The 72,089-nt window shown below is 46.5% G+C and overlaps 2 protein-coding genes and 2 pseudogenes across 2 annotated transcripts in view; 2 read left to right on the top strand and 2 right to left on the bottom strand.

Moving 5' to 3' along the window:
• LOC117850373 (uncharacterized) overlaps window positions 1–6,200 on the bottom strand; it is a 7,436-nt gene extending 1,236 nt beyond the window's left edge. The window contains exons 1-3 of the mRNA XM_034732198.2: window positions 5,820–6,200; window positions 206–1,967; window positions 1–94 (exon numbers count right to left, since the gene is read on the bottom strand). The exon at window positions 1–94 is cut by the window's left edge and continues 1,236 nt beyond it. Of these exons, the coding sequence (XP_034588089.1) occupies window positions 1–94; window positions 206–1,967; window positions 5,820–6,034 (2,071 nt within the window). The 5' untranslated portion in view covers window positions 6,035–6,200. The remainder of the gene's footprint in view (window positions 95–205; window positions 1,968–5,819) is intronic.
• A 26,534-nt stretch (window positions 6,201–32,734) lies between these two features.
• On the top strand, window positions 32,735–37,472 carry LOC140222282 (uncharacterized; annotated as a pseudogene).
• A 20,734-nt stretch (window positions 37,473–58,206) lies between these two features.
• LOC117850832 (universal stress protein PHOS34) lies at window positions 58,207–59,535 on the bottom strand. The gene is made up of 3 exons (XM_072292321.1): window positions 59,152–59,535; window positions 58,914–59,035; window positions 58,207–58,800 (listed from the first exon to the last, which is right to left on the bottom strand). The coding sequence occupies exons 1-3, from the start codon at window positions 59,446–59,448 to the stop codon at window positions 58,713–58,715; spliced, it is 507 nt and encodes a 168-aa protein (XP_072148422.1). The 5' UTR covers window positions 59,449–59,535; the 3' UTR covers window positions 58,207–58,712.
• A 6,369-nt stretch (window positions 59,536–65,904) lies between these two features.
• On the top strand, window positions 65,905–66,895 carry LOC117849313 (uncharacterized; annotated as a pseudogene).
• The last annotated feature ends 5,194 nt before the right edge of the window (window positions 66,896–72,089 follow it).

The following is a 72,089-nucleotide window of genomic DNA, read 5'->3' as shown; positions in this document are numbered from 1 at the left end:
CAGCCTCTGCTGCTGAATACCTGGGTTTGTTTTCCTCTGTTCCTGCTTGCGTGGATGCTTCTGTCGATCCACAACCAAGTATTTCAGTGAGCACCTGTAACACCAAATCACCAATGCCATTTCAGTTTCACAAGGGTGATAAGGACCTATTCACCGGTATACATGTAAATAAAACAAGAAGTTAAGGGGGCCTTTCAGTTTTTACCTTTGGCATTGCATTGAGTATAGCTTCTTGAAGTGACTCGAGATCGTAATCATCGTTGGTGTAGTCACTACATAGACGCTCCAGGAATTCTGCTGCTCTCATTCTGTATGTGTTGCTTTTAGCACACACAAGTATATTAGTGAGGTCACGCGGTGCATTTCCTGAATGTAAGATAACCGTCGCACTTGTTTCACTTTGTGAAGACAACATGACCAGTATTTCTCCTGCCAAATTTCTGATGTAACTGCGCTTCTTCATCCAATGCTTGGAACTGTACAGCTTCTGAAAGAGTTTTAACTCATTCTGCGTATATGACGCAAAAAAAATACGTAGCAGTTCTTGTATGATTGTTGCACTCCATCTTGTCATAATGGAAGATGTATCCACGCATACATCCAGGAGGATCTCCGTTGCAATGGCACGCAGCACTCTTTTTTCGTAGCATCTATCACACTCGAGAATACCTTGGAGTGCTCTGATGGTAGCTTCGCCGTTGCTTGAGATTTGATGGCGCAGCTTCGCTCCACTCTCTCCAGGAGTAGCCATGAACCTGTACATAAGGGCCAAGGTTTCCGCTGCAATTCTAGTCCATTCTTCATGATGCTCCTCATGCAGCCGACTGGACAATAGAGGCGTTGTAATCCTAGAAACCAGACCTTCGGTGTTGCTGATGATTCTGTAGTTATCCTTGTCGTCGGCAAGCTTAGCAAAGATACACAGACCTTGCACAAACATCTTTCTGTATTCAGTGAGGATCCCGCCAATCTCTCGAGGATAATCTTCTGGTTCCTCTTGCTCGCCTCGTTCGTACATTTTCTGTATCTTGTATCGCTTGTGTATCTGAAGCAGCCAATCTCTCTGATCTGGTTCCTCCTCTAGCCCGAAGGAACAGTCCCGGTGATACCTCTCCGGTAGCCAAGGGTATTCCTCAGACGTGTCGAGCAGGGACAATATGGATTGCACCCCTCCAGTGAACTCCTCCAAATGGATCTGATCTGGAAGGACCGCCACAATACCGGCGGCGTTCTCCCTGGTCTCTCTGCTATATAGGCTTTTAGGATGCATCATCTGTAGCAGTTTACTAATCATAGGGCTAAAGGATTCGTTTCCAATCAGCAGCTGTTTCAAAGGACGCTGTTGCTTGGTGCTGGATGCTAAGAATACAGCTCTTACATCAGAAATGTGCTTCTCAGGTCTCTCAGATGTCTTCAGCAGGTTCACAGCATATGTGACAAGGTTCCATCTTCCATCAGGGAATGATAATATATCCTTTTTACATCCTGCCTTCGTTTCTTTGACGTAGCTCAAAACTAGGTCTATCTTATTAAGTTCATAGTGTTCTTTCACTCGGTTCACTACCTGAGTCCTCTGTGTACAAGAATAGAAGCTCCTGCATCTGAATAGCACACCTTGGGCCACAGCCACAGAGTACAAGATGTACAGTGATGGCTCCAAGTTTGAACCTCCGTCGGTGTTTCCGTAATCGTGCTCTACTAGACGCCACAGCGAGATCCCTGTAGAGATATAGAGCCCAAGCCAGTACAAAACTGCTAGAGCACACAATGTGATGAAGAACATCAACAGCACAAAAACCAGGAAAATCCCCAGAATAGCAGATGCTATGACTTTCCATACAACACATTGTCGCCCGCTGAATATTTTTCTGAACGGCGTAGATATTCCATTCCAAATGGTATAGAACGGGTTCCGGGGACGTTCTGGACCTGTTATCTTTTTTTCCGTCAAAAGGAAATCAAAGGTCCTGAAGTATGTTCCAAGTTATATTGATCAGCAAAGAGAGAAATGTTGTACTACCATCAAGGCAAAAGGTAAAGTAATCGCATCACGACCACTTGTTGAGACAGTACAAAGAATGCTACTCTATCCATTTTAAATTGTAGGTCATTTTATCATTTCTAAATTCACATATTTTACTACATATACGTATCTAGACATAGAGTATATCTAGGTGCATAGAAAAAACTATGAACTTAGAAATGCCAAAATGACATATAATTTAGCAGGGGGAAGCGTATGTTAGAACCTATCAATCTCCATTTATGGTAGTATATTAATCCTGTTATAGCCTGTCTTATCTCCCAGAGAAGCCCCATACCCAAGACGCAATTTATCGGCCATCCACGTTAATAATCAATTTGATATTTAAAAAAACAGAAATATCCGGACCTATCAGCATTGATGAGCGCAGTTCTGGTGCTCCAGCACCTTTAGGTGCTTCCGTACTCAAAAAAATAACTAAAAAAGTGTATGAAAAATGCAACAAAAAATAATGCAAGGATCTAATTTCTTGCAAAATTTGGTGTTGAACAAAATTTGTGCAAGGAGAAACTAAAAAGAGAAATCAGCCTATAAATAATGTGGGTTGCACTATTTTTCTGAAAACCACAACCTGCTACTGTTTAAAGGCTGGTTTTTTTTGTTTCTCCTACCACAAGTATCCATTTCAACTCAAATCACTACTGCAGAGAACGTCATTCGTATCAGCTCATACGTGCCGGGCCAAAGCGCACCGGTGCGTTAAGTCTATTCGCACAAGTGCAAACAAGAACCGATATGAATAAAGACTTAAACATGCTGGTCTTATTTCACAGTGGCATGTTTACTTAAATGCACCGGTGCCAATGCACACCGGCACATATATATCAATATTGTGGCCAGTTTGAAAATTAACCGATTAGAATAGTGGTTAAATGTAGCGGTTTGACTTTGATCTGTTGGGATGAATTTGAACGATTATGTACGCACGCGCGAGAGAAGTTGAACTGCTCCGGTCTCTTCGATGACGGGGTGCAACGTCAAGAGAGAAGTTGAACTGCTCTGGTCTCTTCGATGATGGACTGTGAAATCAAGAAGTTGCGGTGCTTCATCTCTGATGACGGTTAATTACGAGGGGTATCATTTACTATAAGTACCGGTTGTGTGTGTACACGGCCTTTCACCGATAATTCTATTCATCATCTCACTCGTCGCCATACATCTCAGCACCATGCCTCTGCTTCCTTTAATTGATATATCGAAGCCCTGCTTCTCCAAAAGTAGTGTAAGTTGTGATATACGGACATAATTGATCTCAATTTCTTTTATGTTTATTTCTGAATCTTAATTTGTATCCTTTAATCTAGATCGAGATATGGCTGGTGTGGATGATGGCGAATGGCCACCAGCACCAATTAAGGAGCTCTTCGTCTCTCGCCGCGTGCTGGCTCAAGTAGGCATCACCAGAACTATTTCGAGCTGGTTAGAATGTTATTTTTTAAAAAAATAATAAAATAATTAGAACATGACTTATAACAATATCAACAAATGCACAAATTCTCTGCTGACTTTGGTCAAAAAATAAATGCACAAATTTTTCGATGCACACATCAAAATTAGGCCTATTAGAATGTCAACTTATTCTAACCAGCGCAGATCTCATACATATACTAGTCCCCACTCTAACCCTATCCACTCCCACGCAGTCCACACCCGCCGCCTCCGGCGGCCTCCTCCTCCTACCATTTCAAGATTTTTCTTTTCCTATCATTTGGGTACCTAGGATGTTCTTCCAATCATTTGGATGCCATTGAATAATTAGAAGTCCTTATTGCTTTGGATGATTTGGATCCTGCCATGATTTGGGTTCCATCAATTGGACCCATGAAAGCTTACAAATCACATGCTTAACTAAATGTTAGTCCTATTGACTATATCATCACTCAATGGCCAAAATCACAATTAATGGAATAATGAGGCCATATTTCTTACACACAAACCTAATAGCAATCGAGGGCATAGGTTAAGTTTCAACCAGCTTATTGAATGTGGTTCCACCAATGGTAATGGAGCTACATACTAGTTAAACTATCTTACTGCCTTGTTGCAACTGGTTCATTGATCCCACTTGCAAACTTGGATGTGGACAACATGTGTGACATCACCAATCCCAAATCTACTTGCGGTCCAGCTAGCTCCTCATGTGGAATGGCCAACATACTCCCTCTTTTACATTTCCATTCTTACTTCATATAAAAAAAAGTTAACTCGAAGGTGCCATGTTTGGTTAATCCAAAGCTGCCATATTTGGAACACCGGACTACTCAGGTGGAACCAATTCTATCAGAATAAGACACATGAACCACAATAGGCAAAAACCTAACACTGATTGGCTGGGGTATTACATTCTCCCCTCTTTCAAGGTTCAAGCCTTTGTCATTACTTCTTTCACAATAAGAAATATCCAAGACCTCCCCTTGATGCCACGGCCTTTCCATATCCCCTCCACGGGTCGATATGGATGCACTCGTACAGCAAGAGTACTGGCTCTGAATACCATATCTAACACCCCATGTCTAAAATCTGCTTACACCCCATTTCCTCACATGGAATGGGCTCGCATACGGAAATCACTTCTCTTACACTTTCGTCATTGTTTCATGTAAAAAGGGTTAATCTAAAGGTACTTTGACCTAAGGATAAAGGCTTATAAGTTTACTCTATGCTTACTCAACTAGCAAGATAGTATTAAATATGTGCACGCAACACTGATGAGCCACATAGACTACTTGGCCACATAGAAAATGGGTCAGGTGTCACAAACACCCCCCGAAGGACATAGCATCCTTATCAGTCCAACTCACCATCACCTGGGCCACTACTGGGTACTAATTCAACCTAGGCTCCTGCTCCTCAATATTGGCTAGCCCGTCATTCTCTAGAAGCATGTCCTCCATATCAGGAAGGCAGACAATAGACTCCGCCCCTTTGGGATCGGAACACCCCCCCCCCCAAACTTTGATGCCCTTGCAATCGCCAATCGCCATTGAATCCACATCCTCAAGGGTCTTGTTTTTAACAAAAACTAAGGGGGGTGGGGAGGCTCCCCACCTTGATTTTCATTCAAAAAACAGAAACACCTCAAAAGGTCATGCACGAATCCAGCTCCACACCACTTCTACTCCTAGGCGCGAATAACCCATTTGGTGGCGCTTCTTGTGGCTCCTATTGCAGGTGACAGGCTGCAGGAACAAAGGATGAGGAAGGCACCGGAGGAGAGGCCCGGGCGACGAAGACCTCCAAGATTTACCATTACCACCACCCTCGAATTGAGCCTATGTCCCCGAATCGAGCTCCTCTTGCGAATCAAGCTTTGCTGCCGACAAATCGAGCTTGACTGCACGTGAATCGAGCTCACTCGTAATGGAGGATGAGGAGACTTTCGAGCAAGGAGGCGAGGCGAGCAGGAAGGCACAAAGCCGGGCAAGGGTACAGAAGTGGATGCAGCAGCATCTGCGAGGGGTGGCTGATGACCAGCTCTGCTCGTTTCATAATTAATGAGCTGGTTGAGCTCGGCTCGTTAGATTGACAAACTAAAAGTTGAGTTTGGCTCGGTCCGTTTGGCTCACGAGGAGAACAAATGTGAAAATAGGAGAAATACATATGACAGGAAAAGAGCTGGGCGTTCCTCAAAATTACAAAAGTAACAACGAATTCATCTGTGGACAGCAACAAACTAGCTAGAACCAAAGAAACAACGACTATCATCAAGAGTAAAGATACAATTTTCCACTAAAGATATTAATGAAGGAATGGAATGGCAAGTAAGGGGACTAACCCCGGTAACTGTATTACAGTAATCACTGTAAGGGACCAAAAATCCTTCGTTTCGAGCACCGAGACGAAGCCACCGAGAAGAACAACAGTGGTCCAGGTAACGATAAGTACACTTAGGCCATTCATACCCAGTGACATTTGACACATAACTTTGACGTAACTATTCAGCTTTGCTTCAGGCCAAGCAACATCATCAGCCTCCTGCTGGATAGCCATGCTTCTTCCCTTGTATGCAGTCTAGGCCTACTGCAATTGGGCAAACCCTACGTACACGTATTGGCAGGTTTACTTTCAAGAAAAGGAAATGGATATGCCAAGACAATGGGTCATCTTGACCAACAGCAAGCACGAGGTCATCATTGTTAATTCAAGCATTCAACCTGCTCTCATATTGGCAGGTTTACTTTAATTTCAAGGAAAGGAAATGGATATGCCAAGAGACTGGGTCATCTAGACCAACAGCAAGCGCGAGGTCATCATTATTAATTCAAGCATTCAACCTGTTCTCATCTTGGCAAGTTTACTTTAATTTCAAGAGAAGGAAATGGATATGTTAAGACAATGGGTCATCTTTCGATCTTGACCGACAGCAAGCGCAGGATCATCATTGTTAATTCAAGCATTCAACCTGTTCTCATATTGGCAGGTTTACTTTCAAGAAAAGGAAATGGTATGCCAAGAGAATGGGTCATCTTTGGATCTTGACCAACAGCAAGCACGAGGTCACCATTGTTAATTCAAGCATTCAACCTGTTCTCTAGACTTCAGCGCCAACCAGATATATTGCGTCGTGCTTTACTCTATTTCTCTGTGGTTTGAGTTAAACACAGAGAATGATGTATATCTGAAGCACCGGGCAGAGTTACTAGCCTGTAATTGAACAGTCTATGTTAACTCACGAATGTTACACAAGTTGGTTCAGATCTCCCTTCACATTACGGGCAAGTCAACAATACAAGCACATATGCACATGGATGCATGTGACATCACGTTCTCCTTTTGGAGAACGCCAAACGAACATACTACGTAGACTAAGGAAAATTAAGAAATGGTGATGGTGATAAGTTTAACACGTTAGCAACGCCTGATTTCGTACCAAACAATTCATTGACAGGAGAGACTCGAATAGGAGACACTAACAAATTGACAGAAATTTAGAGACATAACTCCCTCCTCCATAACAACACTCTCATACACCCAGATTAGAGTATAAAACAGACTCAATGCTCCAGCCAACAGATAAAGTTTAGTGTCCAGTACATTTTGTCAATGTTCTAATACTGAGGTGTTTATATTTGGTTATGTACATATTTTATGAGATCAATACAAGCAATCATTGCACTGTTATCATTTATCTCTCGTGTCTCTCATTTACATTCACGCACATACGACTCTCAACAATTCCATTATACTATCGATTTTGACGTCTAGTTGCCCACCATGCAACTGACCGAATTCTCCAGCATTAACAATGGTGGAAGAAAAAGGAACATTTTTGCCAGTTGTGCGTGCCAACTTTTTTTGTAAGTGGCATTTCCTCCACGAATGGTCATCTACTTTTTTAGAGGAACAATAGGGCTCGCCCCTACTGGTTAATATATTAATTGGAAATATAAAAGTACTACAAAAGAGACCAGAGAAGCAAAGGAAACCAAGCAAACAAAACAAAATACAAGAAAAGGAAATTACAGGGCTTGAAGCTGTTAGAGTATATTTGGTAGTTGTAGATATACGTAACGTAGACTGCCATATGTATCTAGGGGAGCCTTACCCCCAAGTCTTTGTACTCTATATATATACCAGCCGAGCCCTCAATGAAATACAATCCATCTATTATATGCAATTTATTCTTCCTATCACGAGTTTAGGCTTTCAGATCCTAGGCCAAACCTTCCGCTTCCGCTCGTCCCCCTTCCTCTCGCGCGCCGTCGGCCATCCTCCATGGCGCGCATCTAGCGCACCTCCTAGCGTGGCCCCGGGGAGGTTGCCCATGACCTCCGCCAGGGGCAGCGCCCTCCATCTCTGCGGAGGATCCGTTTAATCCGCCGCACTCTAGTGTCAAGCAGCAGTAGATCGAAGCATACCTCGCCATCTAGGCCTGGGCAAAAATTAGCTGAAACCAATTAATCGAACCGAACTGAACCAATTTAACCAAAAGGGTCTGTTAAATCGGTTTTCGGTGTTCTGTTCGAAAACCGGCGCTGTTCGGTGGTCGGTGGTGGGGTCAATTTTGGGTTGCAGTTAACCGAATCAAAGATTTAACCGACGGGGGCCTCAACGCAGCCATTCATTCCATTCCTTCCGGCCCATAAACTGCAGGCCCACAACAATATAGCGTCCTCAGCCCCTCACCCTGGCCGCCTGGCGTCCGCCCAAAAACAAACCCTAGCGTCTGCCCTACCGCCCGTCCGCCATTCACCAGAGCCGCCGCCGTCCCGTCTGCCATGTCCCCATCCGCCCGGTGCCTATCGTCTGGCAATTGGCTCGCCCTCACCAGAGTCCAGAGCCGCCAGCCCGCCACCATCCGCTCATCCATGCTCGATGTGTCCCCATCCACTCAGCCCGGCGGTGCTGCTGTCACTCGCCCAGTCGCGCAGTTGCCCTCACCAGAGCCACCGCCGTCCGCGCGTCCCCATCCGCCTCCAGGCTCCAGCCCTCCATCGTCCGCTAGTGCTCGCCTTGTTTGCCCGTGGGGAACGGGAAGGGGAAAGCAGCCAATGCTCGGACTGGTATTACAACGGCGCCACCAACCGAGCACTCCTCCAATGTAAGTTCGAGATCCCTTCCCCCCTCGATTTGCTATCTATTTCAGTGATTATTTGAGCCCATATTATTTGTTGAATCCATTTGCTTTGCTCAATTTCTAGATGGGGGATTCAGATGTTGAAGTTGTGATATCTGAAGCTAAAGGTGAAGAGAAGAATGAGGAGCAGAATGAGAACAAGGATGCGGCGGTGATTGGGCAGGAGAAGGCCCAAAAGAAGGAAGTCAAGAAGAGGAAGGCTATGGCACCAAGATCAGATGTGTGGGACAGCTACCACAAGATCCTTGTTGGAGGCGTACTGAAGAAGGCAAAGTGCAAGTATTGCAGCTGTGAACTCAACTGTCACTCCAAAAGAAATGGTACAACTTCTCTAAAATATCATCAACGAACATGCAAGAGAAATCCTAATAAAAATCCTGATGACCAAGGCACTTTGCAATTGCAACCATCACATGGGTGTAGTAGTGTAGGCACTGTTTCTACCTGGAAGTTTGATCTTGATGAAATTAGAAACAGCTTTGCTGAAATGCTGATTGAAGTTGAGTTGCCTTTTATTTTTGCTGAACGATCTGGCTTTAGGAAGTTTATGGCCAAAGCATGCCCCCGTTTTACTGTGCCATCTAGAAGAACAGCCACTAGAACTTGTGTTAGTATCTATGATGTGGAGAAAGACAAGCTGCAAGATTTTTTTAAGCAATCCTGTGAAAGTGTTTGCCTCACAACTGACACATGGACTGCAAACACTCAGCAAAACTACATGTGTGTCACAGCCCATTTTATTGATTGTGATTGGAACCTACACAAGAAGATTATTGGATTTTTCTTGGTAAAGGGCCATAGAGGGGAAGACATTTGGAAATCCTTAGAGGGTTGCTTGGCTGAATGGGGCATAGATAAAGTTTTTACCATAACTGTTGATAATGCTAGTTTAAATAATGGTTCTATCAAGTACATGAGGAGGGTCTTGAATGAGTCAAACTGCAGCATTGCAGAAGGAGAGTATCTTCATATGAGATGTGTTGCACACATTATCAACTTGATAGTAACTGAAGGGCTAAAAGAGATTGATGTTTCAATTTCTCATGTTCGGGCTGCTGTTAAGTTTGTCAAGAGTTCTCCCTCTAGGCTGCCTAAATTTATGAAGTGTGCTGAATTAGCAAAGGTGAACAGCAAAGCTTTTTTATCCTTGGATGTTTGCACAAGATGGAACTCCACTTACCTTATGTTAGCTAATGCAATACCATGTGAGAAAGCATTTGAAAGATATAAGGATGATGATCCCTACTACCAACTTGATCTAGAAGGACATAATATGCTAGGTGTTCCTGTAAAATCAGATTGGGAAAAGGCCAAGAAGATGGCTGAGTTTCTTGAACACTTCTATGAGCTCACCCTCTGTGTCTCAGCCACTCAACATGTTACTTCTCACAGCTATTTTCATGAGATTGCTGATGTTTTGATTTTGCTGCATGAGTGGTGTCAAAGTTGTGATAGCATACGCAAGGACATGGGTAAGAGAATGCTAACAAAGTACTACAAGTACTGGGGAGACAAGTGGGTTGTGACACGGGCAGAGAGGCGTGGAGAGAAAGAGAAGGAGAAGGACAAGGAGGACATGCTGAACATGGTCATTTTTTCTGTGTTGCTATTGATCCTAGATACAAACTATCTGATTACACAAAAATGGCTACCTTGGAAATGTTTGGTCATGAAATAGGACAAGAATTGTAGGAAGTAGTAAACAAATCTTTCCATGCTTTGTTTGAAGAGTACAAAAACTTCTATGCTCCAAGTGACAAGTCACAGCTACTATTGATTCTGAACAGGCTCCAAAAAAGAGCAAGAGATTGATGAGGTCTGTCATTGCTCAGAAGAAGAGGCTTGATGGTGGTGGAAATGGCACCACAAAATATGAACTTGAGAAATACTTTGTTGAAGAGAATGAGGAGGATAAGAAAGACTTTGAAATTCTTGAATGGTGGAAGTACAATGCTCACAGATTCCCAATATTGTCTCACATGGCTCGTGATTTGTTGGCCATTCCTATTTCAACAGTGGCATCCAAGTCGGCTTTCAGCACGGGTGGACGTGTTCTTGATGACTTTAGGAGCTCTCTCACACCAATTATGGTCGAGCGCTTGATCTGTACACAAGATTGGCTTCGTCAATCCACTACTCTTAGTGTTGAAGAGGACCCTGAAGAATTGGCTAAAATAGAAGAAGGTAAATCAATTTAAATTCTAGCTGTTTGTTTCATGTTCCTTATTATTATTTATTCATGTATTGACACTGCCTTTTTTGGCTATTTGAAGCCCTTATTCATGTTGAAGAGGACATTGGTCAAGTCCACCAAGCCCAAGGCCAACAAAGTGAACAAGGATGGTGATCCCTCTCCTGCATAGAAACTTGGTCGGCATGGGACTGCTTGTGAGGGGGGCAGGAAGGGCTGGCTGCTACTGTCTTATTATGTGCTGTAACCTGTAAATCTGTAATGCTGTTTGAGACTATGTTGGTTTAGACCAGGTGCTGTACTCTTATTCAGTTTGAGAGTTCAGAACTTCAGACTATGTTGTTTGAGTTCAGTTTTATTTGCATTGGACTGTTGGTTTGCTTCCTTACATTATATATTGTTTGTTCAGTGTTTATTTAGTGTTTATTCAGTGTCATTGGTTTGCTTTCCTAATCTATTCACTGTTTTATAATTTGTGATGTATTGTCTACTGTACATTGTTTGGTTAACTGATTTCACCGAAACCGAATAAGATCAGTTATTAGTTTTCTGGGAGCAAGTTTGGTGACCAATGTTCAATAACCGAAATTATTATTCACCAAATTAACCGAACCGAATTAACCATATTAACCGAATGCCTAGGCCTATCGCCATCCGCCATGGAAGCCGACGTTGACAACCCGGACCCATGCTGTCGTGGTGCAGCCGCAATCTCCATGCGGCACCCATGCCCTACCCCGTGCTGCCGTGGTGGCAGCAGGGGCCTCTGCACGGTGCGTCCACCTCATTGCCGACGGATTGCATGGCGGCGCCTCCGCTCCGCCTCATCATCTTCACCGCCCCGTCGGGACGTGCCTCGAGCCCCTTGTACGGATCCCGCGTCGCACAAGGCCCTCCACCTCCGGCCGCGTCGCCTGCTCCAGTAGGCTCCTCTATACCCGACGGTATGGCTCCACCCTGCCCGCCTCATCTGTCTCACGCGGGCTCTCGCCGCCGTAGGCCAAGACATGCACCGCACGACCCGGCGGATTTCTCCACCGCCGCTGGCTAGGACCCGTGCCACCCCAGTGCAGATCCGCCGTCGTCGGCCGGGACCTGCACCGCCAGACCCGGCGGAATCCTCTGCAGCTGTCGGTTGGGAACCGCGACAACCGACCGCCGGAATCCTCCACCGCCCTGGTGCTAACCCACCCCACCCATCCCTATCACCATCCGTCGGCCATCTCGAGCCTCTATCTATTCCTCTCTCGCACGCTGTTTTGTGGTGACTGGTGAGAGAGAGAAAGAGATAAGAGGAGGATAAGGGGCCTATGCTACGTGCACCTAGAGGTACTACACGAGATGCTGTTGTGTCTTCTTCTTTTGCCCAATCAAAGATCGGGATTGCGTCATCCACCGCCCGTCGACCTCTCACCTCTACTTCGACATTGGCATCGACTTCACCAGCTCCTACCCCATCTCCGACTGTGCGGCTTGGCGAGATGGACGGCGCCCTTGGGGACGCCCGTGTGCACCACCCTCCTCACTGCTTCGTCCGCATGTCGACCTCCGGCGGCTCATCGCCACCTCCACCGATTAGGACGCCTCCGTCGACTTCGCCCATCGTTGTCTTACCTCACGCATACTCGGTCTGATCAGCCGATGTGCGTGATCCACCCAGCTCCCATGACGTTCATCCTCGTATTGCGCACCTCTTCTTTGAGTATGGAGGGCTACCACTGCATCGCTTCTTCGGGCAGCGGCGGCGCCACTCATGGTCTCCTTCATCGTTGCATCCTCACCGCCACCAACCACATCAACGACCTCATCATCGACTACGAGTCGCTGCGCCTAGCGCGCATGGTCTTCATGAGGCTGTTTAAGTTCTTCGCCATCTCCTTCGAGCTCCGCCACCACATCATCCGGATCATCAGGCCTTGCATCAGATCGTCTGGGTCTACCTCCTCGCTTTGTCCAGCACCACCTCGTCACCAGCGTTGCCGTCTAATCTCCACCTTGTTCATCTACTCTAGCAACCTTAGTCTGCATCAGCATCTTCTACCTCGCCGTTCTTCTACGCCTACGACCGTCATGGAGGCCTTCTCTACTGGTCCCTCAGACAACGGTGCCTAGTTGTGTACTCTCCCTTGCACGTTCGATATTGGCAACGCTGGTGCGTGCCATCATCCCCAATGCGTTCCTGGGTTTGGCAAACCTAGGAATGTCTCGCCCGATGGCTTGACTGCATCAACTTCAGCATCGACCTCCTCCCCCCCCATGATTGCCTCGATGCGTCACCATCTTCGTCTTTGGCATCTTCCCCTTCGTGCCACCATCCTCACGGCGCCTCCTCATGCACCCACAGTTTCATGTGAGGCTCCCTCGTCTTCGGCAACCTTGACAGCTATGTCGACCACGGCTACTCTACGCGCGGCATCCTCGACCATGGCTACTCGTCCTCATGCTCAGCTACCTCAACATCGGCACAAAGGGCTATCATTTGCATGAGTTACTCGTCGGTTTTCTCTCTAGTCACAGTATCCGCACCGCACCGACGTTATCATTGCGGGGGGATGTCAGTCCGTCAGCTTTTGCCTTCGGCTTCTTCTCCAGTCTCACCTCTGCGGTGCTCCCGCTGTGACTGTGGGGGGATGTTAGAGTATATTTGGTGGTTGTAGATATACCTATCTTAGATTGCCATATGTATCCGGAGGAGCCTTACCTCCCAAGTCTCTGTACTCTATATATACCAGCCGAGGCCTTTGCAAAGTTGCATCGAAGAAAGAGATGAGCTACAGTCTTAGTCCTCCGGAGGATGCACGTCACAGGGTTTTTTCTTCCTGTTCTGTCCCATTCCAGAACATTGTGAAAGTGATTACTGGCCCACAAATTCACTTTGAATAAATTACTAACTCTAGTTTAATACTTAGACAAAACTCGATTCCATAACACCCAAATATAATCAGCTTTCTTCACTACATAGTATTACAGAAAGCGTGCTCACACTCCTCTAGTTGTTGCTATTGATAGGGCTTCTAAGGAAACGCTATGTTTATATTATAACAGTGCTGAGTAAGATATTGGATCTTGACCCAAGCATGAAAGCAAGCGCGAATTCCATGTTAATTCGAATAGCCACCCTGTCATCTCCACATCAGCGCAACGGTCTCCCGGAGGATCGTCATGCTTGGCGGCAACGGTCTCCCGGAGGATCGTCGACAGCATCCGAAGACAGCCACCCTCCTCCGGTGGCCGCGCTGACAGGGGACGAAGGCCGGAGCGGAAGGCGGCGACCCCGGGACACGGTCCTTTTCCTTGTATTTTACTTTACTTAGCTTATCTCTTTTACTTCTCCACAGGCCTAGCTCATCTGTGACCCTAGTGCCCTCCTTGCGCTATAAAAGGAAAACCAGGGGCCTGAGACAGGAGGACTCAAAAGCCAATGGAACCGACACACTCTCCTCACGAGCATCAGTGCACACCCAAGAGACTTGGGACCAGCTCCTTCTCTCGCCTGTTTGTAACCCCTACTACAGACCTCACGTGAGTAACACGAGCAGCTCCTCATACTGGACGTAGGGCTATTCCTGTCCGAACCAGTCTAACCCCGTGTCCTCTCACGCCACCATCCGAAGCCTTACGCGCATAAAATAAATTTACTTGCTGTAGTCTTGATCCGCTAATCTCGACAACGACAGTTGGCGCGCTAGGTAGGGGACCTTTGCGCGTACATCACCGGCTTCAGATGGCCAACCGCGACACCAGCTTTGCTCCTGGCTCCCTCATCCGCTTCGGGAGCTTGGACTTCCTCTCCACAGGGGAGGGAATTGAGCTGATCCCTCTCCTTGTCCTGCCCGCTCGCCCCGTCATCCCCGGCCCCACCGCCGGGACAGTGTGAGCGGTCGGGCGCGTGCCACAGGGCCCTCTTCGGAGGAGTGGCCCTTCGGGCTGCGCAATGTCGTGGCGACCTACGGTCGCCTCTTGGCAAGGTCCCTGACCGTGCCACCTGCGAGCGACGAGCTCGTGCGCGTGGCGAGGACAGCCTCCGACGCTGGCTCCGAAAACGGGAGTCACCACCCCTCGTGCGAGTGCTTCATGGCGAACGCGCACTCTAAGGGGTCCAATGACGATGGCGCTGAAGGAAGGCAACGCACTCCCCTACCACGCGTCGTAGCTACGACTGGGGCCCTTTCCAGGGTCCCGGTGCGTCCACGACTGCCGGAGGCGCGCGCGGCGCCCCACCCGGAGGTCGAGCGCCCCCGCAACGAAGGCGGGGCATGACAATGGGCACGCGATGTCCAGCGGCGCATTTGCGTGGACGAAGATCGCCCTCAGCTCTTCGCTTGCGCCAGCCAGAACATCTCCGACGACTCCCCGAGCCGGCGACACCGGAGGAGCGCCAGGCGCACCAAGAGGTGCGCAACCTACTCGAGTGCGCTGCCGTCCAGTAGGCGGAGAGCTCTGCATCCCAGCAACGCGGGCACAACGCCAGCAGGGCACCACCCACCGCGCCTCCTGAGAGGCAAGGGGAGTCTGTCCACCAGCCTTCCCCCGAGGGGAACAGGGCTGCGCCTACTCGACGGACACTGCCTCCCGCAGGAGGTGGAGCACAGTTTGTCCACCGGCGCGTCGGTCCCGTCCGCGATGCCCGCGACACTCTGGACGCGTGGAGGCGCTCCCGCGCAGACAGAGAGGATGGAGTGGATCGCGGCTATCACGTCCACCGTGGTGGCCACTACGACAGCAAAGAAGATCGCAGCCCGAGCTCTGACCCAGCGGGGCCCAAGGCCTTCTCTGCACGCATCCTGAACGCGCCATTCCCGGCGCGCTTGAGGCAGCCCACGAATGTGGCCAAGTACTCCGGTGAGACGAACCCTGGGCTTTGGCTTAGCGACTACCGGCTTGCATGTCAGGCCGGTGGGACGGATGATGACCTGTTCATCATTCGCAATCTCCCTCTGTTTCTTGCCGACTCGGCACAAGCCTGGCTGGAACACATCCCCTCGGGTCGGATCCGTACTTGGAATGACCTGAAGGGGATCTTCGTGGGGAACTTCCAGGGCATGTACATGCGCCCTGGAAACTCCTGGGACCTACGGAGCTGCCGCCAAGGGTCGAACGAGTCTCTCCGGGATTACATCCGGCGTTTCTCCAGGAAACGCACCGAGCTCTCCAACATCGCGGATGCCGACGTCATCGGAGCTTTCCTGGCAGGAACTTCCTATCGACCCCTGGTCCATGAGCTGGGACGCAGGAGCCCGCGGACCACGAAGGAGCTCCTCAACATCGCCACCAGCTTTGATCGTTCCAAGGGCAAGGCGAAGCGGGAAGAGGATGCTGACGAGGGCACCTCCAACTTCCAGCAAAAAAAGAAGAACAAGCAGCAGCGTGAGGCTCCTCTCGTGGCCGTTGCTGAGCGCAAGCGGGGAGAGCCGCCCCCTGAGGGCACCCCCGGCTTCTTCGACAAGCTGCTCGAGGGACCGTGCCCGAACCACGAGTTCCCTGCTAAGCACGCCTACAAAGATTGCAACCTCATGAAGAGGTATTTTGTAGGCAACCTAGTGAAGGGCGACTGGAGACGGAAGCTCGAAGAGGAGAAGAAGGACGGTGAGGAGAAGGAAGATGGCTTTCCCGTGGTGGACAGCTGCTTCATGATCTTCAGCGGGCCGGCGGCTTACGACTCCAAGCGCCGCCGAAAGATGGAGCGCCGCGAAGTCTACGCGGCCGAGCCCGCTACCCCAACCTTCCTCGACTGGTCGACATCCGCCATCACCTTCAACCGGTCCAACCACCCGGGGCGCGTCCTGCAGCCAGGACGCTACCCGCTCGTCGTCGATCCCATCGTCGGCACAAAGCGCCTCACCAAGGTGCTCATGGACGGGGGCAGCAGCCTCAACATCCTCTATGCCGAGACTCTCGACGCCATGGGGATTGATCGCTCCCACCTCCGGCCCAGCGAGGCGCCGTTCCACGGCATTGTGCCAGGGAAACGGGCGATGCCTCTAGGGCAGATTGACCTGCCCGTCACTTTTGGGATTCCTTCCAACTATAGGAAGGAGACCCTCACCTTCGAGGTAGTAGGTTTCCGCGGAACCTACCACACCATCTTGGGGCGTCCATGCTACGCCAAGTTCATGGCCATCCCCAACTACACCTACCTCAAGCTCAAGCTGCCGGGGTCCAACGGGGTCATCACCGTCGGCGCGTCTTTCCAGAAGGCGTACAAGTGCGATGTAGAGTGCTGCGAGTACGCCGCAGCCATCACCTGCACGGAGGATCCCGCGGTCCAGGAAAACGAGGTAGGCTACACTAGCGCAAATCAAAATTTTCTACCGCGTAAACCAGGAAAACTGCCGTATAAGGATCACAGGATTACCACTCGACGCACTGATGTGGAAGATGTAGATTCGCGTCGATGCAGCGAAGTCGATCAGCGTAGTCGAACGTAGTCGATCACGTCGACGTCCAGCAGCTCCTCAGCAGCTCGTCCACGTGCAGCAAGATCGCCCTCGTGCCGCGGCTCGTCGTCGGCTCGTCGTGACTCGTCGGCGGCTCGTCCAAGTGCTGCAGGCGCAACACCTCCAAGGTATCCACACGTGTAGGGAGGAAGAGTTGCAAGCCGGACTGCTAGGTCCGCGAGTTGCAACAGCCGAGGGCGTGGGAGGCGCGGCAGATGTGCTTCGCTAAAAAGGTGTGTCAACCCTAGGGCGGCCCCACCCCTCTATTTATAAAGGTTCCTAACGGGCCTCTGGGTCCGAGGCCCATTAGTACTTCCAAACCTAATCCAACTCGGATCACATCTAAATTGGGCTTCCAGCCCCTTAAGTGTGTGACCCTATGGGTTCGGATACGTATAGACATGGCCCGAGTACTCCTACTCAGCCCAATAGTCGGTAGCGGCCTCTAGCAAGACGTGCCAACTCCTATACGCACACGAAGATCATATTAGACGAACCATCACAACATTATGTACATGCTATTCCCTTTGCCTCACGATATTTGGTCTAGCTCCAAGCCGACCGCTCTTTTTCGATCCTGTGATTCGGAATCCCTTTGTAGGTTAACTCTTAACCGTACATAGCATGGCCATGTATTTTCGGATCCGATCACTCGAGGGGCCTAGAGATATCACTCTCAATCAGAGAGGGGCAAATCCCATCTTGATTGACCATGTCTCATAGCATGCTTCTTGACAAACCCGAAAGCTACCTTTTTAACTACCCTGTCACGGTGTAGCGTTTGATAGCCCCTAAGTAAGTCGATCCACATCTTGAGTACATGCAACAATCTCAGGTCTAAGGACAAAGCGTACATGTTGTGTAAAGAGAGAACTACTTCTCGTGTTAGGTCAGTCCTAGCACATGTCTCCACATATGCCCACATTATTAGTTTAACATCTTCACGTCCATGACTTGTGAAACATAGTCATCAACTAATACATGTGCTAATCTAATATTCATGTGTGTCCTCACATGAACTCCGACTAGGGACAACTTTAGAATATTCATGTTTTTGCGTGGAAACCCTCGGACATGCCAGGCATCCCGAGGGAAGTCGCCGAGCACTCCTTGAACATCAAGGCTGGCTCCAAACCGGTAAAGCAGGGCTTGCGTCGCTTCGACGAGGAGAGGCGCAAGGCCATCGGCGTGGAGCTCTAGAAGCTTTTCGCGGCTGGATTCATCAAGGAAGTGTATCACCCTGAGTGGTTAGCTAATCCTGTTCTTGTATGAAAGAAGAATGGGAAATGGAGGATGTGTGTTGATTATACAGGTCTCAACAAGGCGTGTCCAAAGGATCCATTTCCTTTGCCACGTATAGTTTAGATAGTCGACTCAATCGCAGGGTGCGAAACCCTTAGCTTCCTTGACGCGTATTCTGGCTACCATCAAATCGCGATGAAAGAGTCCGACCAGCTCATGACCTCTTTCATCACCCCTTTCGGCCCCTATTGCTACGTTAAGATGCCATTCGGCCTCAAAAATGCGGGGGCTACGTTCCAGCGATGCATGTTTAAGTGTTTCGGGGACCTCATCGGGCGAACCATTGAGGCTTACGTAGATGACATCATAGTCAAGTCCAAGAAAGGCGACCAACTCATCCCCGACCTCAAGCTAGCCTTTGAAAGGCTGAGAGACAAGCGCATCAAACTCAACCTCGAAAAGTGCGTTTTTGGGGTTCCGAGGGGCATGCTGCTGGGCTTCATCGTCTCCATGCGCGGCATCGAAGCCAATCCGGAGAAAATAGCGGCCATCAACGACATGGGGCCAATCCGAAAAGTAAAGGGAGTTCAGCGCGTCACAGGATGTCTTGCGGCCCTGAGCCGCTTCATCTCGCGCCTCTGCGAACGGGGGCTCCCTCTCTACCGACTCTTGAAGAAAACCGATCGCTTTGTATGGACCGCCGAGGCCCAGGAGGCGCTTGACCGGCTCAAGAACCTCCTGACGAAGGCCCCGATCCTAGTCCCGCCGACTGACGGGGAGCCACTCCTGCTTTACATCGCGGCGACCACCCAGGTGGTTAGCGCGGCCCTGGTGGTGGAGCGAGAAGAGGAGGGACATGCCCTCAAGGTGCAGCGCCTGATGTACTTCGTCAGCGAGGTCCTGTCTGAGTCCAAGGCCCACTACCCTCAGATCTAGAAGCTCATCTACGCAGTCCTCATCACGAAGAGGAAGTTGTGCCACTACTTCACCTCCCACCCGGTGACGGACGTTTCGTTGTTCCCCCTCGGCGAAGTGATCCGGAACCAGGACGCCACGGGACGAATTGCGAAGTGGGCACTCGAGCTTATGGACCAGGGCATCACTTACGCCCCTTGGACAGCCATCAAGTCCCAGGTACTCGCCGACTTTGTCGCAAAGTGGACAGAGATCCAGACGCCATCAGCGCCGGAGAAGCAGGAGTATTGGACGATGTACTTCGACGGGTCGTTGATTAAGGCCCGCGCCGGAGCGGGTCTAGTCTTCGTCTCTCCTCTCGTCGTGCGCATGAGGTACATGATCCGCCTCCACTTTCCCGCGTCTAACAATGTCGCAGAGTATGAGGCCCTCCTTGATGGGCTTCGCATCGCCATCAAACTAGGCATCCGGCGACTCGACATCCGAGGTGACTCCCAGCTAGTTGTCGAACAAGTCATGAAGGAGTGGAGCTGCCACAACCGCAAGATGGCGGCGTACTGCAACGAGGTCCGCAAGCTCGAAGACAAGTTCGACGGACTGGAACTCAACCACGTTGCGAGACCTTTCAACGAGGCAGCTAATGAACTGGCGAAGGCTGCATCCGGCTGAAAGCCCATCCCCGACGGCATCTTCATCAGCGACCAATACAAGCCCTGGATCCGTTACAAGGAGCCAGGAAGGGTCGGCGACACGCCACCTGTCCTGAACTCGGGCGCCGACCCGGGAGAGGTCGGCAATGCTCCACCTATCCCGGACTCGGGAGCAGACCCCGGGGAGGTCGGCAACTCGCCACCTGTCCTAGACCCGGAGGCCGATCCCTCTGACCCCGAGGTCATGGAGATCGACACGATCCCAACGGAGGGGCCCGAACCCCCGCCTGACTGGAGAGCCCCGTACCTCGACTACCTCATCCGCGAGTTGCTCCCAACGAACAAGACGGAGGCACGAAGAATTGCACGCCGTGCCAAATCCTTCGTCATCGTCGACCAGCAGCTATACAAGCGGAGTCACACCGGCATCCTCCAGAGCTGTATCCCGATCGAGCAGGGAAAGGCGTTGATACAGGACATCCACGCTGGGGCCTGCGGCCACCACGCCGCACCCAAAACCCTCGTCGGGAACGCCTTCCGATAGGGCTTCTACTGGCCAACGGTGGTCGCCGATGCCACCCACGTGGTGCGCACCTGCAAAGGGTGCCAATTCTTCGCGCGCCAAACCCATCTGCCCGCCCAGGCACTCCAGACCATCCCCATCACATGGCCCTTCGCGGTCTAGGGACTGGACCTCATCGGGCCCTTCAAGAAGGCGACCGGGGGCTTCACCCACTTGCTTGTCACTGTCGACAAGTTCTCCAAGTGGATCAAGGCACGACCGGTCGTGCAAATCAAGTCCGAGCAGGCAGTACAATTCTTCACCGACATCATCCATCGCTTCGGAGTCCCCAACTCCATCATCATGGACAACGGCACGCAGTTCACCGGGAAGAAGTTCCTCAAGTTCTGCAATGACCACCACATCCGAGTGGACTAGTCGGCCGTGGTGCATCCCCGCACAAACGGGCAGGTTGAACAGGCCAACGGCATGATACTCCAGCGTCTCAAGCCGAGGATTTTCGACCGCCTCAAAAAGTTCAGCGGCCGATGGGTCGCGGAGCTCCCCGTGGTCCTATGGAGCCTGAGGACAACCCCTAGTAGGGCAACTAGCTTCACCCCGTTCTTCATGGTCTACGGGTCCAAGGCAATCCCCCCCACCGACCTGGAGTACGGGTCGCCGAGGGTCAAGGCGTATGACGAACAAGGGAACCAAGCATCGCTCGAGGATGCGCAAGACTAGCTCAACGAAGCGCGCGATGTGGCCCTGCTGCACTCGGCCAAATACCAGCAAGCCTTACGACGGTACCATAGCTGCAAGGTACGAGGTTGAGCCTTCAACGTCGGCGACCTGGTGCTTCACCTCATCCAAGACAACAGAGGCCAGCACAAGTTGACCCCTCCGTGGGAAGGTCCCTTCATCGTGGCGCAAGTACTACTGCCAGGCACGTACAAGCTGGCAACCCCCAACGGGCAGATCTTCACCAACGCTTGGAACATATAGCAGCTAAGACGTTTCTACCCTTAGTTATTGTTTCCAAGTTTGTACATACACACTTTTGTAACCTTTTAATTCACGGAAAAGGGTTGTTTTGAGTCAATCTCGTTCGAGTCTCATCCCAAGCTTAGGGATATCCGACCCTGGCTCTGCCCTAGGGTCGCATATCCCTCGGGGGCTATCACGGGCCCCAGCCCAAGTCACTTGGCGTCTTCTCAAAACACCATTTCTCCGAACCGACCCTCTTCCTAAACATTTGGGCATGAAAAGGAAAGAGTGCGCAAATGACGCTCAGGCAAGACTGATCGGACCGCAAAAAACCTACGCCCCAGCGGCTATGGTGCCTTCGCTCATCAGCGCTTACTGACGTGTCCGACCCGCACTATAAACTTTCCAAACCCAAAAAACAAAAAGAGGATCGAAAACATTTTTTCAACAATTTATAGAAAAGGCCTCTGTGGCCATCACGAAAGCAAGTTCAAAGTTAACTAACATATTTACACATTCTGGGGCGTCTAAGCCCTATACAACTAGCTTGTCCTTGGGTCCTCGGGCGGGACGGCTTGATCCTCCAGAAGCTTCGCCAAGGCCTCCGCTGGGTTGAGCACCGACGCATCGATCTTGTCCAGCTCGGCCTCGGAATAGCCGGAGGCGTATACCCCACTCATCCCAGCGGGGTTGATGCCGGAGTAATGGGAGCCGAAGATGCCGAAAGCCCGCCTCACGCCGACGTGAAGCGCCTCCCGAGCGATCTCACGGGCCCGCTGGTACGCCCCAAGGACACGAGCTGCCACCGAGCTCGTCCCCTCCCCTTGGACCACGCCGAGGCTGTCGCAGACAACGCGGACCGCGTCCCGCAGGTTGCCGTGCTCGGCGTGCTCCGCGTCGAGGATCTCCCTCAGCTAGGCGAGGTCATCTGCAAGGTCCATCCCGAAAAGGCCGCCAAGTCAGAAACCATCACAACGCCGCAAAAACAAAAGAATGAGAAGAGCCTTACCCTCAGATTGAGCCTTCAGCTGACGCTCCCGGTCGAGCCCTTGGGACGGCGGTCTGAAGCCCCTGCACCTGCACACGGAGCTGACTGACCTCCTCCCCAAGGTCGGCCGCCATCTTCTCGGCCTCAGCCTTCCCGATCACCTCGGAGTCCCGCTCCTGCCAAGCCTTCTGCCGCTCGTGCCGGATACGATCGATGGTCTTCTAGAGGGCCTGATGGTCCCCCTTCAGCCGGGCGAGCTCCTCGGCATCATGGCGGGCCTTTTCGGCAACGGCCTGGGACTCATCAGCGTCGAGGCAAGCCTTCTCGACGACGGCCTGGAACTTAGCATCCGCCCGTCGTGCGTCCTCCCGCGCCTCCTGCTCGCGCTTGCGTAGGTCGGCGATGATCTGCTGGGCGGCGGCGAGCGGCCTAGTTAGCTCCCCAGTCTGCTACCTCTCCGCGGAGAAACGATCTTAGAGCCCCCGCTCGAGCCGGAGGAACTCGGACTTCCCCCGGCTGCATTCCTGGAGGGCCTGCAAAACAATTTATGCTCAACAACAGGGAAACGAGAGGAAAATAACTACCAAGGAGAGCACCATACCTAGCCACCGGGGATGACAACGCCGTCCAGCTCCCCCATCGCGGAAGACAGGGCAGCGCAGACATTTGCAAGCCCGCCCTGCACCGCCTGCCACTTACCCAACTCCTCGGCATCATCCAGCACAAAGAGGGGCCTCTGCGGGTCCTTACGGGACCTCCAGCGCAGGGTCGGCCCAACCCACGGTTTGGGGACGGGATTAATCGGGACAAGGGCGGGGGCCGTTCTGGCCGACCCCGGTGCCGCCGTCCCCGAAGTCGCCGCCGGGGCAGGCACCACCGCTCCTGACACCGCCGGCCCCATCGACGACCCCGGCACACGCGCCGCTGTCTATGTCGCCGTCGTCGCAGTCGACGCGCATCCCGCTCTCTCCGCCGCCGTCACTGTCTCTACCGCTACCGCCGGAGCAGGCATTCCCGTCTCCGCCGCCGTCACGGTCTCCATCGCGGCCGCTGGGGTGCGCGTCCCCATCTCCGCCGCTGCCGCCATTTCTGTCGCGGCCACTAAGGCAACTGCCCCCATCTCCGCCGCCGCCGCGGTCCCCGTCGCGGCCGCTGGGGCGGCCGTCCCCGTCTTCGCCGCCGCCGCCATCTCCGTCGCGGCCACTGACGCCGGTGCTTCCCCCGCTGGCTCTCCCTCCGCCTCGTCGTTGAGGTCTATCACCTCGCCGGCCAAAGGAACCCCAGGGGCAACACCTTGTCCCGCAGGGCCGGCTGCACAGGCAGAAGGCGGAACAGGGGTCGGACCCTGCCCTATGCCCGACTGCGGCACCCTTCCTTCGATCGCCGCCGCAGAGGCCACCTCTGCGATAGGCCCCGCGGCCTCTCCGACGACACCGCCGCTCACCGCTGGTGGCGTCGCGGCTCGCCCCGCGAAGGTGGACGACACCCGGAGCACCTTCTTCGGCGCCAGCGGCGGGACGAAGTTCCGAGGAGCGGCGCTAAACAACGACAACTTCATCAAAAACGGCTCGATGCCAGGAAAGGAGTAAGGAACGTGAGGAATTTCCACTTACACCCCCTCAGCGCAAGGACGACGGGCGCGCTTCGCCTCCAAGCTCGACGCCGACCCCGGGGCATCCGGCAGCGGCCGCTTGCTGCTACTCCTCTGCTCGCGTGACGCAGGCAGAGGGTCGGGGGTCGGCGCCGTGGACTCCCGAGGCGCGTCCCTCGCCAACCCCTGGGGTGCGGTCCCAGAGTCCTGCGGGGCCGGGTCCTAGGCAAGCGGTCCGCTCGACTGGTCCCCCACGGCCGTTTGGGGGTTCTGCTCCCGGATGACGAGCGCCCCCTGCCGGGGGGCCAGAATATACTCCTCCTCCTCCTCCTGCTCCTCGTCTTCCTGCTCCTCATCCTCATCGTCGTCGTCGTCGTTGTCCGACACGACCGAGCCCCACCGCCGCCTCTAGAGCTCCTTGGCGGCCCTCTTCTTCTTCCTCGCCGTCTCTTTGTCCTTCCGGTTTTTCTGCTACTCGGCGAGGAGGCGGTTTTGCCGCCACTGCTCCGTGTCCTCTGGCACCGGCGGGCGTGAGTCCATGACCCGGATCATGTGGCCCTGCAGATACGAGAATTCCGCGTCAGAACGACAAGCTGAAAAATGCAGGAAAGAAGAACGCGAGCGCGGAGCCCTCACCAGCTGGATGAAATTCTCGTCTGGGCGCATCGGAGGGTGACCGGGCACCAGGTAAACAGTGTCCTTGTCATCCAGTGCCTCCCGGACTCGCTGCTCGATCTCGGTGTCGGCAAGCACGTCCGTCGCAAGGATGGTGCCTTCGGTCGGCGCGTCGAGAACCATGTCGCCAAGCGAGCGAACCCGGAGCCTCAGCGGCGCCACCCTCCGAGCGTGGTACGCCCCGATGACTCCGGCCCCAGTCAGGCCTTTTTTCTTCAGGTACTCGATGGCCTAGGCAGACCGATGATCCGCTTCTTCTCCTTCTCAACCGGACTGTACGACCATAGCTCCGGTGCCGCTTCAATGAGGCGGCCGGTGAACTTTGGCAAGGGGCAATCAGGGTAGTTCTTCACATAGAACCACTGCTGATGCCACCCCTTATGGGACACCGCGGTCTTCATCGCCATATATTCCTTGGCGCGGTTTTGACGGAGGTGGATGGCGGCGCACCCTATCGGCACAGGGGTCGTCCGCTGCTGGTTCCCCCTCTTCTCGGTCCTCTGGTACAGGCTGACCGTGAAGAAGTACTTCTAGAGCGAGAAGTTGGGCTCGATTCCCAGGAACCCCTCGCACAGCACGACGAACACCACAATGTGTTGGATCCCGTAGGGATTGAGATGCTGCACCTCGAGCCCGTAGTAGTGCAGCAACCCACGGAAAAAGCGGCTCGGCGGGGTCGTGAACCCCCTCTCGTGGAAGTGCGCGAACGAGACGACGTAGCCGCCATCCGGACTCGGCACATCTTCCCTCTCGGGAAACTGCCACTCGTCCCTCGTGGTCCTCTTGCAGATGAGGCCCTTCCTCATGAGGCCGTCGGCGCGTGAGGTACTGAAGCTCGAGCGCATCCAGGAATCCATCTCTAAGGGGTGGAAGGCTCACCGGCGGAGGGCGAGGGAAGCTGCTGTGCTAGGCGGAGGAAGGCGAACGACGCACAAGAAGGCAAAGGGCGCGCAAGAAGGCGAAAAGTTTCGGGAGCAGGTGCGGGCGGAACCGGCGAGGCAGACCCCCCATCTTATAGGGGGCACGTGGGAAGCGAAAGGGGTGGTCTTGTTGCAGTTAATGCAGCGCCAGGTACGCCCCATCACGCCCGTCTTTTTGGGAATCCGTGCGCACGATCTGCTGCAGGAAAACATCTCCATCTCCCTCGCTTCGCGGGATGGCACCTTCCGCCACTTCACCTCCCGGAGAATGCACGCGTGCAACCTCCACCACGTCCGGCCCAGGGCCCACCAACAGGTAAAAAAGGGATACGGGGCTGAAAATGCCCCTACGGCCCATTACGGTCCAGGGGTTCAAAGGTTGGCCCACCACGGGTTCGACAGCCACCCCAGGACTCCCCCGAGCGAGGGGTGAGAAGGGACGGGTCCGCTAGCGGCCATCACCCGGGCAAGCGACAGCCTAGGGCATCCCAACCTCACGTTCGAGTTCAGACCGGCATCAAAGTTCATGGTTTTTCCCCGAAGAAAGGCAACGAGCCCCCGGATCCGATCGAACGGACTCGGGAACTATATGAATTGGCCGGCCGGAATCTGGGGTACGCCACTAGCTTGGCCCGAGCCGGACCCTCCCGAACGGGGACTGGGACACCACTCGAATCAACCCGTTCGCAGCTCAACGAGCACCACGGTTCATCCGGCGAGGATAGCATGGCACGGCACCCCCTCCGTCTCAGCGAACGGACGCTTGAGGGGTAACGATCAAAAGTTGATCTAGCCTCCCGACCGGTCTTCTGCGAATGGACCCCTCCTAAAATCTGGTTTGTACCCCAGACGTAATTTCAAAATGCCCCAAATTGAGGAAGTCCTCCTTGACACCCATCAAACCCATCCAAAACTGAGAATCACTAGGTTTCTTATATACCTGGTGTTGGGGGGAAATATTAACGATCTCCTTATGTCCCTTAAAACAACAATCATAAAGGCCTAGGCCCACCTGCGGTAATAGCGATCTCCGCCGACCCGGCATGGACAAGGAGCATCCCACTCCGCCTCGCCCGACCCAGGGCCCTGGGGTCGAACACACCCGACCCCTCATTGGCAAAACTCCGCCTCGCCCAACCCACGGTCCCAGGGTTGGATGCGCCTGACCCCTTGCCGCAAGGCTCTGCCTCGCCCGACCCCAGGCATAGGGGGTCGGACTCATCTGGGCCCACAAGACAAGAATCCACCTCGGGCGCAGACCAGCAGACGAGGGCGCGGATCTCGTGGGCCCCCACCGATCTCGCCATAAATGCGCCGCGGCTCTGGCGCGTGGAAAGGCGCTCGCGCTCCTCGACGTGACCCGCCACAAGTACCTGCGCAGTACACTGTAGCCATGACCGCACAGTCTACAGCGGCAATGCCCCAGTTCGCCGTCTCTCTTGTCCGTCGCAGGTCACTCATCCCCCGTGCCCCCAGCACAGGAAGAAGCGCCGCCTGGTTTCACTGACGGTCCGTCGACAAAGACGTATTGGCCGTGCCGCCCAGTCAACATGCAGGGCTACAGAAGACGTACGTCCCCACGACAAGCACAGTTGCCACGGCTGAACACCATCATCATGCTTGGTGGCAATGGTCTCCCGGAGGATCGTCGACAGGATCAAAGACAGCCGCCCTCCTCCGGTGGCCGCGCTGACAGGGACGAAGGCCGGAGCGGAAGGCGGCGGCCCCTGGACGCGGTCCTTTTCCTTGTATTTTACTTTACTTAGCTTATCTCTTTTACTTCTCCACAGGCCTGGCTCATCTGTGACCCCGGTGCCCTCCTTGCGCTATAAAAGGAGAACCAGGGGCCTGAGACAGGAGGACTCAAAAGCCAACGGAACCGACACACTCTCCTCACGAGCATCAGTGCACACCCAAGAGACTTGGGACCAGCTCCTTCTCTCGCCTGTTTGTAACCCCTACTACAGACCTCGCGTGAGTAACACGAGCAGCTCCTCATACTGGACGTAGGGTTATTCCTGCCCGAACCAGTCTAACCCCATGTCCTCTCACGCCACCATCCGAAGCCTTACGCGCATAAAAGAAATTTACTTGCCGTAGTCTTGATCCGCTAATCTCGACAACGACACCTGGCCTAGTGGTTTATTCCTAAGGTATTTATTCCTTAGTAAATCCTGTCAAATTCCCTCCTCATTACAAAGTTTAAACAACCACTTACTCAGTAGACATCTGTTTTTGGTCTCTAAGTTCATTATTCCTAGGCCTCCTTGATCCTTTGGTTGACATAGTAAGTCCCATTTTGCTAGTCTATATTTTTTCCTGTGCTGATCATTCTACCAAAAGAACCTTGAACTGAAGTGCTCTATTTTTTTTATGACTCCCTTCGGGACCACAAAAAATGACAGTATGAACATAGGTAAGCTAGTTAATACAGCAGCACTAATCGTCCCCCAACCGAGAGCATCTTTCCTTTCCATCCACTAAGTCTTTTTTTCAAATCTACCTTCAATTGTCCTCCAATCCTTATTACTCAATTTTTTAAAGTGCATTGGTATGCCCAGATATCAAAAAGGATAGGAGCCTAGTTTACAACCAAACAAAAGTGAGTATGTAGACTCATGCTCCCATGCTTGTCCAAAATAGAAGATCTCAATCTTATGAAAATTTATTTTAAGACCAGATAATTATTCAAACATACATAAAATCAGCTTCATGTTTTTTGCCTATTCAATATCATGGTCCAAAAGTACCACCGTATCATCTGCATATTGCAAAATCGAGAGCCCATCTTCTACTAAATGTGGAACTACCCTTTTCCCTATTCTTCATTTTTAGCCCTTGCAATGATTATCGCTAGCATGTCCGCCACTATGTTAAATAGTATGTGAGACAGCGGATCACCTTGCCTGAGGCCTTTCCTTGTTTGGAAAAAAGGACCAATCTGGTCATTAACTTTAATACCAACATCCCCCCCCCCCATAGTGAAGGCTTTAATCCAATTACACCATGTGGTCGAAAAACCTTTCATTCTTAATGTTTGCTGTAAAAATCCCATTTCACCTTATCATAGGCTTTTTCAAAATCGATTTTAAATACTATAACATTTTGTTTCTTAGTATGCAGCTCATGCAAGGTTTCATGTAAGATCACAGTTCCTTCCATTATATTTCTTCCTGGTAGGAAAGCTGTTTGTGAGGGTCTAATAATCTTATGTGCTACCTTGGATATTTTGTTTGTGGCTACTTTTGTGAAAATTTTGAAGCTCACATTCAGTAGACAGATTCGTCTATACGGCTGAATTTGCTTCGCTTCACTACTCTTTGAAAGTAGTATGATTGTCCCGAAATTTAGGCTATGTAGTGGTAAGAGAGTCCTTATGGAATTCCTTGAACAAAGCCATCAAATCTTCTTTAATTAAACCCCAGAAGGCTTGATAAAACTCAGGTGGGAATCCATCTGGCCTTGGGGCTTCATTTCATTCCATTTGAAAAATTGCCTCTCTTACTTCAGCCTGATTAAAGCTTTTGATTAATAATGCATTTTCCTCCTCTGAAACTTGAGGGATATCACTTATTAGTGATTTATACATGTCATGTGGTTTGTATTAGGGTGCCCAAAAAGTTTTTTTACAATATCTCGTGATATACTTTTTAAGCTCCCCATCTCCACAAATTCTCCGCCCATCTCGTTCAAGTTGGTAAATATGCATTTTTCTATGTTTGCCATTAGCCACTAGCTGGAAGTATTTTGTATTTGTATCGCCTTCCATTAGATTCTTAACTTTAGCTCTTTGATACCATTTCAGTTCTTCTCTTAGTAATTCAGCTAGCCTCTCCCTTTTTATCTAGCTCATCCAGCTTATTCAGTAATTGCTTCTTTTCTTTTTTGTATGCACCAGTGGTATTTTTAGCCCACCCCCTTAAATATTGTCTCAGCCTTCTAATTTTTGCCTGCTATTTTCTAAAGGATTATTGCCTTCATTAACGCTTTGCCAAATTTCACAAACCATATCAAAGAAACCATCACGTAGCAGCCACCCCAATTCAAATTTAAAACTTGGTGGACTAGCATACGTAGACGAGTCTCCTGTCTTCAAGAATAAAGGTGTATGGTCTCATATTTCACTACCGGAAATAGTAAATTTGCCGAGTGCAAGAGTGTTTGCCAAGTGCAATCCTTCATCCACTCAGCAAACAAGCTCTTTGCAGAGTGCTGAAAAAAAATACTCGGCAAAATAATTGCACTTGGCAAACAAGCTCTTTCCCGATTGCTGAAAAAAACACTCGGCAAACAAGCTCTTTGCCGAGTGCTGAAAAAAACACTCGGCAAAGAAATATGTTTGCTGAGTGTAATTATTTGGCACTCGGCAAATAATTTTATTTTTTCTCTCTCGTGATCTTCAAACTTTTTCTACTCTCCACAAACAACATGTGGTACTCAATGTTAAAATTTGGTATATTTCTGGATCTATTTGCTATATTTAATTAATTTATTGCATTTCAAGGAATTTTTTGGTATAAGTCAAATTTGAACTGCAAGTGATTCAAATAATAGAGCTAAATGAGTAGAAAAATGATATTCATGTTATTGAGTCCAGTGTGAGGCCTTACCTAGGAAATAAAAAGAAATTTCGAACATCTTGTTCAGGAAACACGACCACGAATGTGTAGCCGAATGGTTTTTAAATTCCAAAAAAAGCAAACGAAGTCTAAAAATCATGAGATTTGTCATGATGTGATGATATCATACGTGGAGGCTATGGTAAAAAATTGAGAAGGTTTTGCACAATTTGTCACGTACAATGTTTACAAACCAAAGCACCTCAGAAGAAGAATCGTCGCGTTGAGAAGGATTTGGTAAGATTTGAAGTCAAAGTGATGTTTGAATTGGGGTTTGACTTCAAAAAATTTTGTATAAGTAATAGAGAAGATAGATTGTTTTTGAGCAATTATAGAATTTTAATTGATATAAATTGAATTTGAGCTATAACTGCATGAAATAATGGAATAATATTCGTAGAAAAATCAGATATATATTGTTGAGTGAATTTGACAAGGTATTTTCAAAGTACATCGGAACAAATTTAGAAAAACACGTTATGGAAAAGAAGGAAAAGAAGGAAAATGTGGGTTTGTCGAGTCCCCTGGTCTGGCACTCAGCAAAGCTGGGATTTGCCCAGTGTCAGATCTGGGACACTCGGCAAATCCCCTTGATATCCACCGCATATATCCAGCTGTACAAACGCACACAGGCACACACCCGCCCCTGGCCCCCACCGCCGGCCCCTCCCCTCCCTCTCCCAGCACCGCCGCCCCCTCCCCTTCCTCCGTCTCCTGCCGGTGCCCCCTCCCCTCCCTCTCCCAGCACCGCCCCCTCCCTCCATCTCCCTCCCTCTCCCTCTTTTCTTGCACAGGTGGTGGTGGCGGCGGCGGCGTGGTGGTGGCAGCGGGTGTGGTGGCGGTGGGTGTGGTGGCGGTGTGGTGGTGGGGTTTTTTTATATTTTTCGAAATATTGTTTGCCGAGTGTTGGTTTGAGCACTCGGCAAAGGGTTTGCCGAGTGCTTGACAAAAAACACTCGGCAAAGACAGCTTTGCTGAGTCTTTTTTTGCGCAGTTCCGTTTGCCGAGTGTAATACTTGGCAAACGCTTTGCCGAGTGTTTTTTTACCTTCGCCATGTGCTATGGGCACACGGCAAACCTGGGCAATCCAGTAGTGTTTCCCGCGTTAATGCTTGCACCATGGTAAGTGGAAAGGTAGATTCCCAATCTGTACACACTAGGATTCTATCTAGTTTCTCAATTGTAGGATTCGCTAGGATTCTATCTAGTTTCTCAATTGTAGGATTCGCTAGGTTATTTGCCCATGTATACTGTCGACCAGATAAGGCAAGTTCTGTGTAATTGAACGCATCAATGATAGCGTTGAAAAGGAACGCCATTTGTCGTTATAATTCGCATTATTTATCACATGTGGCCCTCTAATTGTATTAAAACCACCTATTAAAATAGGTAAGGTTTCCTTAGTACATAATTGGATTAGCTCAGTAAGAAAAGCTTCTTTGAACTCTTCTTGTACAGCCCCATAAATTGACACCAGGTTCCACTTAAAGTCATTCTCTTTATTTCTAACTTTGAATCTAACAAAATAATCCCCTTCCTGAATCTGACCTATATCAAAAGTTAAAAGGTTCACCCCTATTAGCATGCCACCAGATCTACCGATAGGAGGTTTTACATGCCACAAGAAATCTTTCCCAGCACACAAGTTCTTAAGGAAACAATCTGGAAAATTACTCCTCCCGGTCTCTGATAAAGCAATTAAATCTACGCCCTTTTCTTTGGTAAGGTCAGAAAGAAATTTGTGTTTCTTAGGATCACCTAACCCGTTACAGTTCCAAAAAATACCTTTCATGATTAATTTGCAACAGAAAGGACCAACAAGAATGACACTACACTGAATTCCTCCCCCTACTGTTCGCTTTCGTTTTCTTTTTCTTCCTTTTCGAGCTTAGATGCTTATTTTGTGGGGAGGCCGGTGGATCTAAGTCACCGTCTCCGTCACTCATGCCCTCTATTAAATCACCGCATAAGTTATTATTTAATACGAGGAGATCAAGCTCTTCTGCATTCTCTAATTCTAAGTCGGCACACTCATATGGAGTTTGGACTTTTGATGCTAAAGACTCCTGAAGCCGATTAGATTCTAAGGATTTAAGTAAATGAACCGAACAAGATACAGTACTGTCCGGACCCAAACAAACCCCAACGCTTGAAATATTCTTTTAGCAATATGAACATCTTCAAAGGAATTAAAAGAGATGTTTGCAAGGTCAGTACCTTTTTGCTGAGGTTCTTCTAAATTTCTCCTTGCTTTAAGCTTTGCTGCCCTCTCCAAGGAATCCTGATCACTAGCTGTAGGGTTTCTCTTGCTGATACGAGAAGGCGTGACTTTCACACTAGCATTGGCGTGCAACTGTTCCACCAGGGGTGTGTTCGCCTCCTTATGATTCAAGGTCGGCATGGTTGTGACAGTCCAAGTATTGCTTCCATCAGAACTAGGACTAAGAACCACCACTGGTTTTTGTTTACTTTTGCTTTGTGCACAATGGCCAGCACTGGGTGAGATTATGTTGCCACTGGTAGAGAACTCACCTTTAGTCCCGGTTGGTAGGGTGCATATCTCCCAAAAATCCATCCGGGATAAACCAATCGAGACAAAAGGGGGATCTTTAGTCCCGAGTCCTTCAACCGGGAGTAAAGCCACCCTTTCACTACTAGAGAACTGACTTTAGATACCACCCCCTTTAATCTCGGTTTAATTTCAGCCTGGGAGAAAAGGGGGTGCGCTACGGTAGGCTGGAATGGGGCGCACATTTACTCTCAGTTCTTTTTTTGCAACCGGGATTACAGGCCACCCTTTAGTCTTGGTTAAAGCGACTAGTTTCTGGGCACCGACGGCACCACCCTTTACCCCCGGTTGGAGCCACCAACCGGGACAAAAGATCCAACCTTTTGTCCCGGTTGGAGTTACCAACCGGGATAACCGTTTTACTCCCGGTTGGTAAGTCCAACAGGGACAAAAGGTTGGAGCTTTTATCCCGGTTGGCATTACCAACCGGGAGTAACCACCAACCGGGATAAAAGCTCTAATCTTTTGTCCCGGTTGGATTTACCAACCGGGATAAAATCTTATCTACAAGTACCCTTTCTTCCTCCTCCACTCCTCCAGCCCGAGCCACTCCACTCAACAAAGACAGAGAAGCTCATCCTCTCCATGGCACCGAAGCAAGTCTAGGGGAGGTGCTGCTGAAATTTTTTTTCCTCATTTCCGTGAGGATTTCACACATCCAAAGTGTTGTGAAGGTTAGCTATTTCATACTCCGTTCATTTATTGTTGTTAAGCTTTGTTTTATACTTTAGAGAGGGAGAAAAATGAGTTTGTTAGTTGTTAAGCATGTAGAGGATGTGTATTTATACATGTTTTTGAGCTACAATGTGGTGGATAGTTTGAATGTGAGGGAAAATGGACAGTAAATGTGAGGTAGAATGGAGATTATTTCAATTTTATGTATTAGGGAAAAATTAGAGTAAACATGTTCTTAATACTTATAAATTAGCCATATAAATTGTAGGTGTAATTTCATACTTTAGTACTTTTCAGATAGAGGTATGCAATTAGCCATTTTTAGAATAAGTACATTATGCGGAAAATATTGAATTTTTTAATAGTTTAGTTATTTGTAAATTAAATATGAGCTAAATAATTTGTGTATTTCTATGTAAACTTTCAGCAATATTTGAGTTTGTCGTACTGTATGATGTTGTTTGCTTCTGAAATTTTAATTTGTGTATTTCTATCTAAAATTTTAGCAATGCGATGGATAGTTTTATTGTAATCCATTTTATTGATGGCTTGCGTAATACAATGCAGATGGACCGGCAATGGATGTATAGCACGAATAGGCAGAGCAAGGTGTTTATTGCTAGCATGAATAATTTTCTTGAAGTGGCCAAAGCGAACAAGCCAGAGAACGGGTACATATTTTGTCCTTGCGCCCAATGCAGTAACTAGAAGTGCTATTCAAAGGCTTCCTGGGGGACTCTTCACAGCCACTTGTTTAGATACGGTTTCACGCCTAACTATTTGGTTTGGACCCGTCACGGCGAAAGAGGGGTTGTAATGGAAGACGGTGAAGAGGAGGAGGAGGATGACAACATTCCGGACTGCGCTATAGGCCAATCTTTTGCAGATACTACAATAGGTGAGGCTAATTAAGATGAGTTTGCAGAAGATGGCCATACTGATGACCTCGGTCAGGTGCTTAGGGATGCACACAAAGATTGCGAAACTCAGAAGGAAGCATCAAAGTTGCAGTGCATGATAGATGATCATAGGAAATTGCTATACCCAGATTGTCAGGGAGGCCATAAAAAGCTGGGTACCACACTAGAATTTATGCAATGGAAGACCAAAAATGGTGTGTCCAATAAGGCATTTCTGGGGATGTTGGAAATTGTTAAGAAGATTCTTCCCATGAATAATGAATTGCCATCCACAACATATAAAGCTAAACAGATTGTTTTCCCTCTAGGATTGGAGGTTCAGAAGATGCGCGCATGCCCTAATGATTGTATCCTCTATCGCGGTGTTGAATACAAGGATCTGGATGCGTATCCCGTGTGCGAAGTGCTGCAGTATAAGATTAGGCAAGATGATCCTAGTGATGTCGAGGGGCAACCTCTCAGGAAGAGAGTTCCCGCGAAAGTGATGTGGTATTTACCTATAATACCACGCTTGAAGCGCTTGTTCAGGAATAAGGCGAATGCTAAGTTGATCCGATGGCACAAAGAAGAATGTAAGGAAGATAAGATGCTAAGACACCCCGCTAATGGGGCTCAGTGGAGATCAATTGATAGAGCATTCCCGGAGTTTGAAGGTGATCCAAGGAACATAAGGTTTGGTTTAAATACTGATGGATTCAATCCATTCGGTGAGTTGAGTAGTGGTCATAGTACTTGGCCTATGACCTTATGTATGTTTAACCTTCCTCCTTGGATGTGCATGAAACGGAAGTTCATTATGATGCCGGCGCTTATCGAAGGCCCAAAGCAACCCGACAACGACATTGATGTGTACCTAAGACCGTTGGTTGATGAACTTTTACCGCTCTGGAAGGAAGAAGGTGTACATGTGTGGGATGAGGATAAACAAGAGATGTTTATCCTGCGAGCATTGTTGTTTGTAATCATCAATGATTGGTCTGCACTAAGTAACCTTTCGGGACAGACAAACAAGGGATATCGAGCCTGCACCCACTGCTTAGACGACACAGATAACATGTATTTGAAGCACTGTAAGAAGGTAGTCTATATGGGTCATCGTCGATTTCTCCATGCTCACCACCAGCTGCGAGAAAGCGGGATGCATTTCAAAGGGGCGCTAGAAACTCGTAAAAAACCTTTACATCGTAATGGAAAATGTGTCTTTGAGATGATAAAGGATGTAAGGGTAGTATTTGGAAAAGGTCTTGGTAGCCAACCTATTCCGAACGATGATGACGGACGTGCAGCCATGTGGAAGAAGAAGTCAATATTTTGGGAGCTACCTTACTGGGAAACTCTAGATGTCCACATTGCAATAGACGTGATGCACCTGACGAAAAATCTTTGCGTGAACGTGCTAGGCTTCATGGGTGTTTATGGGCCCTCAAAAGATACACCGGAAGCACGACGGGACCTTAAAGAAATGGGGCAACAGGATGACCTACATCCGGAAAAGAGACATAACGGAAAGCACTACTTACGTCCTGCTAGTTACACTCTCAGCAAGGAAGAGAAGGATAGCATGTTTGAATTCTTGAATAGTCTGAAGGTCCCGTATGGGTACTCCTCGAATATAAAGAGAATAATAAATATGAAAGAAAAGAAGTTCACAAATCTCAAGGCCCATGATTGCCACATGTTGATGGCCCAGTTGCTTCCGGTTGTACTGAGGGGTATTCTACCAGAGAATGTTCGATTGTCACTCATAAAGTTATGCACGTTTCTCAATGCAATTTCACAGAAGGAAATTGATCCATCGAAGCTAACAAAGCTATAGAACAATGTGGTGCAATGTCTTGTCAACTTTGAGTTGGTATTTCCACCATCTTTGTTCAATATTATGACTTCCCTTCTGGTTCACCTAGTAAAAGAGATTAATATTCTTGGACCAGTATACCTGCACAATATGTGACCTTTCGAGAGGTTCATGTTAGTCCTAAAAAACTATGTTCTTAATCGTGCCCATCAAGGGATATGTAACAGTGGAGGTGATTGAGTTTTGTGTTGATTTTATTATTTCAATTGACCCGATTGGGGTTCCAACTTTCACGCCACGAGGGGAGGCTGCGGGGAATTGGCCCCCTTGGAAGGAAAGTATGTTTGAGCAATGATGCTGATTTGTTCAACAAGGCACACTACACTGTTCTACAGTAGTCAACCTTTGTGGCTCCGTATATCGAGCAGCACAAGTAGATGTTAGTTTCCGAAAACCCGGCGAGATCCTATACCTGGCTTACAAGAAGCCACGTGGAAAATTTTCCCTCCTGATTGCACAAACAACTTATGGGTAACTCTGAGATTCACCCACAGCTTGCTTGGTTAGCCAGGGGACCTTCTAGCACAATCGTGAAATTCCAAGACTACAAGATAAATGGTTATACATTTTACACGAGAGTCCAAGACCAGAAAAGCACGAACCAGAATAGTGGTGTCCGCATAGATGCCATAGGCAGAAATAGTAGCATGGACTCTTATTATGGTTTCATAGAGGAGATATGGGAAATCAAATACGGACCGCTGTGCATCCCTCTGTTTTGTTGCCAATGGGTGAAGCTAAATGGCGTAACCAAAGATCAGTATGGAATGACAATAGTGGACCTTAGCAAGACTGGATACAGTGATGAACCATTCGTACTCGCCAATGATGTGCATCAAGTTTTCTATGTGAAGGACATGTCTAGCAAACCCAAGAGAAATCTAGAAGATCCATGGGAGCCAAAGCTCCACATAGTCCTTCCAAGTAAAAGAAAAATTGTGGAAGTCGAGGACAAAACAGACCAATCAGATGATTATGATCAGTTTGCAGGCATGCCTCCATTCACTGTTAAAGTTGACCCTAGCATCCTGCTAACCAAAGAAGAGGCTCCGTACTTGCGCCGCGATCATGACCAAGGAACATTCGTGAAGAAAAAGTTTTTTAATTTTACATTGTAATGCTTTAAATTTGCTTCACATTTATGATTAATTTCATGTACTACTTGATACAATTTCATGTGTGCTTAAATTAGTTGTTTTCGCGCATATACATTATTTAATTGATAATTTCTTGATGATAGTGATGCAGTAAAATAATTATTTAAGAAGGTAATATAACCAGTGTAGAATTAACGAGTCATTCAAACTTATTGTAAATATAATTGCTAATTAAATATATTTTTGCATGTTCTAAGTATGTAAAGTTTTAACTTGTGCTGCATGAAATCCAGCGAAAACATAAAAAAATATATTTCCAAAAAAGAAGAGGGAGATGAGAAATGGGAGAGGGACCTTTTATCCCAATTTGTAAAGCCCTTTATCTCGGTTCGTAATTAGAACCGGGACAAAAGGGTAAATTTCAGTTCCCGCCTAGACGTCACGTTTTATCCCAGTTCTATCTACGAACCGAGATAACGGGTTGTCCTTTTATCCCGGGTGTGTCAAAACCGGGATAAAAGGGCAGGCCTTTTATCTCGGTTGCTTACAAACCGAGATAAAAGGGCAGGCCGTTTATCTTGGTCTGTAAGAAGAACCGAGATTAAAAGTCCATTTCTCTTGGTTCTTCTTAGAAACCGAGATAAACGGTAGGGGAGTGGATAAAAGTAACTGGCATTTCTACTCCCCTCCCTCCCCCCCCCCCCCCCCCCCCGGCACCCGGTAAATTAGCGAAACTTTTACTCCTCTCTAGCCTCTGCATCGTTTCCATCGCCGGCTCCGCGGGCATCACACTGCCATCTCCGTCCCCATCACCGCCGGTTGTCTCAATCCCCGTCGCCGCCTCCTCTTCGTCCGCGGCGTCGTCCTCCACCTCCATCCGTGCCGCCGTTCATCGTCATCTGCGATCCGTGTCCTCTCCTTCGTCCGGCGCCCCGTCCTCCGTCCGATGCCCCGGCCTCCCCTCCTCCGTCCGGCGCCCCATCCTCCCTCCTCGATCCGTCCAGCGCCCCGTCCTCCCTCCTCCATCCGCGTGCCGTCCTCCGTCCACGCCTCGAGCCCCGATCCACCTCGCGCGCATTGCCACCGCGGCTACCCTTGCGCGTCGTCAACCCCACGCCGCGCCCACACACTTAAAACCCCAGCACCCGGCGCTCTATCTAGTTAATACATTTGGCAGTGATGATGTAAGAAGGCAGTGATGCAAGCCTTTTTTTTTTACTTTTTGCTAGTCATATCATTAATAGAAAATTATGGATTAGTAAAATTGTATACGAAGTTAGAATAAATTTGGCAATGATGCAGACAGTGATGCAAGCCTTTTTTATTTACTTTTTTCTAGTTATAAATTTAATAGAAAATTTTGGATTGGTAAAATTGTATAGGAAGTTAGAATAAATTTGGTAGTGATGCAACGCAGTGATGCAACACTTTTTTATTTACCTTTTTCTAGTTATAAAATTTTGTAGAAATTCTTAGAAATTGTACTAATTAGTACAAATTTTAGAAAAATTCCAATAAATTAGTAGAAATCTCTATAAATAAATTACGATTCAATTTTGATAGAATTCAATAGAAATTAGTATAAATTAGTATGGTTTCACGTTGTTCTTCTATGGGTTTATGTATGTACATTAACTTGTAATACATTAAAGACATTTCATGTAATTAAGTTTCATTCAAGATTTTTTGTGTATTTTTTAAGAAGTTTTCATGTAAGTTTAATTTCATGTACGATTTCATTTGTACATTTCTATGATTTCATTTATATACCTTAACGTACATGTAATTATGATTTCATGTGTGTTTGGAGTAGTTGAGATGGCGGACGACGAGAAGGCAAGGTTCATGCTGGAGGACATTATTGCTGGTAGAGATCATAACGTAACGTACACCAAAGAAGAGAGTAACCAGGCGGACACGTACCTCAACATATCCGCCGATGGCAATGAAGAGCCTGAGCAAAACCTTGCCGTGGCGGAAGATACCGTCAAGGTATATATCATTAATAACGTTGTACCTCATTTAGAATGTCTTCTTCTTTATTATTATGTACTAATTAATGAATCTTGAACTGTTAGCCGTCTGGATCGGCGAACCCTAAGAAGACACGAGGTCGAAGCATGGTGATGGATGGATTGCAAAAGCTAGAGATCACAGAAGTGTCAGAAGACGGCAGGCCGGTTGCTCCCATCGATGTTGCAAACAAATACGTGACTCAGCTCGGGGCAATTGTAAGGGACAATGTGCCCATCAGCTTCAAGAAATAGAGAGGAAAAAGCGATGATCCGAACGCGCTGCCGCAAACAGAAAAGGATATGCTGTGGGAACAGGTCAAGCAACATTTCATATTTCCCGCTAGATATATTGAAAAGGATGTGAAAGCATGGGCGCTGAAGAAGATGGTCACACAATTTCAAACATTCAAGAAATTTCTAGTTTCAAAGTACATTAAGGAGGACAAAACTCCAGATTTCAATGAATTTCCAAAGTTGAGCGGCCACTGGGAGGCATTTGTCGAGTACAAGAGGAGCCACGATGGTCAGCAAAAAGTCAACACCAACATTGAAAATGCTAGTCGTAAGAAAGAGCACCATAAGCTAGGGCGAGGTGGTTACAAAACAGCAGTGCCCAAATTTTAGAAGATGGAACAAGACCTGCTCGAACGGGGTATCGTACCAGCAACTCTTGAATGGAGCCAACGAGCTTAAAATTGGTTTTTCGCTCATGGAGGCAATTTGAACCCAAAGGATGCGACGTTGATCTTAACTGAGGAAATACATCTCAAGGACGAACAGCTTGCCAAGAACATTGAAGATGTTAAGGCTGGGGGGTTGGTGGTGGATCGAGAAATGGATGAGCTCACATTGGCCCTTAGGAATCTTGAGCACCCAGGATGTGTCCGCGGGTTTGGGATCGTTCTGTGGAAGTATGGTTTCAAAGAAGACAGAGACTCGTACAGAAGCTGCAAGCAAAGAAAGGATCGGGCTGAGCAGAGCTGGCGGCGCAACCTAGAATATCAAGTGCAATCTATAGAACAAAGAATGCATGACGAAGTCAATCGTTGAGTATCCCTTTCCCAATCAGAAGCACAGCCCGATCCACAGGACCAGCAACATTTCGCTGTTGATTTCATTAGGCAACGCACCTCCTGTGAGCTGCAAGTACTGGTCGGCAACCTGACTGTTAAGGTATACTCTTATACATAATTAATATTTATGCAATAATCTTCTCAATCCATCGATCCACCATGCCTCAGGATTGGAGTGTAATAAGATCTTTATTTCTGCTATATGTATAGGTAGCGTACGCAAGTGCCTTACCAAGCTGGGCAACGCAGGCGAGCCATGGCATGGAGATTCCACCTGGCTATGCTAGTGTCTCGGTAGAGTAGATCGTTGATCGGCAATATGAAGGCTATAAGCTCCAGCTCCCAGGAGGCATTGGGGAAAGGACATTAGGAGATGCGGTTCAAGGAGGCATCATTCTATGGCGCAAACGCTACATCATCATCCCGGGCATGGAGGCAGCACCCCTCCCGGGCTATGGCAAGATCGACTTCTCCACCACGGTCAATTCCAGGACCATCATCACCAGGACCATCACCACCAAGACCTTCAGCACTAGGACCGTCGTTGATGCATGCTCGAGCAAAGTCTCTATCTCCACGTCCAGCTGGCAACGACGACAACAACAACACTCCTCCCCGCTCACCGACAACGCCAAGAATAAGAGCAGTCCCGAGCAAGGTACCTGCAGCCCCGAGAAAGGAACCTGCTGGAGACCCAATTAAGAAGTCACGACCAAGCATTCCCAAGCCAGCACATAAAAAAGAGGAAAACAAATAAGGAGCCTGAAGTGACTCCTGAGGAACGCCGGAATGCAATGACTCAAGAGGAACGCTGGTCCGAAATCCAAGCAGAATGCAAGGATTTGTTCAGGAAAAGAGCTAAACAAAAAAAGCAAGGGAGATGGAGCCACAACCAACAATTGATCCAACTAAATTACAATTTTTTCAGAAGATGTCACATTCAAACAAGGAGGCGATGAATATAGGGAAAAAAAGAAAAGGAAAGTCATCTTCAAGTGTTGTTGATTGCCGCCTTCGTCATCTACCAGAAGGAGACGCTAGAAGGATAGCCGCAATGCCCAAGTCTCAACAAGATCAAGTATTGCAATTCATGGAAGAATTTGGAGTGGGACTTGATCAATGTATAGAGCTATGTGGTCACGAGCCAGCAACTTCACAGCCATTTCAACCGACATGGACGTTTGAGCTAGGAAAGTCTCTAGTAAGGCCTGACTTGGTAGGGAGCCTATCACCAAAGATGTACAAGAATTCCAAGAATGGTACATGAAGACGTCCGCCGACCAAACTTCCATGTTCGCCCTGAAGGTAAAATCGATAGATTTTTACGGCGAAGGCGAGAAATGCCTCTGGCTGGAATTCAAAGATAAATACGAAGTGTACCATCAAGATGCTCTAGACGTCTCTCTCATCAGCGCCTGGGCTCTGTAAGTATCCGTTTATCTATATGTAAATTTTTTATGCATGCGTCGCCCTACTAACTTTGTCTTCCTTTTTATGTAGGCGGCTAATTCAGAAGTGCCGACAAGAAGGATATTTGCATGTTGGCTTCATGGATCCATCCGTAGTTAACCAAACCCAACTATGAGATTTTAAAGATAAAACATTGGTGGAATGTTTCAATATGCTAGACCTTCAAGGTGGCAAGAGCTACATACTACTTCCATACAACTTCAAGTAAGTGTTTGTACGTACGTGTACCGTCTACCTTAGTATCCTTTTCCTTATCTGATTAATGAATATTTACGTACACAGTTACCACTGGGTCCTAATAGTAATTGAGCCTGATAGAAGCTGAGTTACTGTCCTCGATTCCTTAAGGAAACCACTAGCAGAGTACCAAGAGATTCAAGACATTCTACACTTGTAATTAATAATTCTGGACCTTTACCTCAATACAAAAGTGTGTTTCCTAAATTTTCACCTAACACTATTCATTCATTATTTAAATCCGTAGGGCATGGAAACAATTCATCAAAAAATGACGCCAAGGTGCATTCCAAGAAAAACTTACATCGGACACAGACTTTCCAGTACGTATGAAGTTTGCATATTTTGTACATTCTATATGACGAATATTTATAACTTGTTTTTTCCCACTGAAGTGTTTAAGATAGGAACAAGGGAATAATCTATGTGGGTACTATGTCAGTGAGAACATGCAAAGTTTTATGTCACACAAGGCTAGGTTGACGCCGCAGGAAAACCATTAAGTATGTAATATAAAATAATACTATTAATAGTTAATTGTTTTCTAGCTCCTTATATTTCATTGTCCGAGTAACATTATTCACTTCCAAATTACATATGCATAATATTCGAGACAAGATCTTGGAGAAGAGAATAGACACAATATGCGAAAGTCTCGTAGGATTCCTGCTGGATGAGGTGATACATGCACAAGGAGAATTTCATTACGGTGGATGAAATTAAGAAGCACCGATCAACACCTCGACGGGAAGACCTCGACGAAGATCCTAGAGCTATGTAGCTAACTAGCTAGGAATTAATTGTACTATATATATATACTAATCAAGAATTGTACATATACTAGCTAATTGTATAAGAATTGTATATATAAGTATGTAATAGTTAAATTGATTCATTTAAATACTATATATAGTTTGATTGATTTCATTAATTATAAAAAAACTCTCAACTAACTAAAGGGTACGTGATGCATGAAATTATAGGCGCCATGCAGGCGCCTACATGGCGTTGTATACACGCACTTTAGTCCCGGTTTGTTTTACAAACCGAGACTAAAGAGGTGACCTTTAGTCCCGGTTTGTAACACCAACCGGGACTAAAGGGGTCTGTCCACTGCCTGGCGTGGCAGCCCCGTTAGTCCCGGTTGGTTTTACAAACCGGGACTAAAAGAGGGTTTTATATCGGACCCGTGATAAAAGACCGCCCCCTTTTATCTCGACGAGTTAATCCCGGATGCATTTTCGGAAGATATGCACCCTACGAACCGGTACTAATACCCAATTCTCTAGTAGTGTTTAGTCCTGGTTGATTTTACCAACCGGGACTAAAGTCCTACTTAAATTTAAAGCGCGCGCCATGCAGGCGCCTGCATGGCGCCTGTAATTTCATGCATCATGTACATACCCTGGTCCTTTTGTTAACCTTTAGTAGTTGAGACTTTTTTTATAATGAAATCAAACTAGTATTTAAACGAATAAAATTAATAATTATACAATTACTATATATATACACAATTCTTAGTATATATATACAATTCTTAGCATACTATACAAATCGATCTTAGCGCATATTATATATACAAATCAAACTATATATCTACAATCTTTCCGTCAAGGTGTTGCTCGGAGCGTCTAAATTTCATCCATCGTAATAAAATTCTCCTTGTGGATTTACCACCTCGTCCATTAGGAATCCAATAAGACCTTCACATATTGCCGCTACTCTTTCCTTCTTCAGGAGTCCTTGATGAATATTTAACATCTATTATTTGAAAATATGTGAATGTTACACGAACAATTAAATATAAGGAGCTAGAAAATAATTAACTATTAATAGTGTTATTTTACGTACTTTAAAGTTATGCCGCGTCATCTTTAGTCCCTTGGGTCCCATAAAACTGTGCATGTGCTCATAGATGTAGTAGCCACATAGATTTTTCCCGGGTTCCTGTCTTAAGCACTTCAGTGGGGAAAAAATAAGTTATGAAATATTCGTGTTATACAATGTACAAAATGTGCAGACTTCATACGTACTGGGAAGTCTGTGTTCCATGTAAGTTTTTCTTTCAATGGACCTTTGTGTGTCCTCATGAATTGTCTCCATACGTTGCGGATTAGAATAATGAATGATATAGTGTAACCGGGATAAAATTTAGGAAACAAACTGTTGCATAGAGATAAAGGTCCAGAATTATTACAAGCCTAGCATGTCTTGCATGTCTCGGTACTCCACGGGATCTTTCCTCAACGAATCGAAGATAGTGACGTGGCTTCTTTCAGGCTCAAGTATAATGAGGATCCAGTAGAAGCTACGTACATAAATGTTCATACATATTAGAGCTAACTAAGATTAATCAGATAAGGAAAAAAATGAAAGTAGACGGTATACACACACTTACTTGAAGTTGTATGGAAGTAGTATGAAATCCTTGAATTCTGGTTTGTGTTTTTCTGGTCCTGGGCTCTCGTGTAAAATGTATAACCATTTATCTCATAGCCTTGGAATTTCACGATTGTGCTAGCAGGTCCCCTAGCTAACCAAGCGAACTGTGGGTGAATCTCAGAGTTACCCATAAGTTGTTAGCGCAACCAGGAGGAAAAAGTTTCCATGTGATGACGTGTAAGCCAAGCATCGAATTTCGTCAGGTTTTTGGAAACTACCATCTGCCTGTGCTGCTCGATATACGGAGCCACAAAGGATGACTGTTGCAGAATAGTGTAGTGTGCCTTGTCGAACAAATTAGTATCATTGCTCAAACTTGATTTCCTTCCAAGGGTGCCCATTCCCCGCGGCCTCCCCTCGTGGCGTGAAGTTGGAAGCCTAATCGAGTCAATTGAGTCAATAAAATCAACAGAAAACTCGATCACCTCCTCTGTTCCATATCCCTTGGCGAACCTTATGTTCCTTGCTTCACTTTCAAAGTTCGAGAATGCTCTATCAATTGATCTCCACTGAGCCCCATCTGCGAGGTGTCTCAGCATCTCATCTTCCATACGTTCTTCTTTGTGTCATCGCATCAACTTAGCATTCGCCTTATTCCTGAACAAGCGCTTCAAGCGTGGTATTATAGGGAAATATCACATCACCTACGCGGGAACTCTCTTCTTGGGAGACTGCCCCTCGACATCACCAGGATCATCTCGCCTGATCTTATACCGCAGTGCTTCGCACACGGGACAAGCATCCATTTTCTCGTATTCATCACCATGGTAGAGGATACAGTCATTAGGGCATGCGTGTATCTTCTGAACCTCCAATCCGAGAGGATAAATAATCTGTTTAGCTTCATATGTTGTGGACGGTAATTCATTATTCTTGGGAAGAATCTTCTTGACAATGTTCAACATCCCCTGAAATGCCTTATCGGACACACCATTTTTTGCCTTCCATTGCACAAATTCTAGTGTCATACCTAGTTTTTTATAGCGCTGCTAGCAATCTGGGTACAACAATTTTTGGTGATCATCTATCATGCGCTACAACTTTGCTGCTTTCTTCTCAGTTTCACAATCTCTGTGTGCATCTCGTAGCACCTGACTAAGGTCATCAGTAGGGCCATTTTTTGCAAACTCATCTTCATCAGCCTCGCTCACTGTAGTATCTGCAAAAGCTTAGCCTGCAGCCCAGTCTGGAATGTTGTCATCATCCTCCTCCTCTTCGCCGTCTTCCATTACAACCCCTCTTTCATTGTGCTTAGTCCAAACCAAATAGTTAGGCATGAAACTATATCTAAACAAGTGGCTGTGAATAGTCCCCCAGGAACCCTTTGAATAGTCCTTCTTGTTACTGCATTGGAAGCATGGACAATATACGAACCCGTTCTCTGGCTTGTTTGCTTTCGCCACTTCGAGAAAATAATGCAAGCCATCAATAAACACCTTGCTCCGTCTATCCGCATTATACATCTATTGCCGGTCCATCTGCATCGGATTACGCATGAAAATGGATTACACTTGAAAATGGATTACACGTGAAGTCGCTCCAAGTGCGGGAAGTATCAGAGGTGTTAATTCCAGAGTTTCCTTCCATTTCTTCAGGATCCTCTTCTTCTTCTCCGTCTTCTGGTTCTTCTTCTCCCCATTGCTGCATGGGTCCATAGCCCTGAGGATCTAGTCCATCAGCACTGGCATTTGCCCAAGCGAACTGTTGATTTCCCGCAGGGACTTCACCCTGGTCGTCCTCCATGTCCACGTCAAACCCCTCCAGATTCTCATGAGCATATAGATCTATCTCAGGATCTGCTGGTGGCATCGGATCTTCTTCCATTTCTATCACAGGTACTAGTTGATCCGCTTCCTCCGGGTTCGGTGGCTGAGGCTCTTCTGGTGGTGGAGGTGGTGGGACATTGACAATATTTTGGGCAGGTGCCTGAGCCTGCATTTCTTCCAAGGCTAGACGAAGCGATAGGATCTCGTCTAGCTGTTGGAACCTTTCCGCCTCCAGCCTGTGGACATTTGATTCAGCTTCCTCCCTTGCTCTTGCTGGCTTCGATGAACCCTTGCATCACTCTGAATTTTTCTTCATAATCCTCAATCCTTCTGGATTGCTCTCGCATTGCTTTTTCCATTCATGCTCCCTTGCCATCGATGCCTTCTTATACATCTCCTTGTCATACCGGGCACCCATCAATTCCATCTTAGCGTCTTCGTTCTTCTACCTCTGGTTATAATATTCTCTGATGCAGGCTTGATGTAAGTTGTACATTGCTATCATATAATCAGAAGCAGCAGCAACTAACACATCGTGCTCTACTCGGGAAGTGTTCTTCAAAGCTTTAATCCTCCTCCTCCATACCCCGTCATCTTGATGTTTGATCGGATAGAATCGAGCAGAGCTCGATCCTACCTCCACCTTGTGGTTTTCACATAGTTCAGTAAGAGCAGTCATGGCCGCCCTTTCTATGGTGTCGTTTAATTCAAAACCCGACTCCATCACCTCCTCCAAACGCCAATTAGGACGGGTGTCATCATCCGGGATATGCACATACACTGTGCAATATTGCTTGTGGCCGGTATCTTCTTTTCGCCAATAATACTCCGGGGGATTGTGAAAACCCAACTCTTGTAGTGTTTTCCAATGTAATTGCACAAATCCTGGCTTATCCAAGTAGTGACCGCAGGTCCACCCATCCTTATCGGTGTAGCCTTCTTCAAACATCCTATAAAAGAAACGGGGTCAGGTCTAGCGGCACTCACCAAACCCAAAAGTTTTGGAAACATGCAGTGCAAACATGATGCAACGATTCCTACGTACTTTCAGACTCATATACACACTCGTAGGAAAATTGGTGGCATCGTAATCTCTCCCTAAATAATAAACTACCGAATACTGGCGACACGCAGCAAACAGTTAGCATCTGCAAAACAAACAACCAGTTAACACTACTGCCACCTGTAACTCTTGTTTTTATTATTTTAAATAGAGTCTCAGTTTTTAAAAGGTAATGTCTGTCGATTATCCCAACCTACGGCTCTGATACCAGCTGTGGCGGAACCGCCCAATTTAAGCTAGTTTAAGTGCGCCTAATCGCCGTCGGAACGGCAATTATCCGAAACGCACCTAAAACAGCATAAGTCCGGTAGTCCGTCGAGTGTCCCTAGGACTCCTCGAAGGATCCACGGCGTGTCTCATAACCATACATCAGGATAATATCCGTGATGGGATAATACCAACAAACATTACATTTTTACATACATATGTAAAAGGTACGAGTTATTACAGGACATAAGTTGAAACAAACTTAGTGATGCAGTGTTAGACAAGCTCTAAGATTTAAACATAAAGAGTTTAGGAGAAGATGCGCAAGTAGAACTTTTTCTCTAGGGTATTGTGAGACTCAGGTCAATACCCTAGGGCTTCGGGGTCTCCTCCTCTGTAGACTCCTGCGGAGCTTCTGAAAGATAGCCACAAGGGGAAAACCCTGAGTACGGGGTACTCAGCAAGTCTTACCCGACTAACCATTATAATAGTTTTCTTTGGAATGCATGCTAGCTTTTGGGTGTGCTTGGCTAACACGACTTTTGCCGAAAAGCTTACTATGAGTAATGCCTTAGTTTTATCTTTTATTTGGGTTAAGTTATTACCTAACCATTCTAAATGATAACAGAAGTAAAAACAACCATAGCTGTTAAATCATACATCAATTGATAACAGAAAGATATATATTGCATGAATTGATACTACGATGCTCAACAGTGATCAAGTGCATTCATAGCCGAGAATTGCGGCGATCCGGATCTAATTACATCCTGCAGGAGAGTACCCTGATCACCAGCGTTATACGACTATCCAGGTCGTATTTAACAACCTCTCGATTAGCAAATTCAATGATTAGGAATACGACTACCCGGACCCAGGGATGCACCCCCACATGGGACCCCACGTCTGGCCCGATCACCATGTGAGTTTCAGGCTACACCCCCGCCAATCTCTAGCACGTCAAGCACGGGTACGAAGTATTCCTGATCATAGAGTTTACTAACCTACTGGGCTTTACTGGTCCCATACTCAGTAAGTGATCAGATGCTTATCACTTGATCAAAGGTTAAGACAACGAATCGGGCCTTAACCAAATTAATCTAGCAGACAGAACTACATCTCTAGCTTCTGTCCGTTTCCATTCTCCAAGTTATCTTCCATAAGCAACATGTATGACTTAAAAGTTTTCCTTAAGGTTGGTAAACCAAGCATGTAAGCAAGTAAGCAATTCTAGACTTGGGTAGTTTCTAAGGTTTTGAACAAGTGGCAAAGATGTCCTTAAAACAAGGCATGATCATACACAAGAATAGGTTTCAAGCAACTCCTAGACTTAGTGCATACATAAAGCAATTAACCTATAATAAGTCACATGAAATAACGACTCCAAAATAGATAGGTATAAATGCACCGGGGCTTGCCTTGTTCGCTAAAAAGATTAGCAGCCTCTGACAGGTGGGCTTCACAGGGGACTAACTCAAACACTTCTTCGGACTCCGAAGGTCCTTCTGAAAATTCCCAATATTCTCCTTCCGGGGCTTCGGGATCTACGGCATAATACATGCAGGGGTTAGAATGCAAAATTTTTGAATAACAGACTATACAACTTTCCTTCATGATAAAGTTGCAAGCCAACAAGGACTATACAACTTATCATGATAAAGTTGCAAGCCAACACACAAAAATCTAAAAAGATTAACCTACAATTTTATTTTTCTTATTTAACCCTCCTATAGCCTTTTCTTTTATTTTTAGAAAAAGTTATAATTATTTTCTAACTTGAAAATCTAATTTCCTATGAGTTAAGAATTATTTGTGATTAAGAAAGTGTTATTCATATTTTATACATTTTATAAATATTAAGTATTTATTTAATTACCTTAAAAGGAAGGCATTAAATAAATACCCAAATTTTTATTATTTTTCTAGGATGTAAAACTTTTATTGCGTAAAGGAAAATAAAACAATCCTAACAAAATTGGTTTCACTAATTTTGGACACTCCTACAAATTTCTGTGATTAAAATGGTGTAAAATGGATTTAAACTAATTATTTCTCTAAAGGAATCTAAATTTTTCCCGAAAATCACCCGGAATACTCTTCTTACCCAGCCCTTCTCTACCCTCTCTCACGCGCACTGGGTCCCACGGCGCGGACCCCACCTCTCCTATTCATTTCTACCCGCCGGCCCTATTCTTCCCCTAACGGGCTCCGTGGGCCGTTTTCTTTTTCTTTTTCCTTTCCGGCCCGACACCGGCCCAACAGCCTTCTTTCCTTTTTCCTTTTTCTTTCGCGACGTCGGCCCGCGAGCTGCTCCGGCCTCCGGCCCTTTTCCTTTCCGGCCACCCGAGGGCACCCTACTGGGCCTCCAGGCCACGGCCCAACCGACGACTGCGCCGCTTCCGGCCTCCTTCTCTCCTTCCCTTCTCACTGTCGCGCGCGCCACTGGGCTTTCAAGCCGCGGCCCAGCAACTACCCGTGCTCGGCCGGCCTGCTTCCGTTTCCCCCCCTTTCTCTTCACTGACGCGCAGGCCCAAGCGCCCAGACTCTTCTTCCTCCTCCCGCCAAAACGCGGCCGCGACAGGGGGCGGCGCGACTCGCCGGCCGGCACCCTCCTGGCGGCGGGACTAGGCCAAGACACCACCCCTACACCTTTACGCACCTGTGCGCAGCGATAGCTCCCCGGGAGATGGCCGGAGCCATCCCCTCCACGGCGACGGGCGGCGACTCCCTCGGCCGGCCGTGGCTACTCCCGACGACGGCACAACCGACTTAAACAACTACCTCTACCCCATCCTAGGACCCTAAGGACTCGACTACGACTACTCAAGAAACAAGAGAGGCAGCGCGAAGTGGTTCTCACCGTGAGCGGGCGGCGCGACGGCGGCGGACAGAAGCGGCGGCGAGCACGGTTATATCGGCATGGATGTTGGACAACAACTGGTCTGGGGTGTAGCTGGGGTGTCTGTGGAGGAGTAGGCGAGATGAATCGACGGGAGCTGCGGTGTGGCGGTGGAATTTTGCTCGGCGGTGGTGTTTTGACAGAGGAGCGCTGGCGGCGGTAAAAAGGACGACGGTGAAACGGCGGCGCGGGAGCGGTAGATATTCAAGCGTTTCACCGCGCGCATGGGCGACACCGTGGCCTACCCGTAGGCTTATGTGGTGAGGAGGTGGCTTAGCTAGACGCACTGGCGGACGACCGACGACGGCGGTGGCGACACGTCTTGGTGCTCTGTCACCGCTCCTCTAACGCCCGTGATCTTCAGAGCCGAATTGTGGTCGATCTCCAATCCGACGGCCTCCAAGCGCCTTAACAGAAGTTGAAGATAAACTCAAACCCGTCATCTTTTGTTTTGGCTCTGACTCGAGATAATCATCAAATATGATTGAATTTTGATTTGTTTCTCGGGTTCCTTTGAAATTCACTGAAACTGACATTCAGTTCGTCAGTCACCGACAGTGGTGTTGATCTTACTTGGTGAACCGATTCAATGACCCCAAATCTTGTTCTCCCAGTCCAACTTCTTCTCAAACGTGTTCTATAATCTCCCAAGTTTCCATTTTGCCCAAGAACACCTACCCTTCTTGATCTACATTGCTCTGAATTCATACTCAAAGTTAACCCTATGCTGTCGATTTTCAGACTTAGCTTATTTTCAGAGTGTCAGTTAACTGTGACAATGTGTTGAGTTTGGGCTTGAATTTGAATTCCTTCCCTTTACTGTTCCTGGCCAACAACACTTGAATATTGTAGTCCAAGGTTCATACTTCAATATAGTGTAGTTGTCCTGGTGCACTTATTTGAAAAATTCTCCAGAAATCAATTTCTAAAATGGACTCTGAGGCTGTTTTTCTGAAATCCTATTTTCAGACGGGGAACAGTAACTTCGGTTTTTTTCTTTTTCTTCCTTTGATTCTTCTGAGGTCTTTAGCACTGTTTCAATTAAGAATTTTTGATCCTTCAGTTCCAAACACTCTTACACTTGTATTCCATATTTTTGACAAATTTTTCTGAATTTCGAATTTGAAATTCAAATTTCGGCCAAATTTGACCCGAATTTGATTTTTGGGACGATTTCTTTTTCTTTTCTTCTCAATTTGTTTTCAATTCTCCAAAGTCACTTAGATGACTAACTTGGCGATTGTTACAGTTCCGCTGACCCAGCCTCATCCCGTGGTTTATTTGTACCTCCTGGAATGGTAGTACTAAGTGGACGTGAAACACCCGGGACTGACAGTGGAGCATAACGACCACCAAAAGCATGTTCTCAACTGGGTGGCACTGTACTTCATCATGGAAGAGCTTTGATTCTACGAAAAAGGGGACACGGTCTTCCACGATGTCCGTATCCGCTCTTTCTCGTAGAATCGGAGCTCCTCCTTGTCCCGGTTGGAATTACCAACCGGGACTAAACTTTTTGTCCTGGTTGGTGCCTCCAACCGGGACAAAAGAGCCAACCTTTTGTCCCGATTGGAGGCTCCAACAGGACAAAAGGGGCACGCCACCGACACCCGGGAACTAGCCGTTACAACCGGTACTAAAGGGGTGCCTTTAGTCCCGGTTGCAAATACCAACCGGGAGTAAATCTCCACTCCATTCCAGCCTACCATGGCACGCCCCCTTTTATCCCGGGCCAACTTTAAACCGGGACAAAAGGAGGCGCATGGAAGATCAGTTCTCTACTAGTGTGCCATCGGTATCCTTTCCGGTACCCAAAGCCTCCATACTACCTGAGTAGCCAGCATTATGTTCTTCACTCTGCTTTCCCTTTTCTTTGTTAGCATCACCGTCCCCATCTTTTTCAGGGTCTATGTCCATGTTAATTGGTACTGGGTTATTAGCAGAACTTTCTTTCTCAACTCTAAACTGTACTCCCTCCATTCCAAATTGTAGTCCAAATTGTAGGTCATTTTAGTTTTTTTAGATTCATAGATATTATTATGCATCTAGATATAATGTATGTCTAGATGCATAATAATATCTATGAACCTAGAAAAATCAAAATGACCTATAATTTGGAACAGAGGGAGTAGCTCATAAACATATTCCCTTTGACCACCTCCACCAAGTCTGGGATAAGCTCAGGGTCAAGCACTGCTACACGTAGTCTGGCAATATTATGTTGCTTTGTAAACCTCATGTCCACCATCTTATAGTTATTCCCAGAATGGAACCAACTGCCCAGATGATAGGAACCTCTTCTCTTAATTCCTTAGATAATCCTCGGAATTGGACCCAACATTTTGGGATCTCATATTTGTACACCTGTGTCTTTTTCTCATATATTTCCATTTTGGCTTTCACACTTTTTGTTTCCACACTACCCCACAACACCATACGTGTAAGCTCAGCACACGATGGGAAAGTGGTCGTGAAGGATTTTTCTCCATTTTGCTCCACAATCCAGTTCTTGCTACCTGGTAGAAGTCTCTCAAGTTCCACTGCGATGTTAGCCGCAGTCATGGAACCTTCGGTAACCTTCACCACAGCAGCCTTTGATTCTGGTTGTGCTCTTGGTTTACCAGTGTACGGAATGTAATAGAAACCCAGACCATCAACAGCGAAACCACACAAACTGGCTGTTCGCTTTGCCGCTTTTGCTTGCGGGCATGCTTTTGTGACGTGAGTATCAGTAACACATAGATCACAGCTAATTTGAGTGGTACATTCAGAGTTTATATGACCCTTCGTGAGACAGCGATAGCAGTATGGTTTGTTTTGACCTCCGGTCCTGCTTGCCCCTTGGGCTGATGACCCAGTATCACGTTGCACTTCTTGCCTTCTCCATCAGGAACGCTGCCAGCCTCTATTGTCTGTGTCCATGTTCTCGCCATGTACTTCCATCGCTTGCTGGTCCTGCCCATGGCCTCTTCCTCCCTGCTCCTGGTCTTGGCCGCCATAGCCGCCACGACCGCGATAGTAGCCGCCTCGGCCTGAGCCCCTGCTGCCGTGGCCGTGGCCGTCGTTGTTGCCACCACGGTAGCCACGGTCGTTGCCGTAGCCACCATGGACACCACCGTACCCGTCCCGGCCACTGCCGTGACGACCGCGGCCACGCCGGCCACGGAAGTCACGGTGCACGTAGCCGCCTCTCTCAATATTGTATCCAGGGTTAAACCCCGGATGGAATCCAGGGTTAAACCTGGTGCCGTTGCCATTCCCAGCCAGTTGGCCCTGCCCACCACCGCGAGGAGCATTCTGCTGATGTGCTGCGCCTCCAGACATCTCCTTCACCATCGCAGTTGCTGCGCCGCTGCTCGAGCGAACAACTTTGGCGTATGTGCGTGGTTTAGGTTTTTCCGAAGATGCCGTCCTACAGCTGCGATTAGGGACGCGCTTGGTGCCTGTTCTCGCAAACAATGCTACCAGGCCCGGCGTTGGCCTAAACCAACGCCCTGGCCCAATAAGCACTTTTTCGGGGCCCACACACTCCTTGACAGTAGTGGCAGATGCAATCATGCAACATGTATTTGATTCTCCTTGGATGTCGCCTCCTTTGTCGCTGGCTCTTGAAGCTGCGATTTGATTTTTGAATTTTGTGCATCGGCCAACGCTTCTGCTTGCCGGACTTCCTGCTTGTGGGCATCTCCGGTGAACACCGGTGATAGGCCCGTAGGAGTTCCTTTGCGACTGGAAGGCAATTTCGTGGAAAGCCAGGCTTTGCTCAGTTCATCCCCAAGAGTACGTGCTGGTGATACTCTTGGAGGAGGAAGAGGTTCTTGCCAAGGCCGTCCACAACGTCTTCTTTGAATCATGGCATCCATGATCTTATTTGTTAAAGGAGTCTTGTGGATCGGAGGTTTACCTGAGTTTGCTGTTGTAGTAGCTGCTAACTCTTTATCCGCTTGCACAAGATCATCGACTTCTTGTTCCTCTTCGATCTCCTCCGCGATTGATGATTCGTCGTCTGAATCACCCGTTGCCCAGAACCTTGTTACCAGAGGTTCCACGCCATGGCGGTGTGGAGGTCTCCCTGAAGCATCGGCGGCTAAGGGCTAACGCCACCGCCTCCGACAGGGCCTCCCTTGCCATGAGGAGTTCCTTCTCCGAATGCTTCCTCTTCTCTGGCTCCTCCTTCAATTCGCCTGAACGCGCCTTGAAAGGAGCAGCCCCGGCGCCAGCGTGAACCGCCGCCGCCGAAGCAGCATATGCCGGCTTTGTGGCCGGCGAGCGTCGGCGCGTCCCCCTCAGCGCGCTCTGCTAGCCTCGTTGGGAGCCGCCGCTCGCTGCCGGGGAGGGGAGAAGATAGCTAATGGAAAATGGAGTGTTGCTTTCACTCATGCATCTAGATACGACTAGTCATTTCAACTGCACAAAAAACGAATATGTCAAAGAAAAGCTAATTTTTTTAATTCAAATTCAAAGTTTATCTTTCCTTTGATATGTTCCTCATTTGTGCCATTGCAATGACCACTAACGTCCAGTGCTTTAATTGTCGAATTTAGCATCCCTGGGTCAGGGTTAGTCTTGAGCTATTGTAGGCCAGGTCCAATAGAAAGGAGTTTGGCAAGGAGAGGGCAAGAGACAAACAAGAGTAGGGGAAGAACATTTGGATGGATGCGGATAAACTCTCAGACAAACAAGAGCAGGAGAAGAACATTTGGATTGATATGGATGGACTCTAAGACAAACAAGAGCATGACAAGAACATTTGGATGGATGCAGACAGACTCTAAGTAGGTTGAACACAGGTCGTCAGACAATACGGGTCTCGGCATTTTATATTGTGGATGAGAGATTGGGTCATTCTTGTATTCTGTGATGTCTTGCACTTTCAATTGTTTATAAAATTTGAGTCGATGACTTACTAAAAGCTCCGGCGCGGCTTTTGATCGGGCCGGTCTAGGCCTTTGACATGTCAGTTCATGCCTTAGAATTATTTTTCTAGCAGAGTGTTAAGGGTAATATCAATGTACAGATGACCGTGTGATCTAGCAATATAGAAGTCACAGATGACCAGAGAAAAAGAAGATCAAATTTCTTGCTGTCAGGGGCATGCTGATGGTTATATGCAGATCAGACTTGCCATCAAATTTCTTGCTGTCAGGAGCATGCTATGCTGACGGTTATATGCAGACCAGTCTTTCTGTCAGGAGCATGCTGACAGTTATACGCAGATCATGCCCTTACATATGCCAAGGAAGATGAGAAAACAGATAAAAGGCACTAGCAGAACATGTCCTTATGCATACTGGTACTGAAGATATAGCCTTACAGAATTAGGAAACACATAACCTTGAAGGTAGTAGTAAAGCCAGTGTTGTAGATTCCCAGCAACTAGCATACTTTTGTAAACATTATTTGCGTGATAAACATCCCAGTTATGCATATTAGTAGGAGCTAAATACTAAAAAGATTACAAGGGTGACAATAAATGAATGCTGAAAGTATCGATTTGAGGCAAAGAACCAAGACAACATAAGCAGTTCGAATTTCATCAAACTAGCCCATCAACCCGTGCTCCCACACGGGCTAATGTTTTTAGAAGCTATTGTATTTGAAAATTATTTAGAAATTAAACTCCTAGCTAATAATCAAAATTGTTTACCTACCACCCTCTTATTTTTCAATACTTCAACATAATACTTATATAGATATATGTATCTATCTTTGTCTAGTTGTGATTGATTTTTAATTAATAATTACTCTATGCACGTTTTCATCCATATTCGTACTTTTTCCATTTTGTACCACACCTCCAATCCTCCATACATTATGTTTAGCATACAAACCAATATTTTTCATCGATTCCTCACATACATGTATAAATAGTCTAAATGGTGGCACTGTATATACTTTAACTTAGTATTTTTATATTAATAATGACATAAATAAGTAATTTAGAATCATATGTTAGTTTACTTTTGATATTTATGTATGATGCACATGAAGATAATTAAATTAATATTTAGGTGTTTACTTTAGGTTATTTTTAATAACGACACACATGGGTAACATAGATAAAATTTTAGAATGACATTTTAAGTTATGCTTTATAATTATGTGTATTAGTAAATTGGATGAAGATTATGGGGTTACTTTAGATTATTTTTATAATAGCTGAGCTCGATAATTTAGATATAGGTTTAGAGCTCATTTTTTAATATTTTCATAATGATAGTGGTGGGTAACTTTTTAAAAAATATAATAGATCAATGGCTATGATTATTAGAGTTTACAGGATTGGTGTTTGATGTTTTTAATTTTTATGAGAATTTGTCTCTTTTTTCTAGCTTGTCTCGTGGGAACTATTGTGGAGTCTCCAATGGAAAAAAAATGAGACTACACTGCTACAAAACTATTACCATAAGCTACCTCTTATTTGTTAAATATTCGAATACAATATTTATGTAGATATATACTTAATATCTTCATCCAATTGTGATCAATTTTAGTTAGTAATTACTCTATAATATTTTCAACCACATTTATAATCTTTAACTTTTCACTTTGCATCGCAGGTATGCGCTTGAATTTATTTAATGAACCCTAAGTTTGAGATACAATTTTAGCATAGAAATCTATATTATCATCATTTTATATCCTTATAAATGGTGACACACATCATGCGTATAGAATTGTTATATCGTATACCAATAGTGAAAGATATAGATGATTTAGAATCATATATTTCTGTATATTTTTAATTAAGGTTATTTGATTCAAATTTAGGGTTACCTCATGTTATTTTTAATAATGGCATATGTGGGTAATATAGATGCAAATTTAAGGGGTTACTTTAAGTTTAAACTTAAGTAATAGTGGTAGACAATTCAATTGCAAATTAAGGGGTTATTTTAAATATTGTTTATAACGGCATAAGTAGGTAATTTGGATGAAGATTAGGGGTTACTTTAGTTTATTTTATATAATGGCCGAGGTGGGTAATTTATATATAGATTTAGGGGGTTACTTTAGGCTATTTTCATAATGGCATAGGTGGGTAATTTTTTAGAAAATATAATAGATCTAATGGCTATGATGATTTGAATCTATCGATTGATGGTTGGATGTTTTGCTTTTTTGTGAGAATTTCTAGAATTTCTCTCTTTTTCTAGAGTGTCCACCTAGGAATTCTAGGTGGCTTCACTTGGAAGCTTCAAAAGGAGCCTCCAATTACAGTGCATTTACAGATACTTGATTGGAGAACAAACATCTGCATGATCATGAATGTTGTAGTTAAAATTGGTGCCTAAAAATAACTACATAACAATGAAAGAGTAAGAGATGGCTGGAGAGCAGGAAGCGTGTGCGACTGGAGCTCGTCGTTCCCAGGTCAGCCATGCATGGCGTTGCAAACGTGGTTATGGAATGACTGGTTCCCTTGACATGTGATCTTCTCTTCGGTTTGGTATTTCAGGAGATATGAACATGGCGTAATCCTCAATTTTAGAATTTAATTAATTTAATTTTCGTTAAGACGACAAATAATACAATTGTCTCTCAAACATTTGATCCAGCATTCGGTGAGCAGAGCAGAGCAACGAACCGCTCGCGGGCCCGCGGCCATGTTGCCAACGGCAGCATGTATCCCGCTGGGCGCAGAGAGGGAAGGCGAGAGGACAGCGAAGGTCTCACCACCGAAGCTGAGACAGCACAAGGTTGCGATAACGCCGGGCCATACCGGGCCATAACAAAGTATATGAATCTGTCAAAACAACCTATATTTTGGGACGGAGGGAGTATCTCAAGACATAAGTACAAGCAGCACCGACTATAATTTTCAAAAATAAAGATAATTCTTACAAGTTTGCATCTATCACAAAGCAAGCACAAATTTGATATCCTGAATTCCTAACCATAAGAAAAAAAACCGTAAAATTACATAATATAAGCTGAAGGATGTGCCAACTGATCTTGATCTGTCACCCTAGCCTACACGTAGCATTTTATTAATTATCACGCGAGCAAGTTAAGACACATGTACTAGAACCGTAATCAAGAGAGACTCGTCAGCCAGAGCCTGCCATCCTGGAGCATATATACGCCGTCAGTGCTTGTCCTTTGGCATCTTGACGACCATGACGGAGCAGTGCGCGTGGTGGGTGCAGTAGTCGCTCACGCTTCCAAGAACAGCCCTGCACGTACGCCCGGAGGATTTCACGAAATTTTAGGCGAAATCAAATTAACCAACAACCTCGAGCAAAACAAGTTAAATCTCATGGATGAACAAGAAATCAGAGACGACGACCTCTTCCATTTGCTGTATCCATGGCAGCCGACGACGAGCATCTCGGCGTGGTGCCGGTCGACCGCCTCGCAGATGACGCTCCTCGCGTCCCCCTCCATGGCCTCGTAGCAGACGTCGGTCACCTGCGTTTCGCCGGCAGAGGTCGAGATCATCATCACCTATCTTAGGTCGATTAGCTCGATCGTGTTCTCCCTTCTTCTTAACTACTAGGTCTAAGCCTAGTAAGCGTGCGTAACACTACCTCGGCGCAGAGCATCTTGGCCTTGTCGATGACCCTGGCGACGGTGCGCTTGAGGTCGGCTTCCACCGTCGGCAGCAGCTCAGCCGAGCCGACGCCGGCGATGCCGATGACGGAGGACGCCGGCGGCTTGGCGGTGAGCACGACGAGGCGGTACTGCTGCGGCTGCCCGGGGGCGAAGAAGTGCTGAAGCGTCCACTCGAGAGCGTAGTAGCTGTGGTCGCTGTCGTCGATCCCCACCACCATCACCGGCTTCCCCGGCGGAGAGCCGCCTCCTCCTCCTACCTCCGCCGCCATGTCACCGCCCTGCACGATTAACCAATGCTGCGTGTATCTTGATCGATACCACGGCGAGTGAGGACGGGATGTGTGGTAGCTAGGGGGGCTAGCGGGCGAAACAGGGGGACAAGGTGAGATCGAGCTGTGTCAGGTGGCTATTTGTGTAACGAACTTAACTGCCTCCGATCGAGGTGGGACCAGCTAGAGGCCGGCAGGAGAAAGCGGAGCGCGGGAAACGCTGGCATGTCCACGTAGGCACGTAGCACGTGTGAAAATCCTGTTCATAATCATTCTAACAGTGAAATAAAAAGAATCTTTTCATGGTGAAATAATTTCATAAAAAATAACAGTGAAATCATAGTTTTTGTTGATAAGTGTAATGCCAGCGTGGATGTACTTAGTTTATTATTAATGCGTGCTTCAATTCAAGTGAGGTTACCGGCTAAACCGCTGAAGTGCCAAAGTTTTGATGATACAATTTGGATAGTCGAGGGGTGAAGCAATGATTAATGATATTTCAGGATATTAGAGTGAAATTTGATGACCACCCCGGATGGAAGTGAGGTTACCACTGGATGTGAACAAGGTAAGTGAATGGCGGTAACACAAACAGCTTGCTTAGAACATGTTACTATTTCGGTAGTGTGTGGGTATAAATTTGTCTTAACCTATAACGTATTTCTAGAGAGGGTTTAGGGCTTTGGATTTATGTGCAACTAGATATTCTGTGATAGGGGCTTTGGATGGTTGCCACTTAGCATCAATTCAACGACCAATAAAAATAGGTGTGTCTTCTATCCCAAACATATGCCACAAAGTATGAAAAAAATATAATAATGCACAGACAGGAGCATAGCACGTACCAAGTACATAGCAAGTGCAAAGATTGTACATATATGATGTATTAAAAAAATTTCTACGCAAATAACTGATTTCTAATAAGTCATCACATATATTAGAAACATTTGTAAAAATAGAGTTTGACTACAAATAAAAAAATGAGCATATATAATCTTGAGTGTAGATTACCAATAGTAACACTTTAACATCATTATTCGTATGGGAGTTGTTGCATGAGTAGTGAAAACAATGGTATGTAACATTCAGATGGGGGCTCGTAGAGTTATACTAATTAAGTCCTCCCTCCTACAACTCTTAGTGAAACACAATGTATCTTTTAATTTATTTAATAAAATGTTAATGCATGCAAAACAAATAAAAGAATTAAAGGATAGTTCTAGAATTACTTAAGTAAAAGAGAGGATTGTATATTACAGATGACAAAAACATAAGTCACATAATCATTCAGCATTACTAAAGAGAAAGAGAGGATCACATATTACATACGACAACAACAGGTATCACGAGGTTAAGGAGATTTGAGATTGTAGCAGTTTATATAAGTGCAAATGAAATAAACTTATGATCTTATTACTATTTATAATTATAGTTGTCTGCTCATCCAATTCATAGCCCTGTTAGGTCCTCACATATTCGATCGTGCACTCGGTTGCAAAATAATATTCGCAAGCCCAAGGTGTTCACTGATGGTACTGTATGGTAAGGTTTTCTTGCTGAGTTGTAAGAACCAGCGTAAATTCATGATGCTTTTATCTCTGATCATTGGTAAGATGTGTGTTCTTAGTTCTTAAATCATGATACTTGATAATTGAAATCCTTACTAGAATCCAGGGCGCAGTGGTAATTAACAGTCATTCACAAAGTAAGAACACTTAGTTCTTAAATCATGATACTTGATAATTGAAATCCTTACTAGAATCCAGGACGTAGTGGTAATTAACAGTCATTCACAAAGTAAGAACACCTTTTCAAGCCACATCATTCATGAAGTTCTAAGTGATTTGGCATCCCACCCACACACACAACAAACAAGGTAAAATAGAGGTATAGTCTGCATAAATGATTCCAAGTCCACATATAATGAAGTTCTAATAGAGGCTGCATAAATGATTTCAAGTCCACATATAATAAAGTTCCAAGTGTTGACATTACACAAAGGAACACAAGGCACACCACACACAAAGCCAATGATTCACTGTTTGTGAGAGAGGGCTAACGATTCATTGTTCAAGAGAGCCAACGGTTCTCCGTTCTAGATAGCATGAGGATTCTTCATGAACTGCAGAGGTAAAGGAGATATTGAGATTAATATACAAAAACACCACGGTACTTGATGTGACTAGAAAAATATATTTTACCTTAACATTAATGGCTTGAATACTGCCTGGAGGAAGGCCAAACCATCCTGTCGCACGTCATATATGGCTTCTATACAATCAACTCGAAATGGCTAGGCAAAGTAATCAGGCTTCGCTGTGCCCGATGGCTCGTGCCATTCCGCAGAAAATCAAGAAACAAATCAGCCGACTCCAGCTATTCTTCTATCGCAGTCTTGTTCCCTGGCCGTGAATCATAACATCCAGGCACAAAATGGTATGTTTCTTGCAGAATGAGATTTTATTGAACTTGTGCTCTCCAATTGCCATGGTAGGGAATCTTCAAGAGAATGTTTCTGAATTCAGAAGCACTGATCTTGTTTTTCACTTTCTCATACATATGAATGTAGCCCCACCCTCTGTTATTCAGTGGAACCAAGGAGCGTGAATAGTATAGAGTTCGGGCTTGCTTCAAATATCCATAAGCTTCAATAAATGAACCAAATCTGTCGGAATATTCTTGGGCTTAATGAGGTACTCCACCACACCGACATCATCTTCCATGGTATGCTTGCTAGCATCAGGTGAGGAAGGAATTGTTCCCACCTGTTTGAAAAGAACTTGACCATCTCGTGTCAATACAATTTCTGGCCACTTGAATCTGTGAAAGCATAAGCCTGCTGCCATATGTTCTTCCACTGCCTTCAACAGGGACTAAATAGCCCACTTTCCCATCTCGGATAGGATGGAGTAATTGACTCTTGTTAGGAGATGGCCAATAAGCTTGTACTCCCATGACAGATCACCGTAGGATGCTTCACGAACAATTTTGTGGTTGGCTTTAAAAGTACCCATCTTCAGAGCATCATCTTTATCCGTAACATTGAGAGTGTTATCAACGTACAGATCATAGCTAATGTAGCGCTTGTGTTTACCTGTATAAGAAACATATATAGCATCATTATATTTTCAGAGCACCCCTCTCCTAACGCCTGCACACGAGACCTGTTTTCTCCAAAGCACACAAATAGCAAGCACAAAAACATACCTCCTTGGGTGTACTGACTGGATGAGGCTGAATTCATTGTAGTTGTGAATCAGACTGCTAACTCCTGCACTTGGTAAAGTTGCCTAAAACAGAAAAGAGGAATTACGAGCGTACTCCAAGAGTTGAAAATTTGACTGTCAACGACTTTCTACAGTTTTTGATTGAGAACACCAATAGGTGATCGAGTCATTCACTTCTTCGATCCATCTAGAAAAAAAAAAGAAAATATGTTCATCTTGCGTATGCAAGCTAGTCCTTGACATCAACTTCTAACAGGCACGACAGATATTTTTTGTTTGTTTAGTGTTTGAAAGTAATTTATTTTTTATATTAGTTACCACCTTTTCACTTTCAACATTTACAAGCATAAATTGGAATCCCATCAACCTAACTTACATATAAGCATGCTGATTTATTAAGTCTAGTTACATGGGCACATCGTTACGGTTCAGTAGACCGTATAACTACTTGACAGGGCTTACTAGGTGATAATGGATGGAGGTCACGTATTTAAAGATGCTTTGCTTAACAATGGTAAAACTATGTCTTGCCTAGAAGTACAACTAGAGCTACTGAGTTTAAGCATAGCTCTTATCTAGCTAAGACTAGTATTTCATTTCGCTTTCCTGTACTGTGCTGCATGCTTTCACCCATCATTATTCAGCATTCTATATAATTCTATATGCATCCATGTTTCATGCAAGTAAGTTTGTGATGATGATATATTAATCTGCATGCACTCAAGCTTTCCTAAGCATATTCCTTCTTTTAAACAAACGCTGGCCAGGAAAATGAAACATACGAGCCAAGCAAGCTGGGAATACTTCTGAAAGGTTCAGATTCTTCGGCCAACGTGACTTCCTAAATAGATAGGCCAGTGAGTGTACAGAGGAAGTTGAAGTTCTCAAAGAAGCTGCATGCTCCCCTGCTGAAGGAACCTGAAAACAAGGGAAAGCAAGAGAAGCTGCGAGTGGAGACACCGCCCTCGCGCAAGAGCAAAAGAATTGCTGGTCGACCCAAAGCGGCCATGACGATGGAAGAACAAGTAACAGCTTTACTGATGAAGAGGAGCGGATTCCTATAGGGTAAGGGGACATCGGATGCTGCAGTACAGGCCAGTTTCAGGGAACAGTTTGTTGAGCCGCTGCACGACAAGACTTTTGCTGGTTTCAGAGATGCTTTTGGTCTGGGAGAAGGAGGTGGTGCTGATGTGTTCAGCGCCATTGCTATCAATGCTGAAGCTTGAAGGGCGGCTGCCTTGCCGCATGTTGTGTGTGTGTGTGTAATGGTGTGTCGTGCTTTCGTTATGTGTCCCCATGTCTGTCTCTGTTCTGTCCCGTGTGTGTGTGTGTGTGTGTGTGTGTGTGTGTGTGTGTGTGTGTGTGTGTGTGTGTGTGTGTGTGTATGTGTCCGTGTGTGTGTGTGGAACCGGTCACCCCGGCCTGTTCCAGTGAGCCCTGCTGTTATAAAGGGCGCGTGTGGAGCACCTACAGTCCCAAATGAATGATCAAAAGTGTGTGGTTCTAAACTGGAATGTCCGGGGTTTGAAAAACCCAGCAAGAAGGAAGGTAGTGCAAGATTTGGCCAATGAAACTAGATGCTCAATTGCGAGCTTGCAGGAGACCAAACTTGCAAACATTGATGAGGCAATAGTCAAGGAAACACTGGGCCAGAAATTCTCAAGGAATTTCACCTTCTTGCCTGCACAAGGAACGTGTGCGGGAGCGCTGTTAGCAGTTGATTAGTACTATTACAAGATTACACAATGTTTAGTGGGGGAATTCACAGTTTCAGCAAAGGTGGAAGCGACAACAGTTCTGGCTGATTGGTGGCTAACAGTTGTGCATGGGCCAGAAGGAGAGAATGAGAAATTAAGATTCCTGCAAGAACTAAAGTAGATCAGAGGGGATTTCTCTGACAGATGGCTGGTACTAGGTGACTTCAACATGATTTTGCAAGCTCAGGACAAAAGCAATGATAATCTGAATAGAAGACTATGGGATCATTCAGAAGTTTGGTGGATGAGCTGGAGAAGGAATTGAGATTGAAAGGAAGGAAGTTTACCTGGTCCAATGACAGCACACAAACAAGAATAGACAGGGCTTTCTGTACTATTGAGGGTCTATTTGGTTTGACTTCTAAAGTGTTGTGACTGCCGCAAAAAGTAGAAAGCTAACCAAAGCGTGCGCTCCTAGCGCGGTACTTCAACAAAAAGCAGCTTCGCGCGATGTTGTATTCCCGCAGCACCTTTTACCCAGCTTTCACCGGCTGCGAAGGATTGGTTTTACACCAAATTACCCGCCTGCCACTCTTTACAACTTACCGGTTCAAAATTTTCCATCGCTCTCCTCTCTTTCTCTGGTCCAGAACCATCGGTCTCCTCTATCCACAACCGCAGGCCGCGCTAGGGTTAGCGCACGGGCCGGCGGCGGCACTTCCTGCTTCATCGTCGGCGACGGCGGCCACTCCTCCCCGGCAAGAGCGCATCCCGCCCTCTCTTCCTCCCCTAGGGCCGCCGCCCTTTCTTTGTCGCAGCAGGCCGCCGCCGCCCTGTCCGTCGCAGCGGGTCGCCGCCGGCAGTGGGATGCCGCCGCCCTGTCGCCACCACCAACAGGATGCTGCCGCCCTGTCTTCATCGCAGTGGGCCCCAGCCGCCCTCTCTCCATTGCAGCGGGCCTCCACCTCCAGCGGGACGCTGCCGACCTCTCTCCTGGGGCCGTGCTGGTGGCCACCCCTTTCGTCTCCTCCCCGGACCAAGCTGCAAGAGGTGGTGGTGGCGCAAATCCGTGGCTGGCAGCCCCAGTTCTACAGGCACTCGAGTGGACGAGATTGCGTGAGTTAGGATTCGAGGTGAGTCTCTAGGAGCTCAAGCATACTGAATCCCCCGTTGTGCTCTGTGCTGTCCGTTAGATACATGTAGGTAGCCATTATTGATTCATGGAGTATATTGAGAAAACAAACACATGGCTTGTTCATTCGAGTAGTAAATTGGCTCGTGCACATTAAGGTTTTATAAACTGTGTTCTTTGAAATATACTTGTGGAAGTAGCTCATCTAAATAACTATTGTGCATTTATTAGGTAGGGTGAATAACACCAAAGATCCGGGGTATTATAACTTCCTTTGTGCCAGACTAGATATATCATGGGTGAATTGAAGGACAAGAGTATAGAGATAGACACTAGTTCTTGGGTTGTAGTCATGTTATGGTAACTGAATTAAATCAAAGTTTTTTTTCTTCATTCAAGAATGGCTGATAAGGCAGATTGGTGTGATGCCAATGTGAGGTATTTTATTGATATCTGCAAAGGAGAGATAGAAGCTGGGAATAGGCCGTTTGGATTTTTCAATAGGACTGGTTGGAAAAATGTTATATTTAAGCATGAAGAAAAAACTGGTCAGAAGCTAACAAAGAAACAACTCAAGAATAAGTGGGACAATATGAAAAAGGAATATACATGGTTCATGGAGTTGAAGAATAGTGCAACTGGGCTTGGATGGAATGAGGCGAAGCGAACTGTTGAGTGCTGTAAGGAATGGTGGGATGAACACCTAGCTGTAAGCACTTTACTGTCATTATTGATTGTTCATTTTCAATGCTTTCATATTGTGTTACTTGCTAATAACCCTTTGTTTCATTTAATTTCAGAGGTGCAATAATCCAGACAAAGGTATCAAATGCAACCATGTGAGGTTCAGAAAACAAGGGCCGAAGCACCTTGATGATCTGCATATATTGTTTGATAAGATACATGTCAGTGGCGCTAGTGCATCCTACCCTGGAGATATATCCTCTGATGAGTCAAGTGATGATGATGTGAGTGAGATACAAAAAACTCAAGACATTGATGATGTGAAGTTGGCTGCTTTGAAGAAATCAAAGCTAAGGAAAAAGAAATGCAAGGAACACTCTAGTTCTATTGAAGAGAAGGGGGAGAAGAGCCCATTCTTTCAACTGTACAAGAACACATGTTTGAAGATAGAAACTGCAGCAGATAAGATATCCTCAAGTGTTGAAGCTTCATCTGCTCCTCCAACCAATCCAGTCCCAAGCATTTCAGAGGCCATGAAGATGGTGAAAGATTGTGGAGTTTAAGAAAAAACTGCTTTAATGCACACAGTCACCTTCCTTATCGTCAAACCTGAATTTAGGGAGGTCTTTAGCTCCCTGGAAACAAAAGAAGGAAGGTTCGATTTGATTGAGAGAGAACATGAAAAGGAGCTGTTGAAGCGTCAGTAGAACTATTCCCTACTTTATCTAGTGTTGTGTTGTGAACCAATAATTGTTTATTTTCCTTTGTTGAGAACTATTAGTTGTCTGTTATTACCCTTTGTTGAGAACCACTATTTGTTTGTGCACCAATATTTGTTTAGTTGTCTGTGAGAACTATCTGAAAACCATTGGTTATGTGTTCATATGATGTTGATATATTTGTGCTGTCCATCCATATGATGTTCATATATTTGGTTATGTGCTTCTATTATCTGAATGGAAGAATTGAACTAGTGTCTGTAGGGAAGAATTGAACTTGTGTCTGTAGATGGATGCCAACATGGAAGAATTGGCCAAAAAGGGGCAAAAGGGATTATTGCTTCTAGCTGAACTTTCCCAGCAAGCTGCTGCTATTGCAGATGGGAAACATGTACACGGATCGGTATTTCAACAAAGCAGAATACAGGGAAACATCATACTCTGAACTTCAATGGGTTATGAGGTGCTTTGGTCATCCGAGGTACTTTTATAAGATGTTTCGAATGAGCACTGATATTTTCATGGCACTACATGATTTGCTCATCTTGAATTATGGTTTGATCTCAACTAACAATATTTCATCAATTGAGTCATTGGTAATGTTTCTGTGGATCGTCGGAGGACCCCAATCATTTTCACAAGCTGAAAATTGTTTTACACGGTCACTATGGACAGTTCACACCAAGTTTCATGAAGTATTGAATTGTTTGTGCAAGTTAGCAAAGGACAATATCAAGCCAAGAGATCCAACTTTCTGTACTAAGCATGAAAGGGTGAAAGAGGGCCGTTTCTGGCCTTATTTCAAAGGCGATATTGGAGATATAGACGGTTCACATGTTAAAGTTGCCGTTCCAGCAGAGGAAGTGGTTAACCACACATGTCGACATGGATATACATCTCAGAACGTGCTAGCTGTTTGTGACTTGATATGAGGTTTATCTTTGCGGTTGCTGGTTGGCCGGGTTCTGCACATGACATACGAATTCTCAATCATGCATTAGCAAATTTTCCTTCATTTTCCGTGCCTCCCAAAGGTATGCATTGTTGGTTAAGAGTTAGTAATAGTTCTATTGTTGTTTTCCTTTGATGATTTGATTTGGTTTTGTAGGAAAATATTATCTTGTGGACTCTTGTTATCCAAACCGAGTAGGATATCTTACCCCTTTCAAAGGAAGCACATACCACATACCAGAATTCCGATTTCGTTCTGGGCGTCCTCCTCAAGGGAAGTACGAGATTTTCAATTGTTTGCATTCATCCGTTCGAAATGTCATTGAGCGGCTTTCAGAGTGTTGAAGCAAAAGTGGTGTATTTTGAAGGACATGTCAAGTTTCTCCACTCGTACTCAGAAGCATATTATTCTTGCTTGCATGGCATTGCATAATTTTATTCATGAGAGAAATTTGTATGATAAAGTGTTCGATAGATGTGATGCTGATGAGGACTACCTACTACAAGAGACATGTGGCACAACCCACACACAAGGAGATGAGAGTCCAGATGGGGAGAATAAGGATACGATGAATACTATTCACAGTAAAATAGCTGATGCTTTGGTTAGGAAGAGAGGGAGATAATTATGTGGACCATATGTTAATGGTGGACATTTATATGAACCATATATCTTTTGTGAAATGTTATCTTTGTATTTATAAAAAAATTAAATTTCCCTTTCTAAAATGGTAATTTACATGTGATTAAGTGAACAACACAGTGTTTTACGATCAATTTGCATATCAACAGTCCCTCGTACCTTCCAGGGGCATTACAGACCTTTTTTGCCAAACCTACAGTTTCACAGCTGTTTCAACCAAATGGCTTTCGGCTTTCTCACAACTGACAGCTCACAGCAGCTTTTCCACAGCTCACAGCCCACAGCAGCTTTTCCACAGATCACAGTCCAACCAAACGGACCCTAAACCTTTATCTAAATTGCCGAGCTCTTCCAATCCAATTTACTTATGCATATCATTATAAGGATAACTTAAAATATCATTCTAAATTTATATCTAAGTTACCCACATATGTTATTATTAAAAATATTCTAAAGTAAGCACCTATATTGTAATCTAATTATCTTCATGTGCATCGTACATAAATGTCCAAAAGTAAACTAATACATGATTCTAAACTACCTATTATGTCATTGTTAATATAGAACATGATGAGTGACACCATATAGACCATTTAAACATGTGTGTGAGGAAGTGATGAAAAATATTGATTTTTATGCTAAACATAATATATGGAGGCATTAGGGATAGATCCCCAGTACCCGCAAGGAAGGAAGAAGATGGACTCCTACTAGGATTCCTCTGTAGTCCTACTAGGACTCATACCATGTAATCCTACTAGTAATCCCACCCCCTGAGTATATAAAGGAGGGCAGGAGTCCTAGATCGGTAGGCAAAGACCTCATAGAACTACAAAGGACCAAATCCTCAACACCAAACAACACCCGAGCGCAGGGCGCGCAATATACAACACTCCAAACAGGACGTAGGGTATTACGCTACTCTGATGGTCCAAACCTGTATAAATCCGTGTCTTGTGTCCTCGCTTTTACCTTCGAGTTCCAGGTCCGGCGATCCCCCATCAACCAATCTACTACCTCGGGATACCCCTTGGTAGGTTGCCGGGTCTAAACACCGACATCTAGCACGCCAGGTAGGGGTGATCGTCGAGACTATCTGGCGAGCTTGAAGGACCTCATCATCAAGATCAATTTACTCGACAAGAAGCAAGTCGCCGAGTCGAAGTTCCGAGCAGACAAATCTACATCGAGACAGAATTGATGCGCTTCGCGTTCCAATCGAAGACCGAGTCGGTTTCTGCCACAGGCTGCTGCATACGGCTCATCGATCAAGTCATGCGCAGATTGAGACAAATAATCAAGTCGCCGATGACTAGTTCGACTACTCATCTCGACTAGAAAGCTAGTCGAGGACAGTCTACTTTGACTACTCGTCTTGACTAGAAAACTAGTTGAGGGCGGGTTCCATGTGATCAAACTATTCGGAATCGACTCCGACTAGTTGGCTTCATCAACAATCGACACGGCTTCGTCGACAATTGTCCACGAATCAAGATAAGTCACTTTATTAATTATTTATATTATTTTAATTTTCCAGCTTGTTTTCCACATGATGGGTAACTCGCCGACTACCTATCTATGTACATTTCTCGACCGGAATTACCCTCTAGAGCTACACTTCGCCAATTACTCTTGGACGATGTTGACCAATAGCCACGTACTTGGTACATCAAATTACGAAGGCTATTGCCACGGATTTTGTGCATTGAGTACCGAAGGAACGCCACGGGCTTGGTACATCGAATCACGGAGGCTATTGCCACGGGTTTTGTGCATTGAGTATCGGAGGCATCGCCACAGGCTTGGTACACCGAACTATAAGGCTCTGCCACAAAGTTTGGTGTACTGAGTGCTGGAGGCTTACAACGGCTACACCCTAAGGAGGCATAAATCATTTGCGCGGCAACACGCGCTCTCTTCGCCAAAAAGCAGAAAAGTCTCAATGACTATTTTAAGCGCAATCGCGCTCTCTTTTTGTTGAAACATGACTACTTATTTCTGCTTGATTACGGCTTGCAAAAGCAAGTTCGAAAGAGTTATTTAGCTCCCTGGGCAATATCGTCCAATTTGCAGCTTGTAATAATAAGTCTTTATAAAGCTATCTAGCTTGTGGGGCAAAACTGCCTACACACGGCTTGTAATAACTAGTCTACAAAAAATTATGAGTTATCCAACTCACTGGACAAAATTATCCATGCACGGCTTGCAAAGACAAGTCCGCCATAAAATTCATGAGTTAGTCAACTCATTGGACAAATCTGTCCAAATCACAGCTTGTAATAACAAGTCCACAAAACTCCTCAGAGTTATTCAGCTCCCAGGGAAAAAGTTGCCCAAATACAGCTTGTAATAACAAGTCTGCAAAAATTTGTGAGTTATTCAACTCATCGGACAAAAATTGTCCAAAAACAACTTGCAAAGATAAGACCATAGCAAAATTTGCGAGTTATTCAACTCGTTGGACAAAGTTGTCCCCCGGTGATTTTCAAAAAAGAAGTCGTCAGCAACTCGGGAGTTATTTAAAACTACCCGAGATACTTTCTAGACAAGTTTGTCTAGTCGTGGCTTGTAATAACAAGTTTGCAGTTCTAGGTTTTCGAGAGCACAACGTCAGAACAACCTAGTGAGGTTGGCTCCAGTCAAAGAAATCATGAAGATTCTACTCGCCTAAGAGGTTTCGACTACCTAGATACCACGAGTACTCGTACTCCGCAGAAAGGAGTCGCATCCAAAAGTACTGTACTTCGTGTATCTGAAGAGGCTCATCAAAGTAGTCTTGTGCACAAACACTTACATCTATCGTACGAGAAATCATTAGGGCAGTTCGTAAGATGCACTAAAACAAAACAAGTCGAAAGCAATGAAAATTGCAACAAGACTCAGAATTATTTACATTTCAGAGCATTCATGTCATGTTTACATTACAAGAACTAATATTTGCTTTTGTGCAAGACTACTCATGGTCTACTGAGTGGACACGAGGAGCAGCTTCGCAAATATCTTCTAATCCAAGAGGAGGAGGAGCAGAGTAGTACAAATGCAAATCTTTCTGCATAGACAAACAAGTTACTACACTCAAACATTAACAAAATTAGTACTCGGGGGCTGCGGTCACGGGTACTTACAGCCTTAGGCGGGTTGGCGATGCAGAACTCTTGCACAATTATGGGGATTTCACCCGCATTCTTGAAAATACGCCTCAACCGTGCCATGACTTCGTCTACGCTGAGTTCTTCAGGACAATCAGTGCACCTCCAAAGGCTCCGCTAGCTCCCAAGCTCGAGGGCTAAGTGCCAATTATTAGTCGAAATATCTTCAATGACTCAGCTAGCTTCCAAGCTCGGGAGCTACGCGCCAATAACTACTTGACGTAGCTCCTACGGCTCACTTGGCGCATAAGCTCGGGGGCTGGACGCCGCAAAACTACTCAAATGATGATTTGTGTGAAGAATAAAGACCCTCAGATTGATTATTTAATCATTCCAAGGCTCGGGAGCTGATAAGCTACAACCAACAGTTGATTTTTTTAACATGAAAGAAGAAGATTCAATATTTTATTGACCCTCAAGTTGATTCTTCGATTCAACC

This window comes from Setaria viridis, chromosome 3 (assembly GCF_005286985.2).
Source record: "Setaria viridis chromosome 3, Setaria_viridis_v4.0, whole genome shotgun sequence".
Taxonomy (NCBI): Eukaryota; Viridiplantae; Streptophyta; class Magnoliopsida; order Poales; family Poaceae; genus Setaria; species Setaria viridis.
This window is presented reverse-complemented; position numbering and strand designations above follow the sequence as displayed.

Bases quoted from the DNA above. Each gene is read 5' to 3' on its own strand.
- LOC117850832 (XM_072292321.1), bottom strand. From the start codon at position 59,448: ATGGCGGCGGAGGTAGGAGGAGGAGGCGGCTCTCCGCCGGGGAAGCCG. The intron at 59,036-59,151 runs GTGTTACGCACG...GGCGAAACGCAG, and splicing joins AGATGCTCTGCGCCGAGGTA to GTGACCGACGTCTGCTACGA. The intron at 58,801-58,913 runs GTCGTCGTCTCT...GCGTACGTGCAG, and splicing joins GGATACAGCAAATGGAAGAG to GGCTGTTCTTGGAAGCGTGA.